The following is a 72,089-nucleotide window of genomic DNA, read 5'->3' as shown; positions in this document are numbered from 1 at the left end:
ATTTGAAATGTTTTCGAAAAGCTTTGTTTTACTGACCCACTCAATTTTGTTTTGCGCCCCTCCAGGTTCTAGTTAGCGATGTTGGTGGTCCATGAGGATTTCCACGGCGTACTGACAGACTACATAAATGTAGGACTCACCTGCGGGTGTTGTAATTTTAGTTATAGTCCTACTTGACTACACCTAGTACTTATGCTCTGAATATGTGTGTTTCACACTTAAACTCACTCTAGCATGTTAGTTGGTTGTTATTGCTAGTAGTTGGTTTTATTTCCTTCGTATTTCTCTTATCTATTGCTTCCGCGTCGCACTTTTGGTTACGTCACGCCCACGTGACGGCCATCACACTTTGATTCTAGAATCGGGGTGTGTCATCAAATCCAACGGTCCAAATTAATTAACTAAATTAAAATTTATTAAACATTTTAAAAAATACATAAAAATTTTATTTTATTTTTCTATAAATACCTAACCCTCATCTTCCACCTTACACCACATTTCAATATTTTCTACACTTTCTACACTTTCTACATTAAAAAAATGACTTCGTGGAAGCTCATTGAAGATTTTACATTGTGTGAATGTTGGGTTCATACTACTCATGACCCGATTACGGGTAATGAGATAGATAAGCGAGAAATGTAGAGTAAAATTACGAAAGCGTTTTGCGATTTACATGGAAAAGATGCCAGAAGTAGTTAAAGTCTTCAAGGTCTTTGGAAAAAGGTTATATCTCATGCTTCCAGTAATCTACATAGTGGGATAAGTTTAGCAGATCAGGTGACAATATTTTTATTTATTTATATGTATTCCACCCGCATTAATATTTTAATTTATTTATTTGTGTTACACCCACATTTTATAAGACTATCTTATCCCACATTTATAGACACTATAAGCACAAGCATTCTACAATGCAAAGAACCACAACAAATCATTCAACAAATGGGAAAGTTGGGAAATTGTCAAAGATTGCCACAGATACAAAATTGTAGCAATCGGTCCGGAAGTTATCATGCACGGCATGGGTCTACATAGTTCATCAGAAGCAGACACGGCCGAATAAGAAGGCGACACATTTGAAGTCACGGAAGGGAAAGCTAAAGAAGTGTCGGAGACCCAACTGACTCGTCAGTCCCTCAGGCCTCAAGGTAAAAAGGTATCAAAGAAAAAATGTAGTTCTTCCAAAAATGACTACACTAAATATATGGAGGAACTTGTTTGCCAAGGTGAACTGAACATGGCGTGGGAAGCGGCTAGAGATGAGGAAAAAGCTGCTGCTATGGCAGCAATATTAGCAGCTACAGAGAGACGTGATGTGGTGGCTGAGAGACAAAGAGAAATAGTTAATCGAGAGAACGAGATGATTAGAGATGCACTTAATCGAGAAAATGAGATGCTTAGAGAAGAAATGATGGCTCAAGCAGATCGTGACACTATGAACAAGCCTCTCGTAAGACCGTCTCCGAATTCAAAATATTTTTAGACATCGGAAAAAAGAAACATCGTGCGAATGAGGCGTGTAAGAGATGCGGAAACAAGTTGATGGGGTTATAGCTACATAAATCCTAGCAACGAAGATCCTAACACCACATATCCTAGCTCCAGAGACTTTGTATAATTTCGTATTTATTTGTAGTACTTTATTTAATTTCTTATGTAATTTTTATGTAATTTCGTCTTTATTTTTAGTACTTTATGCAATTTCTTGTTTATTTTTATTTATAGATGTAATTTCTTATTTATTATTAGTACTTTGTGTAATTTCTTATTTATTATTAGTACTTTATGTAATTTATTATTTATTTTTAGAACTTTATGCAATTTCAATTTTATTTTTTTGTACTTTATTTAAACACATCAAATAAGATTACATAAACTCACCAAATAAACTTAAAAAAAAAAACACCAAATAAAATTTCATAACCTCACCATATAAACTTAAAAAAAAACACACTAAATAAGATTACATAAACTCACCAAATAAACTTAAAAATAAAAAACACCAATAAATTTACATAACCTCACCAAATAAACTTTAAAAAAAAAAACATTAAATAAAAGGCTTATTATATTAACACCCCACAAATTGTTGAATAAACCCCATATACTTACTACACCCCACATTTGCTTTTTCACTTAAAAATTATCTTAATACACCTCACATACTTTGCCATAATACCCCACACCCCACATTCTCAATATACACCTTATATTTTTTACATACACCCCACATTTTCTATACACCCCACATTTCTCAATATACACCTTATATTCCTCCACAACAACACATCCGCAACTGCAAGATTAATGTGATTAATTACTAATCTATGATCTTTCATGTTCGATTCATCGCCATATGACTAAGGGTAATTAGCAGATCACCAATTAGGGCTTTTTATACATACCTTCTGAGTTAATTAAACTTAATTATTTGTATGAGTGCTATTAATTTATGATGCATGTTCATCTTCACCAACTTCAATATGATCGTGATTTATGTGAGGGGTTCTAAGCTTGGTGGCCAAGTAAGCTTGTATAAAAATGGCCAACTTTATTGTCACCAGCCCTTTTGCATAGTCCTACATATTGTTGCATGTTATTGTCCAATCTGTGGCCTCAAGGAAGCACAGCCAAGCCACAAACTACTGATCGACCTGAATAGACTGATTTGGCAAGTCCTAAGCACGAGGCAACCACCGAGTGAATCCCGTCTCAACCAATCAGAACCAGTAAAAACAAAGGAAAGAACTACAGAGCTTTTAGAGTCCAATTTTATGAATGGCTTTTAGCTCAAAACATTTTTTTATAGTTGAGAAGAACGCTAAAAATGATTTGGGGTGTATTTAGAATTTTTTTTTAACCCTAATAAGGTCAAAATTGTCATTGCATAATGGAATAAATAAGTCATTTAATATTAAATTTTAATGTGGGGTGCATTCAACATTTTGTGGGGTGCTAATAAAAACTTTAAAAAAATACACTTTATTCTTCAACCACAAGCTCATTTTTATTATCTTCACCTTCTTGTAATCCCCACTGGTGCTTAATTAAGTCATTCTGGCGGGTTACGTGCCAGTATGGCTCTTGCACTGAAGTGTACCGTTGAACAATCAATTCATTATAACGTCCATCCCATTTCAACAGCTCGTGTTGCACAGGATCATCGGTCTGGTCATGAGCATAGTAGATACGTGTTCTTGAGTTGTTCATCAGATCCAACTCGTATTCATCGACGGCATCATAATAATACTCATCTTCCACAATCATGTTGTGGAGAATAATACACGTCATCATGATGGATCGAAGAGCCTCAACATCTTCTAGCAGCAGACTTGACAATCACCCAATGAGCTTGCAGGATACTAAAACAACGCTTCACATCCTTCTTACACCCCTCTTGACATTTTACGAAGTGTTTTTCTTTTTCACTCTGTGGATGTGGCACTGTTTTGACAAATGTTGACCACCTTGGGTAAATGCAGTCTGCAAGGTAGTATGGTCTGTCGTATTTATGGTCATTAACCCAATATGTGCATCTCGGCGATTTTCCTTGCAGCAGTTCGTCGAACACTGGAGATTGTGCAAGGACATTTAGGTCATTCTGAGCTTTTAGAACACCAAAAAAAGCATGCCAAATCCATGTACCAAATGAAGCCACTGCTTCCAAAATGATACTTTTGGCTACTTTTATGTCGCCATAAGCTCATTGCCACGCATTTGGACAGTTTTTTCAAGTCCAGTGCATGCAGTCGATGCTTCCAATCATGCCAGGGAAGCCTTGCATCTCACACTTCCTCAGAAGCCTTCGCATGTCCCTTGGCGTGGGTGTCCGGAGGTACTTATTGGTGCAGAGGGCTTCAATTGCAGAGCAAAACCGCATCAAGGACTCTAGAATAGTTGTTTTTCCCATCCTCGCGATCTCATCCACTTGATCTGCAAATGCTCCATATGCAAGCATTCGCAAGGTAACCGTAAATTTTTGCTCAGGAAGAAGACCTAGAACATGAAAGGCATCATGTTTTTGCATAAAGTATGAATCATGGTTGCAAATAACACTCATGATTTTGTCGAACAAACTTCGTTGCATTCTAAAACGACATCTAAAAACATGATTAGGGAATACGCTGTTGGGAATAAAATAATCTTCTAAGAGATCTTTGCCTCACCTTTCCCTTTTTCTATCGAAGTTTGCTGCACGTTTGGGTTTGGCTATCTGACCCACAACTTCCATGACACAACGGGAATGTGAGGCCATTTGCTTTCTATGGTCATCATCCTCATCCACCACCATTAAAGCCTCATCTCCACCTCCACCTTCCTCGAGATTGACCAATTCTTCTTGTTGTGCCAACAATCTTTTCTGTTGCTCCTCAAATTGTTTATACACTCTCCTTGAAGAAGACAATGTAAAAAGAACTCAAGATTTGAAAACGATGAAGGATTCTGAGCTAAAAAGAAAGATTGAGTTTGGTGTGATGATGGATGTAGAAATGTAGGGTTTATATGGACAAAAAAAGAAAGGATGAGGTTCTGGACAATGTCACGTGGGACTACGTGATTGGTTGAAAATCTTATCGGAAATCTATCCACAAAATAGTACATTCGGATAATGACACGTGGCGTGATAAGATTGGTTGAAAATCTTATTGTAATCTTGGCTAAATTATTGTAAATATATAGTGACACGTGGCATGTCGGGATTGGTTGAAAATCTTAGCGGAAATCTGTTCACAAAATAGTACGTTCGGATAATGACACGCGGCGTGACGAGATTGATTAAAAATCTTATCTGAAATTAAAACTAATTTATTTATTTATTCTTGTATAAAAAAATTTAAAAAATTTAAAATGGGCTGGGTGCTAGCATATTTTGTAGGGGTGGAGATCGTTTATACCAGCGCATTTTCAGACTTTGTGCCAGTGCAATTTTTTAGGGGTGGAGATGCATTTGGCCTATTACTATTCATTGGGGTCTATCACTATTCACTGAGTGGATAAATGCGTTGGGTGCTGGCGTATTTTTTTAGGGGTGGAACTACTCTAACAACTCGTTCCAGATTTATCGAAACGGAATGGTATTTTCGTAATTTCACTTTGGTTGGGTTTCATTTGTTTAAAATATTGCTTTTGGTGTTAAATGGTGTGCCCAAGGGACCCACCCCTGATTTTGGTCCCCCGGTTCTCCCTCCATTTTTTCTAATTTTGTAACTCTCTCTCTCTCTCTCTCTCTCTCTCTCTCAAACTCTCCCTCACTCCTGGCCCTTTTATTTCTCTCTAAAAAACCAACCTTCCTAGAGGGTTTTCACTCAAACAACAACCTAGACTACACCACAAGCTTCCCTCATTGTCCCCACGAGTTCTTGAACCAAGAAAATAAAAGAAAAACCATTCAAAAACTCACCCCTGAGCTGCATTGTTCAAGGAACTTCTTCGGCAATTTCTCACCAGTTCCGACGAAGGTAAGCCTCGAAATTGGTCCCTCTCATTGTAGATCATGTCTAGGTTCATGGTTAGTAAGTTTTTGGGTGGTTTTGGTGGTGTAGGAACTCGGAAAAGGTCAAGGAAAGTCAATGTGCAAATCTAGAAATTTCCAGGCTGTGGTTGTTTGGCCATCTTTCAAGAAATGTTCGAGCCAACTCCGGCCACTAATCAGTCCTCGCTTGGTATGAATCTCTTTTCCACATTCCTAACTATATTTTGGCTTTTGAATCACTCAATTTCGTTGAGTATTGATAAAGTTATAGACGTTTAAAGTTTACCTAGAAATTTCGACGAGTTAACAGTTTTCCCACGAACAGTCAAATTTCGAGGCATTTTCCGGCCAAACCACAGTGAGTTAGCCATCGTGCAAGGTACCAATCGCAGAAGATATGAGCATTTAAAGGTAGCCCAGAAACCAGCCAAAGTGTGGCCTAAAGGCAGCATAAGACCGACATAAAAACATCGCAGACCAACACTCTAAGGATCGTGAGTATAAGGTTGGTGACCTTGTTTTCCTAAAGTTGTCTACCTAGAAGGGTGAAGGATGATTTTGTGAAAACATGTTCATTTGAATAACATCTATAGCATGCAATTAACAATTAAAAGGCGGAATCATGCTTGCATGCATTCAAAAACAAAACATTACCCATGAAATTCAAAGCCTAGTAGATTGGTGAACCATTTAATCAACTCAAAACAAAGTGAGTTGAGATTTATACCTTTGTAGATTCCTCTTTGCATAAGCAAAGGCTAATCACCCAAAGAGAGGGCCTTCATTCCTTGCATCTTAAATCTATGGATTTGGATGGAAGAATAGGATTCTCCAAGTTCCCAAAATAGAGAACCTCTAAGTATCTTCACCAAGGTTAGATTGGAGAAGAAATGAGTGACCTTGGAGTAGTGGGATTGCTAGATGCACCCTCCAAGGGGCCGGCCTCTTTAGAGAGAAATGGAGAGACATGTTCTCTCCAATTTTCTCCAAAACAAAACCTTTAATGAATTTTGGCTATAAAGTCATATTTATACCTTTATTCATTTGAGTGGCAAACTTGTAAATAAGTCCAAGTTCACTACCCTTAACAATATGGCCGGCCTTAGGGTGTATTTGGGTTGTTTGGGCCTTTGTGAATATTTAGTCATTAAGTTGTCATACAACTTAAGTCAATGGGCTTGACGTTCGAAGCCCATTGGGCCTTAAGGTCCAAAACTATCCCGAGGTCTTTAACGAACTTATTCGTTTGATTAATTAACATATTAATTAATCCTTGCCATAAATAAATAATTAAACCATTTAATCATTCTTACTCATCTCCATTGTTTCTTCAATCTCCACCTTACACGGTGTACGATCCATTAGGTTCCTTTTAGCGAGGCAGTGGGCGATTAAAACTCTTTAAAATCGATTGTGAATTGAAACTTACTTTCAATTCTCCCTTTAGTGTTTATACACGTTTAGGGCTTCTACAAACCAAGAGTGACACCTAGCAGCATATCATGGTTACCCAAGCTAATCAGAAGAGGTGGAGAACCTATTCAGTTTAGGATTACAAATGCAATACGGTCTTTCTCTAATACAATACTCTTGACCACATTGTTTGGTTTGATAGTTTATTTATTCATGTCTACTATCCAATGTGATTCATGTGCTTATATGATTACCTTGAATGTGATTTGGAACGCATTCCTAAATCTCATTCATACTCTGGCCAGAGATTCTAAATCATATCATAGAGTATTCTCCCTTAAACAGTTTGAAGGTTAGAGATCCTTTGTTGCGCATTCACTTGCCTCCATGGCTAAGTAGCTTAACCCCAACGATGCCGTAGACACTCCAATGGAATGACGTTTAACATAATCAAAGATCAAGGACTTAACCACAAGACAACGACGATGCCTCAGGTCAAAGGACTACTTTGTATTATCCCAACCATGAGTTCTCATGTGACATGAATATGAGAACTCTTCGTTGATCGTGTTCATTGAACTCATTCTCTATTGAGCACCTACGTACTTGTCTTAATGTCACACACACCAATGACTCGAGACTAGTCACTCTCCCTGAGAGAAGATATAGCACGTACTGATCTTAACGGACTGTCAATGCCCAATTGGCAATCCTATGATCAGGAACATTTAGGATGTGTCTACGAAAGAATGGTCTCATGAATCTAACTTCTTTAGATCGCATTCTCCCAATCACATATTCCTTGGACTTTATCGTTTAAGCATATAACAGTTATATGAGACGGCTCAAACAATAATCTTTGCCCTTTATAGTTAAACTAGATTAGTTTAACATGCGAAATGTCCGTAAAGTATCATCATATGATTGGTTTTAGGGCACATTTCCAACAAAGGGTGTGGTTCGTTTTAGTAAGTGAGGAAAGTTCAGTCCTCGATATGTTGGCCTGACTAGATTATTGAGAGGATTGGTGCAATTGCTTATAGATTGGAGCTACCACCCGAGTTGGCACAAATTCACAACGTTTTTCATGTTTCCATGCTTCGGAAGTATGTTCTGGATCCCTCTCATGTTATTCAATTGGAACCACTCGAGGTGAATCAGGATGCGAGTATATTTCAAGGAGCCAGTGGCAATCATTGACCGGCAGGAGAAAACCTTGAGGAATAAAGTCATCCCGTTAGTAAAAGTGTTGGGGAGAAACCATGTCATCGAGGAAGCGACATGGGAAACAGAGGAAACTAATGAGTCAATTTCATATTATATATTTTACCCTATTCTTAGTATATTTTGGTTAATATTTTGGAAGAATTTAGATACTTGAATTGTATTTTCAATATAGGACTTTCAACTTTCTCTGGAGCAAAACAGGACCAAATGGACGAATTTTGGAGTAATTCCAGTTGAAGGACATTCGTGAGTCACTTAGCTTGATCGTATCAAAATTTGGGATTTTCCACCAAGCGGTTATTTTCTGGCGATAAAATAAAGGAGCGATGCGCGGTGCTGGAAAATGACGTTTCTAGGCTTAAATTGCATTTTTGGAGCCCAAGATGACCTCGGATGGTTTCGTGGCCTTCTGGAGAAATGTTCGGAACGTTTTGTCTTTAAAATAAGCTATCTTGGCCCGGATTTGGAGGAGATCTGAGGCTAAAACGTGGCTGGACAATTACTTGGCAGATTCTCCTAGTTTAATTAGGGTTTTATTTTCTAAGATTATTATGTTTCTTAGTTTCCTAATTGGAATAAGAGACCTATGTTTTAGGGTTTGTGGATGGCTTAGCAAATATATTGCTTTGCCATTCTTAGTTTTTTTTTTCTACGCTTTCTTTTATGCAACTTTGGAGACAGAGATAATTGCTAAGGTTCTTGGAGATTTTCTACTTTAAGGTGTTTTCAATCATTTTCTTAATAATATTTTCTATGATTTTAATTATGAATATGCGTAACTAATTCCTTTTGCTAGGACGAAGCCGTGAGCCTTAGCATGAATATGTGATTTTTATTTAATTGCTTATAATTGATTGTATGCATACTTTGAATTATTAATCATCAGGATTAAAACTATCTAATTGTCTTAATGCCTGATCACCATTAGGATCTTTGGAAAAGTAATTTGATGCAATTTTGGTCGGAAGGTTCCCTGAAATTGACGATGGCTTCTTGTGATTAATAATTGTAATTTCACTTAGGATGAACACCACGTCTTAAGGGTTGCATGGTTTTTCAAAGGATTTTCATAAAACATAATGAGTCTTTCATGTTCAGATTTGATCCGAACGTCCGGACGGGTTGCATGTTAGATATACGTTCTATGTTGGAGGTTCCAAGTAGAATATGAATTAGGAAAATCTAACCTTCAAATTGGCATGTGTAGATCATAAGTAATTGGTAAAAGTTCATAGAATTGCTAGGTGATGGTGGAACCCTAGTGCTTTCCTATTTGATTTCTCCAAAACTGGTTCCTTTTCTTTCATATTTAATATTGCAGATTAGTTTACTTTTATTAATTAAATTTGTATTTAATTTAAGCAGGTTATAAAATCAATCATCTCAATTTCTACCTTACAATAATTAATTGGAATTTGGTTTGTGTTCGAATTATTTAATAATCTCCGTGGAGAACGACCTTGGGAAATCCGTTTATACTACAATAACATTGTCATTCTTGCAAGTATTATAGGAGTTTTTAACCCGTTTACATGTGTAGTAAAATCCCTATCAGAAACCAGTACTCGTATCTTTTTAGTTGAGTTTGTAATTTCGGAGACGAAATTCTTATAAGGGGGGTAGATTGTAAAACCCCTCCCCAAAATTTTGTTGTAATTTTACATTTTCCCTAAAAGTTTATGTAATCTTGCAAATTGGCTCCCTATCCTAACCCAATTCGGACCCTCCATTTTAGATTCTCTTTCTCTATCCGTTTGCCACGTGGCACGACCCTATCCTAGGGAATGCATGTTGCAGAGTGGTGTCACCCTTTCGATAAGGAGATATCTGGCTGGCAAGAGGCATATATTGATGGCTTAGGGCTGAGAGATACTGATATTGATATGAAAGGTTTTATGGCATGCTAGGGTTTTCGGAAAACCTATTACATATTATGCTATTGATTTTGTCATAAAACTTTGGGGGTTAGTATGTTGAAAACAGTTTCAGTATTATATATATCAACTTGGTTTACTCATGTTTGTTTTGCACTACCTTAGGACTTAGAATCGAGGCGTATAATCCCGGCGTCAAGGCACCTTCGCATTAGCATCTTCAAGTCCTCTCAGTGTAGGACCCATCCTCTTATTCATTCAGTTGTATATTATTGCGTTTTAGTATTCTAGATTAGTGTATGCTCTGAACACGTTCCTAAATTGCATATTCATTATATTTAAATTTATAAGTCTTATTTATTTCTTGTTCTCATGCATTCTAATATGGCTTCGTCACCTTCGGGTGTGCCAGTACTTGTCTACCCTGATGTTCGAGGAATATTAGGATCGGGCATGTCATGTGGTGCTGCCTAATCAATCATCTCTTTCTCTCTCCTTATGTTATGTGATATATATATATATATATATATATTTTATCTTTTTCCCTGGAATAGATTTTGGCTATTGAATTTCAAATTCTTTCTTTCCTACAAATTCCACTAGTTGAAAAGAATCCCATCATCCTCTCTTCTCTTAATCTCATGTATTCTCTCAAATGCTATTATAATTTCCACCTCTTGTATGCCAAACGAAAGAATCGAGTTGTTCACTCGATCCGAGTATTGCGAGTGTACGCTTACAAGGATCATAGGTTGTTGTATCCTCGAGGGTAGGGCACCATAAGAGACATTGTCTTAGAAGGGTGAAATCTACTCTTAAGGACAGTGATTACACACCTCAATCTAAAATCTTATTCTAATTAAGGATCGAAGAAGAGCGTTACCAAAGATAAGTATTTTATCTTATTTTGTTTATCTTATGTAATTAATTGCGGAAATGAAAATTATCATATACTAATATTTATGTTATGTGATTTATTATAGGAGAAGTAGCACCCGGATCACCAATCTTTCCAACACTGTGCAATGTCTTGTATAACATAGGTGCAAAGGTCATTGTGAATCATTTGAAAGGAATTATGGATGCGATTATTTCTGATCAGCATGGAGCTTTTGTGTCTGGCAGCTTAATCTCGGATAATTCTTGTGGCATCTGAAGTGAGGCATTATCTTCACAACCTTAGACGTTGCAAGCGGGGTTTCTTAGCATTAAAACTCGATATGAGCAAGGCATATATTGAAGGATGATTTTGTGAAAACATGTTCATTTAAGCAACATCTAATTAACAATTAAAGGCGGAATCATGCTCGCATGCACTTAAAAACAAAACATTAACCATGAAATTCAAAGCCTAGTAGATTGGTGAACCAAGACTCAACTCAAATCAAAGTGAGTTGAGAAATATACCTTTGTAGATTCCTCTTTGCATAAGCAAAGGCTAATCACCCAAAGAGAGGGCCTTCATTCCTTGCATCTAAAATCTATGGATTTGGATGGATGAAAAGGTTTCTCCAAGTTCCCAAAATTGAGAACCTCTAAGTCTCCACACCAAGGAGAGATTGGAGAAGAAATGAGTGACCTTGGAGTAGTGGGATTGCTAGATGCACCCTCCAAGGGGGCCGGCCTCTTTAGAGAGAAAAGAGAGCATTGTGTTCTCTCCAATTTCCTAAAAGAAAACCCTAAATGAATTTTGGCTATAAAGTCATATTTATACCTTTATTCATTGGAGTGGCAAACTTGTAATTAAAGCAAGTTCACTACCCTCCTCTAAATGGCCGGCCATAGGGTTTTGTTTGGGCTTTTTGGGCCTTTGTGAATTAAGTTGTCATACAACTGAAGTCAATGGGCTTGACGTTCGAAGCCCATTGGGCCTTAAGGTCCAAAACTATCCCGAGGTCTTTAACGAACTTATTCGTTTAATTAATTAACATATTAATTAATCCTTGCCATAAATAATTAAACCATTTAATTATTCTTACTCATCTCCATTGTTTCTTCAATCTCCACCTTACACGATGTACGATCCATTAGGTTCCTTTTAGCGAGGCAGTGGGCGATTAAAACTCTTTAAAATCGATTGTGAATTGAAACTTACTTTCAATTCTCCCTTTAGTGTTTATACACGTTTAGGGCTTCCACAAACCAAGAGTGACACCTAGCAGCATATCATGGTTACCCAAGCTAATCAGAAGAGGTAGATAACCTATTCAGTTTAGGATTACAAATGCAATACGGTCTTTCTCTAATACAATACTCTTGACCACATTGTTTGGTTTGATAGTTTATTTATTCATGTCTACTATCCAATGTGATTCGTGTGCTTATATGATTACCTTGAATGTGATTTGGAACGACTTCCTAAATCTCATTCATACTCTGGCCAGAGGTTCTAAATCATATCATAGAGTATTCTCCCTTAAACAGTTTGAAGGTTAGAGATCCCTTGTTGCACATTCACTTGTCTCTATAGCTAAGTGGCTTAACCCCAACGATGCCGTGGACACCCGCGGATGGGGTGACTTTGACATAATCAAATATCAAGGACTTAACCACAAGACAAACGTGATGCCTCAGGTCAAAGGACTACTTTGCATTATCCCAACCATGAGTTCTCATGTGACATGAATATGAGAACTCTTTGTTGATCGTGTTCAGTGAACTCATTCTCTACTGAGCACCTACGTACTTGTCTTGATGTCACACACACCAATGACTCGAGACTAGTCACTCTCCTTGAGAGAAGACACAGTACGTACTGATCTTAACGGACTGTCAATGCCCAATTGGCAATCCTATGATCAGGAATGTTTAGGATGTGTCTACGAAAGAATGGTCTCATGAATCTAACTTCTTTAGATCGTATTCTCCCAATCACATATTCCTTGGACTTATCGTTTAAGCATATAACATTTATATGAGACGGCTCAAACAATAATATTTGCCCTTTATATTTAAACTAGATTAGTTTAACATGTGAAATGTCCGTAAAGTATCATCATATGATTGGCTTTAGGGAACATTTCCAACATATATGACCATGTGGAATGGGGTTTTTTTACGAAAAGTTATGCTAAAAATTGACTTTGATCCGCACTGGACTGAAATCATTATGAGTCGTTGTTAGTTCTATTCCGTACTCCTTGGTGAATGGCGCGATCACTGGGTATATCTCTCACACTCGTAGCCTGAGAAAAGGGGATCCCCTATCTCCCTATTTATTTCTCATGTGTGCCAAAGGCTTGACTAGTTTAATTCTTAGAACGAGGAGCTAACGAGGAGCTAGGGAGATTACTTGGTGTCTTTATTTAGTGTGAGGCCCCAAGCATTTCCCACTTATTGTTCGCTGATGACAGTTTCATGTTCTTCAGAGCCTCCTTTTAGGAACTTTGGCATTTAAAACAAATATAGATATGTGCGGTATCGTTTAGTCCCAATATTCGTCGTGATATACAAGAAAATCGTGCTGCCTTCTTTGGGGTTAGTCAGGTTATTGAAAGACTTTTGGTTACTTAGGGTTCCTCATGATTAGGGTTTCTCGGTATTATCTGGTTAATAGGGTTTGTGTCAACCTTACTAGCGTCTTACCTAGTTAATAGCCGTTTATTTTCTTCTTGCTCTTATCAACTTGTATAAGGGTCTCATCTTATTGTCGACTCCTTAATCCAATGAGCTTAGTTATGTTCCCTCTGTCGGTTGTTTAGGGTGATTTAAGGAGATTTGGGATAGGTAACTTGAGTGTAGTTTGCAACTCACTCAAAGTCCCCCTATATATTTGTAACTTATGTATGCTCTCATTATGATTTCCATAATACAAAATCAGAAACTTCAAAAGTCAACACAGGTTCATGTACAAGATTGCTATCTAGGTCCCCTATTGTTCTCGGACGAAATCATTTAGAGCAGTTCACTCATATTAAGGATCGTCTCTGGAATAAGCTAAAGGGTTGGAAAGACAAGCTCCCTTCTTAGTGCAACGGGTAAGGAAATTCTTATTAAAGTGGTTGGTTAGTCACTTCCCATTTATTCGATGAATTTCTTTCTTCTTCCAAAAACCTTATGTGAGGATTTGCAACGTATTTTGTGCCGATTTTGGTGGGGACAGTGAGGACACTAGATGGACTCATTGGCTCTCTTGGGAGAGTATGTGTCACCAGAAGGATAAAGGTGGTCTTGGGTTCCGCTCACTCTACGATTTTAATCTCGACCTCCTTGCCAAACTAGGATGGGGGTTGCATCAAAACCCAGAATTCTTAGCATCTAGATTACTGGAAGCTAAATATTTTCCTCATAATTCCTTTTGGCAAGCTACTTTGGGGCCTACACCAACAGCATGTCGGAGTGGTATCATGGAGGCTAGACCAATCTTGGAAAGAGGTTCTCGTTGGCTACGTTGAATTGTAATCTTGTCTTGGCCCAAAGATAATAGATCTAGCCCATGCACAAAGAAAGATTCATGCACATGCTAGAGAATTCTAGCAAAGTTCAAGTTAGAGGAAGAGTCTAGAAGAATGGTGAGAATTCCACCAACATACAAGATTAGTGTAAATAATTCTAGCATAGGAAGGTAGTGGAATTATCTAGATATATCTAGCATGATGTTTCCATGCTTCTTCAAGGTTCCATCCATGCCTATAAAAGGAGAAGGCATCCACACCAATTGAAACAACCAAGAGAGCAAATAGTGAGAAGTGAGAAGAAGCAACAAAGCTTCTAAGAGTGTTTGAGTGTTTCCTCTTGTACTAAGTTTGTGAGTGAATAAAAATCTTGTGTAAAACATTGAGTGTTCTTTCTTTCTCTTACCTATCAATTCTGCTGCGTTACATTCTTCTTTGTGAGATAAACATCTCTAAAGTAGTGAAGTCTTTTTAAGCCCCAACAAAGTGGTACCAGAGCTATGGCCAGCAATGCTATGGCAGCCTTCCAAGTTCCAGTGCTCGACAAAAATAACTTCGATAATTGGAGTATCAAAATGAAGGCCCTTTTGGGAGCACACGATGTATGGGAAGTCATGGAGAAAGGCTACACTGAGCCAGAAGATGAAGCTACTCTGTCCCAACCCCAGAATGAGAGTTTGAAAGATTCAAGAAAAAGAGACAAGAAGGCTCTTTACCTCATCTACCAAGCATTAGATGACAATGGCTTTGAGAAGGTTTCGAGTGCAACCTCTGCCAAGCAAGCATAAGAGAAGCTTCAAACCTCTTACAAAGGAGCCGAACAAGTGAAACAGGTTCGTCTTCAAGTATTAAGATGTGAGTTCGAATCTCTACATATGAAAGGATCTGAATCAATCTCTGATTATTTCTCAAGAGTCATAGCCATTTCCAATCAATTAAAAGGAAACGGAGAAAAGTTAGAAGATGTTAGAATTATGGAAAAATACTACGCTCGTTGGACCCCAAGTTCGAGCACATTGTTGTGACGATTGAAGAAACTAAAAACTTGGAAGAAATTAGTATAGAACAATTAATGGGTTCGCTACAAGCATATGAAGAGAAACATAAGAAGAGGCAAGGGAATGATGAGTAGCTCCTCAAGACACATGTCCAGCCAAAGAAGAAAGAAGAAAGCTTGGACAACAAGAGAAGCTAATACGAAAGAAGTCGCGGTCGAGGTCGCGGACGTGGACATGGACGTGGACGTGGTTGGAACTTCAACAATCATAACAATTACGAAAGAGGAGGAAGCTCAACAAATGGTCGTGGAAGAGAAGGCTCAAACTTGAGGTATGAAAAATCTCAAGTTCAATGCTACAATTGTCAAAAGTTTGAGCATTATGCTTGGGAATGTATAGCTCCTAGCAACAGGCTTGATGAGAAGGTCAATTATGTGAAAGAAGAGAAAGAAGATAATGGCGTTGTGCTCCTAGCATGCCAGAACAATGATGGAGACCAAGACTATACATGGTATCTTGACACCGGCGCCAGCAACCACATGTGCGGAAGAAGAAGCATGTTCGTAGAGCTCAATGAATCGGTGAGTGGCAACGTTTCTTTTGGAGACGAATCCAAAATACCCTTCAAAGGAAAAGGTAACATCCTAATTCCCCTGAAAAATGGCGGTCACCAATTAATTTCAAATGTCTACTACGTGCCCAATATGAAAAGGAACATTTTGAGCTTGGGTCAACTCTTAGAAAAAGGTTATGATATTCACATGAAAAATTATAGCCTTTTTCTTAGAGATGACAAAGGAAGATTAATTGCAAAGGTGAAAATGTCAAAGAATAGAATGTTTCCTATGAATATTCAAAATGATGTTGCAAAGTGCCTCAAAACATGTTACAAAGACACATCCTGGCTTTGGCATCTTAACTTTGGGGGACTAGAGTTATTATCCAAGAAGGAGATGGTGAGAGGCTTACCGTGCATCAGTCTCCCTGATCAAGTTTGTGAAGGATGTTTACTTGGGAAACAATTCAGGAAAAGCTTTCCAAAGGAGTCGACCACAAGAGCCCAGAAGCCACTCAAGCTCATTTATACTGATGTGTGCGGTCCAATAAAACCAAGCTCTTTGGGTAAAAATAATTATTTCCTTCTCTTCATTGATGATTTTTATCAAGAAAAACCTGGGTATATTTCTTGAAGCAGAAATCAGAGGTATTTGGAGCATTCAAGAAGTTCAAAGCTGCCATAGACAAAGAAAGTGGTTGCAAGATCAAAGCCATGAGATCTGATCGAGGATGAGAATTCACTTTAAAGGAATTTCAAGAATTCTGTGAAGCTAATGGAATTCGTCGACCTTTGACAGTTCCAAGATCCCCTCAACAAAATGGTGTGGCGGAAAGAAAAAATTGAACCATCCTCGACATGGCTCGAAGCATGCTCAAAAGTAAGAGATTGCTTAAGGAGCTGTGGGCAAAAACGGTAGCATGTGCTGTTTACCTATCAAATCGGTCACCAACAAGAAGTGTGTGGGGAAAGACTCCACAAGAAGCATGGAGTGGAAGAAAGCCAGGTATATCTCATCTAAGAGTTTTTGGAAGCATAGCCTATGTACATGTACCAAACGAGAGGAGGACGAAACTCGACAACAAAAGTGAGAAGTTCATCTTCATCGGTTATGACTCAAATTCAAAAGGCTATAAGCTGTATAATCCAAACAATGGGAAAACAGTGATTAGTCGAGACGTGACGTTCGATGAAGAAGAAGAATAGGATTTTGGCTCTCATGCAGGTGATCTTCACTTCTTTCCTCAGTTTGAAGAAAAGAATGAACAAGGGATGATGGAGCAAGCAAGAGAGGTTCAACAAGAATCCACTACTCCACCTGCTTCACCAACATCAATCAATCATGGCAATTCACCAGCATCAGCATCGTCAAGTGAGAACCTAAATGAAAGAGAAGTACCACGCACAAAAAGTCTACGAGATCTCTATGAGGTAACTGAAAGACTTGATAATCCTACACTTTTCTGTCTCTTTTCTGATTGTGAACCAGTTGACTTCCAAGAAGCAGTGCAAGATACTAAGTGGAGGAAAGCAATGGATGAAGAAATTGAAGCAATCCATAAGAACGATACATGGGAACTCGTTATTCTTCCGAAAGGACACAAAGCCATCAGAGTCAAGTGGGTGTATAAGACAAAGAAGAATGTCAATGGAGAGGTTGAAAGATACAAGGCGAGACTAATACGAAGGGCTATAGTCAAAGAGCTGGAATCGACTATGATGAGGTATTTGCACCTGTTGCTCGGTTGGAAACTATACAATTACTAATTTCTTTGGCAGCTCAAAACAAATGGAAGATTCAATAAATGGATGTGAAGTCCGCTTTCTTAAATGGAGTCCTTGAAGAAGAAATCTACATTCAGCAACCGTCAGGCTATGAAATCAAAGGGCATGAAGACAAAGTTCTGAAGTTGAAGAAAGCTCTTTATAGGTTAAAACAAGCGCACGAGCATGGAATAGTCGCATCAACAAGCACTTTCAAGAGAACAACTTCATCAAGTGCCCTCATGAACATGCTCTCTACGTCAAAGTCAAAGATGAAGATATTCTAATTGTGTGCTTATATGTGGATGATCTAATCTTCACCGGAAGTAATCCAAGCATGTATGAAGAGTTCAAGAGAGTGATGACCAAAGAATTCGAGATGATTGACATGGGGTTAATGGCATACTACCTAGGCATTGAAGTCAAGCAGAACAAAGAAGGCATTTTCATCTCCCAAGAAAGCTACACAAAAGAGATACTGAAAAAGTTCAAAATGGAAGACTGCAAGCCCATAACCATACCAGTGGAGTGTGGAGTTAAACTAACCAAGCATGATGAAGGAGAAAGTGTAGATCCAACATTTTTCAAGAGTTTAGTTGGAATCTTGCGGTACTTGACATGCACAAGACCAGACATTCTCTATGCCATCGGATTAGTCAGTCGTTACATGAAGAATCCCACAACTACACACTTGAAGATCGCCAAAAGAATTCTTCCATAGCTTAAAGGTACTGTTAACTTTGGGTTGTTCTATTCAAGTTCTAGTAACTACAAACTTGTTGGATATAACGATAGTGATTGGGCAGGAAATTCCGACGATAGAAAAAGCACTACTGGATTTGTGTTCTTCATGGGAGACATTGCATTCACATGGATGTCGAAGAAGCAACCGATTGTCACCCTCTCTACCTGCGAAGCCAAATACGTAGCTGCTACCTCATGTGTCTGTCATGCAATCTGGCTAAGAAACTTGCTAAAAGAATTAAGCATGCCATAAGAAGAGCCAACAGAGATCTATGTCGACAACAAGTCTGTAATAGCTCTAGCAAAGAATCCAGTATTCCATGAAAGGAGCAAACACATAGATACCTGCTATCATTACATAAGGGAGTGTATTGCAAGAAAGGATGTGCAAGTGGAATACATGAAGTCACAAGAACAAGTCGCCGACATATTCACCAAACCACTCAGGCAAGAAGACTTTGTCAAATTGAGGAACACAATCGGCGTCACAAGACAAGATTAAGGGGGGATGTTGAATTGTAATCTTGTCTTGGCCCAAAGATAATGGATCTAGCCCATGCACAAAGAAAGATTCATGCACATGCTAGAGAATTCTAGCAAAGTTCAAGTTGGAGGAAGAGTCTAGAAGAATGCTGAGAATTCCACCAACATACAAGATTAGTGTAGATAATTCTAGCATAGGAAGGTAGTGGAATTATCTAGATATATCTAGCATGATGTTTCCATGCTTCTCCAAGGTACCATCCAGGCCTATAAAAGGAAAAGGTATCCACACCATTTGAAACAACCAAGAGAGCAAGTAGTGAGAAGTGAGAAGAAGCAACAAAGCTTCTAAGAGTGTTTGAGTGTTTCCTCTTATACTAAGTTTGTGAGTGAATAAAAATTATGTAATACATTGAGTGTTCTTTCTTTCTCTTGCCTATCAATTCCGCTGCGTTACATTCTTCTTTGTGAGATAAACATCTCCAAAGTTATGAAGTCTTTTTAAGCCCCAACATGCTAGTGGGGAATGGTAACTCAATTCGTATTTGGCAAGATAGATGACTTGACCGCCCACACCTTTTTCGCCCCCTCACACCCCCTCCTGCTAACTGTGGGGTGGAGTATGTCTCAGATTTAATCAGTTCTGAATCGACTTCCTGGCTACCTCATTTGGTTAACGAGTTGTTTACATCTTGTGATGCTACGCAAATTCTCTCAATCTCGCTGAGTGGCAGACTCCCCTCGGATGAACTGATGTGGCATTATGATGCTAACGGTTTATTTTTCAATGAAAAGTGCATATAAAGACGCATATTCTATGAGTAATCAAGCTTTTTCTTCACATTCGAGCACTGTGGGGGTCTCGATGTGGAGAGCTATATGGCAAGCTAAAATCCCCGGAAAGGCAAAAGTGTGTGTTTGGAGGGCCTGTCTCAACTCCCTTCCTACGCTTGCTAATGTGGAGAAAAAAAATGAGTGGTGGTGGACAATAATTGTGTGTTTTGTAGTTCCTTTCCGGAGCCAGCATTACATGTTTTTTCTAATTGTCCATTTGCTCAAGCAGTCATTTTCTCCTGCCATTTGAAATTGGGTTCAAGTTGTGTGTGATTGGGTTGTAATTTGTGAGTGTCAAAGAACATGTGCTCATTGTTTCTTGACATACAGGTAACTTGGTCAATCCGAGTTAATAGTTGAGAAAATTATGGAGCCTTATTTGGTTAGGTTTAGGAGTCCTTATTTAGTGCAATTAATCATGAAAACCGTAATTAGTTGACAAATAATTCGTTACCATCTAGGACTCTAATGAAATCCTAATTGATTTGGAATATCCCTTTAATCAGTTAATAGGCCGGATTAAAGGGATGGGCGTACATATATATATTAGGAGGTCGTTGCACTCACAGTATTATCTTATTCAACTGCAAAACCCTATTTCTATGCACAAGGACTCTCGGCTGCTAGAGTGTAGAAGTTCCTCCTTGAAACCCTAGCAGTCATGGCTTCTTCTTCCTCCGCTTTGGAAGATAAGTTTATTTCCCTTTAATTGTTTGATTGGTTTATTGTAGTTATATTTGTTATATATGTGATCCTAGTAACTTGTTGATTTTCAGATTACATCTTACATGTGGTATCAGAGCAACTCAACTTGTCTAGGATTCAAAAGTTCCACAATCATATGGTTGGTTTTGAATATATTGAAATTACTTCTGCATATACTGTACTTTGTTCCTTGTCTACAGATACAAATCTGTTAGGGAATTTGCAAAGCTTGGGGTTCGGATTATAGGTAATTTGTTTGAACTTTGAACAAATTTTGACAAACTGAAGGCATAATTAGTTTATGTTTTAGTTAAATGTCTTTTACTTATCGATCCTGAGGCTTCCGCTTATTTTTAGAGTATTTTTATAATTACTTTTCTGACTTCATGACTCTCATGTAATTATCAAAATGGTTTTGTTTTGCTTTCATGGGAAGATGTGAAGATGAGTTTTCTTAGCCATGTCGTGATATTAAGAAGCAAATCTGATTGCTTTGTTTATAGCTATACTTATTTGATGAAAGCTATATATATAAAATTTTGCATTGAATTTTGATCTTCGCCTGGTTAATTTGATAATTTCTTCTTAATTTATTTTGACCTTAATTAATATGTGTGTATATTATCAATTTCTGGAGTTTGGAGGCTTGTCACAATTTGCATCTAAATAGTTTGATTTAATTATTTTAATATGATTAATATCAAGATTGACTTGGATGGCATTGTTGTAGCTGCTGGGCAGTGTTTAGGGTTCCTTGTTTTGGAATCCTATTTACAATAATAATTACTATGGCTTCTCATGGTGTTTCAAATTTTTATCTCACACACCGGTCACCGGCAAGCCGTTCTTTAGTGACTACTCACGCTGTCAATGGTCAAGTTTAAAATTTTGGTCATTTTCGGAGTCTTTCGGCAAGAATCACTTGCCATTAGGAAACATGGGTATGATTTAATTGAATTATGCTTTTGAATAAATTACATGATATCGATTATTTTCAAACTCTATATATAAATACTTCTACGAATTAATATGGAATTTTGTTATGAGTTTGTGAGGTTTGTCTTCTTGTTTTCCCTCTTTTTTGTGTATACATGGATCCTCTCAAATTTTCTTATTGTTATAAAATAATCCTATCGTTATGTGTTTCTAGGATTTTCATGCTTCCGCTCACTCTTTTTCTATTATTTTTCATGAATCTATTACCCTTGTATTAAAGAAAAGAATTGTAGTGGTAGTCTTGAGATTTTCTACCTACAGTAACTTATATTTTAACTACATCAGCTTATTGATTGCATGATTAAATATTGTAGTTCGGTCCATAATTTTCGGAATAATGAATTAAAAGGACTAGTGTGGCTTTTGCATTGAAATTTGATATGGTTACCAAATTTGGATATTTTGCTGATGTAGACTTTAAGAAAAGTTGTCTGTATGACTAAATCCTTTTCTTTTATGGTGAAAATGGATGCCTTGTTTGTCGTAATCACCAAAAGAATGAATTTTTGTTACCTATTTGCATTTTGTGTAGCAAATATATAGTGAATGGTCATTCTTTAGCCAAATTCTCATCAATGCATATGTATCTCATTTTATTGTGATCTGATTAGAAGATTTTGTAAATTTCATTCACCGCTCCAGAGCAATAATTTGATAAATTTTCCTATTTCCAATTTTGATGAAATTATGTCATGTTATGTTATATAATGAACTCTATGCATGCAAAAAATTTCATGTCTTTTGGACCAGAAATGGATTTATGGTAAATTTTTAAGTGTGATACCATGTTGCTGGAATTCTGCATACTTCTGCAGAATAGTGTCTTTGTAATATTATTTTGATATATTTATGTGATTGATAAATTCATGAAATTTTAGTATGATATACATTGAGATATTTATTTCAAATTGGAAATTTTGACGAGCATTGGTTTGCAAATGAATTATTGGTGTTTTTTTTTTAATGTTGGGACTGTCCTGCAGAATTTACGCAACTTCTGCAGCACATTCCATTTCCATTTTATTTTTAGCCCAATTATCAGATTTCAAAAATTATGGAACTTTTGGTGACAATAAATGTATATGTCTACTTCATTTCTGGAAATTCTCAGGCATATTGGAGACAAATTGAAGTTTTGGTGAATTATTTAGTCCCCGGTATGTACTGCAGAATTTTGTCGTTTCTGCAGCACATCCCATTTCTAATTTTCTTTTAGTACACTTGTAATGTCTCAAAAATTATGAAATTTTGGGAATTAACAGCTTTGTATGTTTACTTTATGTCTGAAAACTTTGCATGCATATCAGATGAACAATGAATATTTGGTGATTTTGTAATCTCAGGTTTGTACTGAACCTTTTTCTGTAGTTTCTGCAGCACCTCCATTTTTGAATTCATTTTTTGGCTCGCTTATAAAATTTTAAAAATCATCAAATTTTGCGAAATAGTAGCCATCTATGTGTAGTTCATACTTGAAAATGTTCATGACAACCTAACAAGAATTGAGTTTTCAGTGAATTTACAAATAATTTAGTACTGCTGAATTTTGGGACTTCAAATAACTGGTTGTGTTATGGGATATTGTTTCACTCATTTGTGCACATCTATTGGTACCAATTTTTAGACAAGTTTATTGTTCCAATATGTCCTTATTTTATGCAAATTCTCAATACTAATGACTTTTATTAGGCAACACTGATTAAGATTTGATTTAAAGATGTATTGGTTTATTTTTCTCAAACCAATGTTCTATTTGGTCATCAATTTTGGATTATGATGATCATTGCCTTTTGGGACAAAAATTGGAAAGTCGCATCAGTTTACTAATTGATCATTTTGGTCCTTATCGAATAACTGAATAACAATGTTTCCTCTTTCGAGAACTCTATTGTTCAATGTCAACAACAACATACTTTTGTGTCTGATTGAATCTTTTGAGAATCATTGAATATCCAACAAAATGGTTATTTAATATTGTTCTAAAGGATTATTTTGAAAAATCACTCACCAATTATAAATTAGTATTGTTTGTACCATACTTGACCAATCCCAAAACTACTGAGCACCGGTTAACGTTATACCATCAAGGACCCAGAAGAGTTTCCCTCCAACCAGGAGGCCAAACACAGCGCGACACGTGTCGACATCAGAAGTCAATCATAGCGTGACACGTGTCGACATCAGAAGCCAATCACAACACGACACGTGTCAATGTCAGAATGAAACTAGAAACTCTCTTCCATAAATAGAGATCATTCCCTCACAATATTTACTAATGTCATTTGTACTAAATCATTCACTAGTACTCACAAAAGAAGAGCTTGAACCTATGTACTTGTGTAAACCCTTCACAATTAATGAGAACTCATCTACTCCGTAGACGTAGCCAATCTGGGTGAACCACGTACATCTTGTGTTTGCTTCCCTGTCTCTATCCATTTACATACTTATCCACACTAGTGACCGGAGCAATCTAGCGAAGGTCACAAACTTAACACTTTCTGTTGTAACAAAGTCCTTATTGATTTTGTGCATCAACATTTGACGCCGTTTGTGGGAAACGACACTTATTCCCACTCTCTTCAGCATTGTTAAGTTGGTTTCCACCATTCGTACGCTCTCTTTTGACCAAGCATCCCTCTCCAACATGGGGAGCGAAGGAAGCCACAGCATGCAGAATGACACCCTTCTTGCACTTGGTGCGAGGCAACGAAAGAATGAAGGAAAGAGGGTTGATCTTCAAGCTAAAGTCGATGAGCTAGAAACTCAGAACAACAAGATAGCAATGAAGAATGAGGTCCTCCAAGAGCAGTATAAGAAGCTCTTTGAGACACTCCACGAAACTAGGCGTACTCAAACACGCGAGCTCATTACCCCTGTGAACATCAACCATCATCTGGGTGCCCCCTAACACGGAGGGTCACCTTCCTTCGACATCGGTATCCCTGATAAGGAGAAAGCTAATCATCAAAACATTGATCAACATGAGACTTCTCTCAACCCAGCTGCTTCGACCCGAAGTAGAAGAAATGGAGGAAGACACCTCCTTACAGAATGAGTGGAAGGATTGAAAGCCATCTTTTACGACTGTCAAGATTTCCTAAAGCAATGTCGAGACAATCCCATCCATGTAAGCTCGAAGATCAATGACCCAAGGGTCTTTGAAAGACTAGATCCCCTCCCATGTCCCAGGCCGGCTACTAATTTGGGGAAAGGGCAACAAGTCCTAGAGAAACACGAAGGTATAGGGGACTCAGAGATGTTCCGACAGACATACCTTGGAAGTCAGTATGGCGAGTCCAGGGAAAAGCCATATGCTCTTGATTAAACCCTCCTACTTCTAAGAAGAGATGGAGATTTACGAAAGAAAGCTCCAGTGGTACATGACTCCACTCAAAACCCTCTTGTCCTACAAATCCTTAAGGAAGTAAACAAGTTGAAGGCTGAACGACAAGCTGAGATACCTGATTGGAACCAACCTAGGCCTGGCCCTCTTACAAGGAGGATCCTCGATACCCCCTTTCATGCAAAGATAAAGCAGAAGCTTGGCTTGCAACTCTATACTGGAAAGGAGGATCCGATTGAACGCCTTAACTTCTTTGAGTCCACCATGGCATACCAGATGCACACTGACGAAGAGCAATGTCTTCTCTTCCCCTCCACCCTCTCTAGTGGAGCTCTAAACTGGTATTGCCGTCTTCCACTTGAGATGGTAGACTCATTTGAGGAATTGAGGAAACTGTTTGTTTCTCAACACATTTTCCAGACCGATCGCTTACACTCTGCAGATGACTTATACACTATTCGCCAGAAGCCAGACGAGTCATTACGTATGTATGCTGGCCGCTTCAGCCATAAGTATTCCTGTTGTGCTGAGGCAGACGACAAGACTGCCCTCAAAACCTTCATGGCAGGCCTTCGTGATTGTTTCTTCAAGTACATGATCAATGCCAACACTTGGAAGACTTACTCACAGGCTTACAACCATGCCTCCGCTGAGGCAAGGACATATCAAAAGAAACCCCCCCACAACCACCCCTTATCAGCAAGTAGGGAGTGGAAGCCAGATCCAACCAAATGAGAAGACCTCGACCTTCCAAACGGCAGCGGTGCCTCCCCCTGCCTTACTTAATACTTTGCCAAGTCAACAGACATATCAATCTCAGGGCAAAAGGAAAGATTTTCATCCTCACCAGTCTCATTTTAGTAAAATGAGTAAGAGACACTACCGCGATAACCAAGGGTATCGCCACGATAATGCCCGTCCCCAGGCAGTCAATGCAGTGGGCCAAGCACATGTCAAGACAGGCCCTACCCCGAGGTATGAGACATACACGCCTTTGAATGCCACATGCGTGACCATTTACCCCAGCATAGCACACCTGATACTGAAGCCAATGCCGAGGCAGTCGGGTTATAAGCCCACGAAGAACACAGGCGCGTTTTGCTGCTACCACAAACATAACGGCCATGACGGCGAGAAGTGTATCACCCTTCGTGATCATATTGAAGCTTTGGCGCGTGAAGGAAAAATTGATCAATTCCTCCTTCACCCTTCAAGGGATAACCGTAACCAACGCCAAATGAATGTGATATATTCCATAAGCGGCGGCACACCCATATCTGAATCTTCCAACAGAACCATGAAAAACAACGAACGAGTTTTAAGGCCTGGTCACCAAGTGTTTCACGTGGAAGACATCAGGGGAGGTAAGTGTCAAAAGCCTAACTGGGATCCAATATGTTTCTACCCTGAGGAAGAAAGAGGTATCATCTACCCTCACAATGACCCACTGATCGTGGAAGCTCACATAGCCAACTTTGAAGTACGACGAATCCTGGTAGACACGGGGGCTTCGGTTAATATCATGTTTGCTGAAGCTTTTAGGGCACTTAATGTAGCTGAACACTTGCTCAATCACTCGATTTCCCCTCTGATAAGCTTTTCCGGTGATATCGTGCAACCTTTGGAAGCATACACTTACCTTTCACCATTGGTACATGCCCTTACACAGCTACCATTACCACTAACTTCCTGGTGGTTAATTACCCAACGACATACAATGTCATCTTTGGACGCATAAGCATTAATGATCTCAAGGCCATGGTATCCACACATATGTTGTTGATGAAATTTCTAACCCTCTATGGTAATGGTTACATCAAAGGAGATCAACTTAGTGCACGATCATGTTACAACACTTCGGTCAAGCAACAACACCTGTCTGTGCCTAAGGAAACCCTTTCTATACATGACCAAGTCATAAAGACCAACCTAGATGAAGCCAACTTGGATTTTCACGGTGGCAACAGTCAACCCGACGATCCTCAAGATGACTCTTTCACCCAGCAAGCACACCCGCTGAAGAGTTTGAGAAGATCTTTATCTCAAAAGATTATCCAGATAGCATGGTGAAGATTGGCACCACCTTGTCACCACTTATTCGGTTGGCATTGATCTCCTTTTTGCAAGAGAACACTGAAGTCTTCGCCTGGTCATACGAGGACATGCCAGGCATCTCTCCCAATATCATCTGTCATCGCTTAAGTATTAACCCCAAGACCAAGCCAGTGAGACAGAAGCGAAAATCCTATGACGTTAAACGGTACGAGGCAATAAAGACAGAAGTTGAAAAACTCAAAGGCATAAGCTTCGTCCGTGAAGTTAATTATCCAACGTGGGTAGCAAATGTTGTCCTTGTTAAGAAGAATCTGACCAAGGAAAGTCTTTTGCTCCAAAAAGTCTTGTGGAGAATGTGTGTCGATTACACCGACCTAAACAAAGGATGCCCGAAGGATAGCTTTCCTCTTCCTCTCATAGACAGACTTATAGACTCTACAGCAGGGTGTGAACTCCTGAGCTTCATGGATGTTTACTCAAGATACAACCAAATCCTCATGAACCCTACGGACCAAGAACACACATCCTTCACCACTGACAGGGGACTATATTGCTATAAAGTCATGCCCTTTGGCCTAAAAAATGTAGGAGCGACTTATCAGAGACTGGTCAATTCAATGTTCGCCGAACAGATTGAGAGGAGCATGGAAGTTTACGTTGATGATATGCTAGTCAAAAGCAAACATGCTGACCAACACATCACCAGCCTATCTGAAACTTTCACCATTCTGAAGAGGTATCGAATGAGGTTGAACCCCAACAAATGTGCCTTCGGCGTAGGCTCTGGCAAATTCTTAGGCTTCATGATAAGCCAACGAGGCATTGAGGCTAATCCCGAGAAAATCAAAGCAATCTTCGACATGAAGGAACCGGTAACTTCAAAAGACATCCAGAACCTTACTGGCAAGGTGGCAGCCTTAACTAGGTTCATCTCTAAGGCCACAGACAGATGTGCTCCTTTTTTCAAAGCACTTAAGGGAAGTAAGAAGTACATTACATGGACTGATAAATGTGCTGAGGCATTCAAGAACCTCAAAGACTACATGAGTAAAGCCCCTTCGCTCTCCAAACCTGAGGTTGGTGACACTCTCATTATCTATCTGTCAGTATCGGCTTCAGCAGTAAGTTTCGTTCTCATTCGAAAGGATGGTAATGTCGAACGGCTTGTCTACTGCGCTAGCAAGGCCTTACAAGATGCGGAGACACGATACTCCAACATTGAGAAATTGGCTCTAGCAAATGGTCATGTCTACTCGAAAACTTCGCCCTTACTTCTAAGCACACTCTATCATCGTGCTTACCAATCATCCTCTTCGACAGATACTCCAAAGTCCTAACACTTCCGGGCGAATGATCGAATGGGCGATAGAATTGGGTGAGTTTAACATCTCCTACCAACCAAAGCCAGCTGAGAAGGGCCAAGCAATGGCAGACTTCATCGCCGACTTCACATATCTTGTTAACATTGTTTCTACGCTTAAAGAAGTGGTTTTATTACCCTCAGAAGCTTAGAAAATATAACCAATAGCCCCAGCATGGAGTCTATATGTTGGCTCGTCCAACCAACAGGGTTGTGGAATAGGATTAGTCCTTACGACCCCTGACAAAGTGGCGATAGAGTATGCTATTCGTTTCAAATTCAAGGCGTCGAACAATGAGGCCGAATATGAAGCCTTCCTAGCAGGCTTACATTTGGCAAAACACCTTGGGGTTAAACGAATTTATATCTTCAGTGACTCTCAATTGGTGGTTAACCAGGTCACAAACAACTTTAACGCTAAGGATAGCTCTATGGCAGCATATCTGGCACAAACACAATTGTTGCTCAAGCACTTCCACTACCAGATCACCCAAATTCCTCGAGCGGCAAACAGTCATGCAGATGCTTTGGCTCACCTCACCTTAACGGTAAAGACAAGATTGAGAGAAAAATTCAGGTCGAATTATTGGCAGCACCAAGCACCATGGCTGCGGAAGTGTCCAACTTACAACAAGGAGATAGTTGGATTACCCTGATTTATAGATTCCTTGCTCATGGCACCCTTCCAAATGACAAAGTCTAAGCTAAGCAGATTCGATACAAGGCTACCCGTTACTTGATCATTAATGACCAACTCTACAAGCAGGGTTTTAACCTACCATACCTAAGATGCCTTACGCCTGCAGAGGCGGAAACTATCCTTCGGGAAATACATGAAGGAGTCTGCAAAGATCATGCTGGATCTCGATCATTAGCACACAAGGCTTTTCACCAAGGATATTACTAGCCAACACTCCACCAAGATGCCATCAGAATATCCCGCTAATGTGATAAGTGTCAAAGCTACGCAACTATTCCTCACTCCCCTCCCGAGCCGCTCATTCCTATGATCAGGCCTTGGCCCTTCGTCCAATGGGGACTTGATTTGATCGACCCAATGCCTACAAGGAAGGGCAAGGTTTGCTATGCAATCGTTGCAATTGACTACTTCACAAAGTAGGCCGAAGTAGAACTCTAGGCAACCATTACTAAGGTAAAAATAGAAGACTTCATATGGAAGAACATCCTTTGCAAATTCGACATTCCTAATACGATAGTCACTGACAACGGGTGACAGTTCGACAACAATAAGTTCAGGATGTTCTACTCTAAGTTCCACATCAACTTATGTTTTGCCTCCCCAGCTCATCCCCAGTCTAATGGACAAGTTGAAGCCATCAATAAAATAATCAAGAAAACTTTGAAAACCAGCTTGGACAAGGCTAAAGGTTGTTGCCCAGAATTTGTACCCCAAGTTTTTGGTCATACCGCACTTCGTATCGGACATCAATAGGAGAAACCCCATTCTCACTTGCCTTTGGTACAAAGGCAGTTGTCCCAGTTGAGCTTGAGCAACCAACGTTCCGAGTCCAGAACTACGTGCAAAGCGAAAATGACAAACAACTTACCTTCAACTTAGATCTAATCAAGGAACACAGAAACCAGGTTCACTTAAGGAATGTCGCCTACAAGCAGTGCATCTCCAACTACTATGACTCAAGGGTCAAACCTCGTTCTTTCAAAGTGGAGGACTGGGTATTGAATAAAAGATTACTCTGCGACAGAGTCCCGAGTGAAGGAACACTTAGTCCAAATTGGGATGGACCGTTGGCATCAGTCGCCCTGGCTCCTACAAGCTTATAAGGTCCGATGGCAAGACCCTTGGCCATCTATGGAACGCTGATCACTTAAAGTACTATTACAAGTAAACTCACAATGTACAAGTGTTAAGCTTTAGCCTTTCAGCATCCTATGTAACGAAGACTATTTGGCATGAATTCAATAAAGAGATGATTTAGACAACTCGATCATAATCCTCTTACATTCCTAGCAATGAAACACTCGGGTTCAAAGCTTCAACATGAATGCTTCCAACATGAAACAAACTCTAAATATATGTCAATAAGACTATACAAATAAATGAACAGCTACACAGTATATTCGTTCAATCATACATTCCAACACATTTATACATAAGCCAACTGTGCTTTGAAAGGGTTCAACATATTTTGTGTCATTCGACACTTGCTACAATGTACCTAGACACCTTGCCCTTATTCTCACCAACCAGGTGATGAAATATGAAGAAGGAACTCATCTTCATGCCACCAACCAGGTGATGAAATGTACAACCCGTACTCTCCTTCATGCCATCAACCAAGTGATGAAATGTATAACCCATACTCTAATATCATTTGGCAACTTGCCACTCATGCCACCAACCAGGTGAAGAAGGAACTTATCTTCATGCCACCAACCAGGTGATGAAATGTACAACCCGTACTCTTCTTCATGCCACCAACCAAGTGATGAAATGTACAACTCGTACTCTAATATCATTTGGTAACTTGCCATTCATCCCACCAAGCAGGTGATGAAATGTACAACCCGTACTCTAATATCATTTGGCAACTTGCCACTCAAGCCACCAACCAGGTGAAGAAGGAACTCATCTTCATGCCACCAACCAGGTGATGAAATGTACAACCCGTACTCTCCTTCATGCCACCAACCAGGTGATGAAATGTACAACCCATACTCTAATATCATTTGGCAACTTGGCATTCATACCACTAACTAGGTGATGAAATGTACAACCCGTACTCTAATATCATTTGGCAACTTGCCACTCATGCCACCAACCAGGTGAAGAAGGGACTCATCTTCATGCCACCAACCAGGTGATGAAATGTACAACTTGTACTCTCCTTCATGCCACCAACCAAGTGATGAAATGTACAACCCATACTCTAATATCATTTGGCAACTTGCCATTTATGCCACCAACCAGGGGAAGGAACTCACCTTCGTACCACCAACCAAGTGATGAAAGCAACTCACCATTTATTCCACCTACCAGAAGACGAGTGGTACAACTTGTACATGTGAACTTCTAGCATTCACAAATAATCAAAAACCCTCAAGCTTGACAACTAAACTAGGGGAGCACTTATGCCCAACAAGAGTTATAGTCACCAACAAAAGTTTCATCAATGGAAGACAACTACAAATTCTCGAAAGCTTCACATTATTTTGATCAAGATAGTGTGAAGCAAAATCAATTCATGGTATCCAACAAAAGCTTCAACTCCAAAGCTTCACCTACAAAGCTTCAACTCCAAAGCTTCACCTACAAAGCTTCAACTCCAAAGCTTCACCAAGAAAAGCTTCATCAATGGAGGACAACTACAAATTCTCAAAAGCTTCACACTATCTTGATCAAGATAGTGTGAAGCAAAATCAATTCATGGTACTCAACAAAAGCTTCAACTCCGAAGCTTCACCTACAAAGCTTCAACTTCAAAGTTTCACCTACAAAAGCTTCAACACAAAAACTTCACCCACAAAAGCTTCACCTACAAAAGCTTGACCCACAAAAGCTTGACTTACAAAAGCTTGACCCACAAAAGCTTGACCCACAAAAGCTTCACCCACAAAAGTTTCACCCACAAAAGCTTCAACACAAAAGCTTCACCTACAAAAGCTTCACACTATCTTGATCAAGATAATGTGAAGCAAAATCGCAAAATCAATTCATGGTGCCCAACAAAGCTTCACCTACAAAACTTTAAAATATATATATATATATTTATTTATTTTTTTGGAAATTCGAAAATTCAAAAATTCGAAAATTCAAAAATTTAAAAAAAAATCGAAAAAAAAAATTTCGAAAAAAAAATAAAATTGCCTAGGCCTCATCTTCTTTGGGCCTAACAACTTTCATAACAAATATATATGAAGAAGGAGTTTTGGGCTACCACTTAGAAAGGAAATGCCTCATTCGTCAACTCCCTCGATCGGAGACTTGGGAGACTCCTACCATATGTTACTGCACCTTGATACTCGGAAGTCTCACGACCACTCAGTGACTTGGATTTTTCAAGTCTCCAAACGAGAAGTTTTCCTCACTCGGGAAATTAAGGGAGCATTATCTCAACCAACATGCTTCACTCACAAAGCTTCAATATACAAGCTTCAGCAAAAGGAAAAATTCAAAGAACTTAGTGAAGAAGGCCTTGGTGTATTTAACACAATACGTTGAAATGAAGCAAAACTTGTTTATTGATATCTCCGATAAGTTACAAATATGAACATATACATGAATCAAAATAAACAAACAAGAGGAAGCCTTCACAAAGGTTACTTAGGAGAAGTCTCAACAGTCGGCAGAGCCCTAGAAAGAGGAGGCACCAGAGGGTGATTATTTGGAGCCTCAGTACTAGGCAAAACCCTAGAAGGAGGATGTACCGAAGGTTGATCATTTAGAGCTTCATTACGCGGTACAACCCCAGAAGACGAAGGCAATAAATGCCTTTGGAACAAACCCACAAACCTCTGACGATCAAGTAAAATCTGACCATCAGATTCCTGTAGCTGGTTGAGCTTCCTCTTCATATTTGTAGCATAGTCATGTGCGAGCCTGTGCAACTGTTTATTCTCATGCTTGAGCCATCTGATCTCCTGTTTGAGACTTATCATTTCAGCCGCCAATGATTCAACTTGGCGGGTTCGAGCAAATATGCGTTGGGCCATATTAGACACAAAACCTGCACACTGAACACTGAGAGCCAGAGAATCCTTAACAGCCAACTCATCAGACCGTTTGGAAAGTAGTCTGTTATATTTCGAATTGAGAAGGTTCCTGGCCACCACCGCAGCGGTCATATCATTCTTCATCACAAAGTCCCTAATGGTAAGAGGACCAGTAGGGGATAAGAATAATGGGCGCCATATGTTGTCTTGAGAAGGCATGGCTGCCTCTTCACCAAAGTTCAAGTCAAAACAACGGTCGGATAGGCCAGACATTTTCAGAAATGATGAAGGAGAATTGAGGTGCAATAAATCTCTGAAGTAAGGGGAAAATTCCTACAAGCAATAACTCTCTGAATGCACTCCTTGCACACAATTGGTGCCCTTATAAAAGAAAGGGCAACATGGCCGTTGGTTCAAAAATCGAAGAGGCACCACTCTCCGGATTTCGAAGAGGCACCACTTTCCATGCTCAACATCAGCTCCTCGGGTACCACATATAACTTTGCCAAAGATCTCTGACAAAGTTTAGACACATAAATTTTGAAGGTCCAGCTACCCTATTATTACCCATAAAGGTAAAGGAACATCACCACTGCTTGATAACTAGAAAGTCCCAATGTGTGTCAACTTCCGTGCTCCGTGGCAAGGCAGACTGGCAAAAATGCCCAACCTTTACTCACATTCAAGAAAACACTCCCAACAAGATTGCTTGCTCAAAAATCGAAGAGGAACCACTTTCCAAATCTCGAGAGTCAGACTCTCAACAGGATTACTTTCCCAAAAATTGAAGAGACACTGCTTTCCAAATCTTAAGAGTCAGACTCCCAACAAGATTGCTTTCTCAAAAATCGAAGAGGCACCGTCCTCTGAATCTCAAGAGCCAGATCCCCGACATGATTGCTTGTTCAAAAACCGAAGAGGCACCACTCTCCGAACTTCGAGAGCCAGATTTCCTTGGATAAAGCTTGTCTGCAATCTTCATACGCAACATCAGCTTTCCAAATACCACAGATCATTTTTTCAAAGTGCTCTGACAAAGTTAAAACATGTGAAGCTTGCAGCTCCTACTACATTGCTATGACCAAGAAAGGTAAAGGAAGAGCATTATTACTTGCTCAAAAATCGAAGAGGCACCGCCCTCCGAATCTCGAGAGCCAAACTCCTAACAAGATTACTTTCTCAAAAATCGAAGAGGCACCGCTCTCCAAATCTCAAGAACCAGACTCCCAACATGATTGTTTTCTCAAAAATCGAAGAGGCACCGTTCTCCGAATCTCGAGAGCCAGATCCCCGACAGGATTGCTTGTTTGAAAACCGAAGAGGCATCGCTCTCCGAACTTCGAGAGCCAAATTTCCTTGGATAAAGCTTGTCTGCAATCTTCACACGCAACATCAGCTTTCCAGATACCACATACCACTTTTTCAAAGTGCTCTGACAAAGTTAAAACACGTGAAGCTTACAGCTCCCACTACATTGCTACGACCAAGAAGGGTAAAGGAATAACATTACTACTTGTTGTTAGGGAGACTCCTATATATGTCGACCTCTATCCTCCACAGACAAGCAAACCTGCATAAATGCTTAACCCTTCCTCATATCTGAGAGGGCACTCCTAACGAAGCTTCTCGAAATACTCAGCTTTCTTCCCCCATCCCCCAATAATACCTATACAAGCCAGCCACACCAGAGCAAAAGTATCTCATATCATCAGGGTCAAAAGCAAGAGTATCTCATATCATGTTTTTTCCCTTTCTTTTCCTTTGCCCTTGTTCTTACCTGCAAGACAAGGAGAAGAAGAGCAATCAGTCAGCACTTGGAATCAAGCTTCTAGTTAGGAACTGACTGCCTGGAACACCTTGCCTGATTACCTACCTGGCATTGCTCTCGAGTACTCATCTTCAACATCTTATGCTTCCAGAAAAGATACCACATCTACCTGAGGAATAGATAGGGGAAGTGAGAAGGATACAAGGAAGCATGTGGAGACAAGTGCAACAGAACACGTGCCGATTCATCTATTACTTCGTCAACAGCAAAAGTATCATATATCATCAAGGTCGAAAGCACTCTTGATTTGATATACTTATTTTGACCCTCAAATTCTTGAGTCGGCCTTATACTTTGGAGGAAACCAGAAAACCCTCCAGCCCAGTTCAAGAATAAGCCTATGGAAAGTTACTTCTTCAAAAGTAAAAGTATCTCATATCATTTTTTCTCCATTTGCTTCTCCTTATCCTTGTTGCTGTTTACGACACAAGAAGAATGAGAACAATCAACCGGAAGCCGAAGTCGAACCTCCAATCCAGGTTGCTTGCTTGGAAGTCTGATTGCTTACCTTGTCTGTTACCTATTTTGGCAAATCTCCTAGCTCGGCGACTTAGGGGACTCCTACTATAGGGTTTTGTATCGCACTTGACCAAGCCCGAAACTACAAGTAAGATTCAAGTGAAATTGATACATTACCTTGTGCATCTTCATCGGTTAAAGATACCACCCCTGGATGGAGGAAAAGTACTTCCAGAGAAGATGCCATATCTATGTATGAGACAGATAAGGCAAGTGAAAATGATACCACACTTCGGTACTTAGAAATTTCGTGATTACTTAATGGCTTGGATCTTGCAAGTCCCTAACCAAGGAGCTTCCCTCACTCAGGAACTTAGGGGAGCACTGTTTGTACCATACTTGACCAATCCCGAAACTACTGAGCACCGGTCAACGTTATACCATCAAGGACCCAGAAGAGTTTCCCTTCAACCAGGAGGCCAATCACAGCCCGACACGTGTCGACATCAGAATCCAATCATAGTGCGACACGTGTCGACATCAGAAGCCAATGACAACACGACACGTGTCAATGTCAGAATGAAACTAGAAACTCTCTTCTATAAATAGAGATCATTCTCTCACAATATTTCCTAATGTCATTTGTACTAAATCATTCATTAGTACTCACAAAAGGAGAGCTTGAACCTATGTACTTGTGTAAACCCTTCACAATTAATGAGAACTCATCTACTCCATGGACGTAGCCAATCTGGGTGAACCACGTACATCTTGTGTTTGCTTCCCTGTCTCTATCCATTTACATACTTATCCACACTAGTGATCGGAGCAATCTAGCGAAGGTCACAAACTTAACACTTTTTGTTGTACCAAAGTCCTCACTTATTTTGTGCATCAACAAGTATTATAGCAAATTATAAAGTACTTCTAACATATTTTCATCCAGCCAAAGTTGTTGAAGCTATATGTATTTTGTGTATTTTATGTTTTGGCTAGCCATGCATGTATTTTCTTTGCATGATTAGTTTCTGCCCAAAGGTGTAACAATCATGCAATTTGCGTTTGGTTTGATCCTCCACAACTCGACTATTTCCATGATGAATCTTGCAGAATCAAGAATGAGTAGGTAAATTTGCCAATCTTTTGCCTTAATTTTCTCTGAGTTCTAAATTGGATTAAAATTATTTTTGAAAATTTATGTTGTTGAGTTATTTAAGTGTTTGTTTTAATCAACTTTGTTTTAGAATTAAAACATAAATTTTGATTTTGGATCCTCTTATTAGGTGTCATTTTAATTTATGACCGAATCCTTAACACATATGTGAGTCTTCTCTCATACACTAAAATAAAATAAAATTTGTAGTCATTGCTAAGTTTATGTTTATGGAACTTTTTTTTTTAATTCTAACCTACTTAAAAAAAATTATGTATTTGATCTTTATTGATTCAAATAGCCTATATTTTGTTATATGAAAACCACTTTCTCTAGTGTTTAAACTTGCAATTTTGAGTGTTTGCCCAAGTGGGAGAAATAATGTATTAAGGGCTTCACACTCATCAATTTTGCATGCTTTTAATGGTCATGGTTTTGGTAGATAAAATGTACATTATCATACTTGTTTATATTTTATTTGTTATATATGCAACTAATCTTGCAGGAAACTCAAGAAGGGTTAATGAGTATATTCTGCTCAAAAGTGTTTTGCTTATTAATTCATGTTTGTTGGTCAAGAAATTGGACTTGTGATTTATATGTTATTGATGGATAATTAATCTACTCAAAAGTGTTTTCTTATTTAGTCCAACTATAAATCAGTGAACGGTTAAACATAGAATTGACAAGATTGTATATACTTCATCTGCTCAAAAGTGTTGAAACTATATACGTTTGCCCTTGTATTTTATGTTTTAGATGTGAAAACCTAATATAATCAGATTTTTTCCAAAGATGATTATGGAATTATATGTTTTTGTTGCAATCAAAAAACGTTTTGTTAAAGTTTTCTGTTTCTGTCAAATTTTAGATGAATAAAACTGACCATATGATTTTGTATATCTTTTTAGCCACTCACTTCCTCGCAATATCTAACATAGAGATATAGTCAGAAAAATTAGTAGTTGATGTTGAATTTTCCATACTTTTAAATCCTTGATTAATGTTTGATCAATGTGAGCTTTTAAGAGATGTGTGCGTTTATGAGATTTTTTACTCTTTTAATCGGTGGGAGTTTAAGATTGCGTTTGTATATTATTGATTGAAGTGTTAGTGGAAAAATGGTTTAATAGTAAAATTTTATTCATAAATCTTGATAAGAGAGTAATTTTGTAACAGTATATTGTATTTGCATCTTCTCTTATTTTTATGTTTTAATTGACAGAAAATATGAGCCATGCTTGCATAAGGCTCAGTTCAGGAGTTGATCTTTTGCTTATCAACCTGAATTTAACGAATGATGTCAAGCAACATTGTGCCCGTAATTTGATATTCGTGGTAATAGAGTAAACATGTAGAAGCAATTACATGTTATTTTCTATAATCCAATATTTAAACTACTAGTGACAAGTTGTTAAAGGTATAGTTGCAGATTTTGTGGGACTCAGTGATCACCTACCACTTAGCCAAATAAGGATCATGTTCTTGGACACTCAACTGGGAGAATGTAAGTTGTGAGTGTCAAAGAACATGTGCTCACTGTTTCTTGACATACAGGTAACTTGGTCAATCCGAGTTAATAGTTGAGAAAATTATGGAGCCTTATTTCGTTAGGTTTAGGAGTCCTTATTTAGTGCAATTAATCATGAAAACCTTAATTAGTTGAGAAAGAATTCGTTACCATCTATAACTCTAATGAAATCCTAATTGATTTGGAATATCCCTTTAATCAGTTAATAGGCCGGATTAAAGGGATGAGCGTATATATATATATTAGGAGGTCCCTGCACTCACATTATTATTTTATTCTAGTGCAAAACCCTATTTCTGTGCACAAGGACTCTCGGCTACTAAAGTGTAGAAGTTCCTCCTTGAAACCCTAGCAGTTATGGTTTTTTCTTCCTCCACTTTGGAAGATAAGTTTATTTCCCTTTAATTGTTTGATTGGTTTATTGTGGTTATATTTGTTATATATGTGATCCTAGTAACTTGTTGATTTTCAGATTACATCTTACATGGGTTGCTATGTGTCTTGCCTCACTCCCTGCAGATCAGTTGAATCTTTTCCTAATGCTTATTCATTCTATATGGCTGGCCATAAATTATCTTTTAAGGACGGTAAGCTTGATAGTCCAACTTTGGTGAGTCGTCTGACCAAGTTGCACCTAGAAAACTTCCTGAAGGCCATGCTTGCATCACAATCCCGTCCCACCCAAGCATTGACTTCCTGGAGACCCCCACTAGCAGGTTGGATAAAGATCAATGTAGATGGGTCATTTGGTGCTGTTACTAATATGGGAGGTGTTGGTGTGGTATTTTGCAACGAAGTTCGTAGCTATACTGGAGGTTTCGTTCGCCAAATATCGTATGCATCTAATACCACGATAGTAGAATTACTTGCTATTCGAGATGGTATCTGCTGGGCTATGCAACGAAATGTGTCGAGGATTGCTTTGGAAAGCAATTCTTAGCAGATTGTTCAGGCCATTGGCAGCCTTAAGATGGGGTCTTCTCACATGGATTTGATAGCGGAAGATATCAGAGTTAGTTTGTGGGGATTTGGAGCTTCTTAGATTTGTCACATTCGCCGATCCACCAATGTAGCAGCACATCGCGTGGTCAAGTAGGCTTCTTATTCAAATTCTTTTTTTTTTTTGGTATGAGGAACCTCCAGACTTGATTCTGGATACTCTTGCCAAAATTGTATGAGTTTATTATAAATTGGAATAAAACCTAACACACCCCGACCCGGAATGTTCACTAGGACCCCGAATCGGGGCGTGCCGGCCGACACCTGGAAGGTGACGAAGCCATAAAGTGTGATAATGTATAAAATGTGAATAAATTAAAACCTAAGAGTGCCTAAGTACACAAGTGTGCGGTGAGCGGATCTGGACCCATTTCACGCATGATACAAAGCATAGGTATGGTACAGTAAGGTGAGATAATTATTATACCATAAAAAAAAGACATATGTGCTGAAAAGTGCCACGAATCCTCGTCGATACGAAACTCTGCTGCTAGAACCTGAACGGGTATAAAAATAGAAAATGTGAGTGAGTGAAACAAAACTTTTCAAACCAATTCTAACTACCAAAAGTAGTAGCCCCTCGCCGTAATACCTGTATAATTTCCTAGAAATTAACAGGCATGACTATAAATCAAAACTGTAACCAAAATAATAGTCTTACAGTTGTGCCACGTCAAATATCTCAACAAGAATAAGTAACCCAGGTGAAATAAACCAATATGAAATGGCATGTTAGCCGAATCCACCTATCATGTACAGTTGAATCCATATCTCATCACATATGCTAGTTTATAACATATCTCATCATATATGTTAATATCTCATAACATATCTCATCATATATGCTAGCTCATAACATATCTCATCATATATGCTAGCTCATAACATATCTCATCATATAAATGTAGCATCTCATAACATATCTCATCATATATGCTAGCTCATAACATATCTTATCATATATGCTAGCATCTCATAACATATCTCATCATATATGCTAGCATCTCAAAAGTTGGAGTCACTTCCAGTGACCTGTTCAACTTATCCATAGCTCAATAAGTATACCTGCACGCGAGTCGGAACCACCTAAAGTGGTCTGTAAGACAGGAATGGGTGTAAATAAATACACTCAAGTGCTACGATCACGTGCAGCCTGTGCAAATAATTGCGGGTCACCTACGAGTCGGAACCACCTATAGTGGTCTGTACGACAGGACTGTGCACCTACCTTAGATCCAAGGTGAGCGTAAGGTACGGGAGGTGAAGTGTGTTGGAAATGTGCCCTAAAGCCAATCATGTGATGATACTTTACGGACATTTCACATGTTAAACTAATCTAGTTTTACATATAAAGGGCATAAATTATTGTTTGAGCCGTCTCATATAAATGTTATATGCTTAAACGATAAAGTCCAAGGAATATGTGATTGGGAGAATGTAATCTAATGAAGTTAGATTCATGAGACCATTCTTTCGTAGACACATCCTAAATGTTCCTGATCATAGGATTGCCAATTGGACGTTGACAGTCCGTTAAGATCAGTACGTACTATGTCTTCTCTCAGGGAGAGTGATTAGTCTCGAGTCATTGGTGTGTGTGACATCAAGACAAGTACGTAGGTGCTCAATAGAGAATGAGTTCACTGAACGTGATCAACGAAGAGTTCTTATATTCCATGTCACATGAGAACTCATGGTTGGGATAATGCAAAGTAGTCCTTTGACCTAAGGCATCACAGTTGTCTTGTGGTTAAGTCCTTGATCTTTGATTATGTCAAAGTCACCCCCTCGGGGTGTCCACGGCATCGTTGGGGTTAAGCCACTTAGCTATGGAGACAAGTGAATGCGCAACAAGGGATCTCTAACCTTCAAACAGTTGAGGGAGAATACTCTATGATATGATTTGAAATCTCTGGCCAGAGTATGAATGAGATTAGGGAATGCGTTCCAAATCACATTCAAGGAAATCATATAAGCACACGAATCACATTGGATAGTAGACATGAATAAATAAACTATCATACCAAACAATGTGGACAAGAGTATTAGATTAGAGAAGGACCGTATTGCATTTGTAATCCCAAACTGAATAGGTTCTCTATCCTCTTCTGATTAGCTTGGGCAACCATGATATGCTGCTAGGTGTCACTCATGGTTTGTGGAAGCCCTAAACGTGTGTAATCACTAAAGGGAGAATTGAAAATAGTTTCAATTCACAATCGATGTAAAATGGTTTTAATCGCCCACTACCTCGCTAAAAGGAACCTAATGGATCGCACACCATAAAAGGTGGAGATTGAAGATTAAACGGAAATGAGTAAGAATGATTAAATGGTTTAATCATTTATTTATGGCAAGGATTAATTAATATGTTAATTAATCAAACGAATAAGTTCGTTAAAGACTTCGGGATAGTTTTGGACCTTAAGGCCCAATGGGCTTCGAACGTCAAGCCCACTAACTTAAGTTGTATGACAATTTAATGAATGAAGATTCATTAAAGCCCAAAAGCCCAAAATCCCCTAAATGGCAAGCCATAGTGTGATGAATTAGGGTTTTGGTTATTTAGGTCACTTAAAGAAGTGACTATATAAATGACTTTATAGCCAAATATTCATTAAGTGATTAAGGGTTTATTTTGGGGGAAAATTGGTGAGAATTGTCTCTCCATTTTCTCTCTAAAGAGGCCAACACCTTGGAGGGTACATCTAGCAATCCTACTACTCCAAGGTCACTCATTTCTTCTACAATCAAACCTTGGTGAAGAGACTTAGAGGTTCCCTATTTTGGGAACTTGGAGAAACCTATTTTTCCATCCAAATCCATGGATCTAAGAAGCAAGGAATGAAGGCCCTATCTCTTTGGGTGATTAGCCTTTGCTTATGCAAAGAGGAATCTACAAAGGTAATAATTTCAACTCACTTTGTTTTGAGTTGATTATTGGTTCACCAATCTACTAGGCTTTGAATTTCATGGTAATGTTTTGTTTTTGAGTGCATGCAAGCATGATTCCGCCTTTAATTGTTAATTGCATGCTATATGATGTTGCTCAAATGAACATGTTTTTCAAAATAAATCCTTCAAAGTGAAGGATTGTGCCCTGGCCACGGGCGGAAGCACTAACACCGGGGTGCAGGTTTATAAGCTCTCAATGCATCTCAACATAACATGTACGATTCATGGGCAACCCGTACGACTGTGTTGGGGTTGCTTAAGACATAATATAGACCTAGTTTGGGAGTGAGGTGCTTAAAAAAAAAGCACCTATGAAAAAAAGCTGTTAGGGTTTTAGGTGTTTGGTAAACTGAAAAAAAAGGCTTATTTTGGAAGATGCTGTGAGAATAAGCTGAAATCAAAGGAAAAAGCTGAAGCTGCTATTTGCAGCTTTGGAAAACTGGCTTTTTTTTAAAGCACACGGGGCTACAATGCTCCTTTAATGAAAAGACCCATTATCAGACTGCTTTTTTTTTTCCAAAAGCACTTTTACAAAAAAGTTTACCAAACGCTCTGCTGATTTATTTCACAGCCGCTTATTCTCACAGCACAGCCGCTTATTCCCACAACAGCTTTTTTTCAAAGCACAGCAATACCAAACCAGCCCATAGTCATGTCATAACCCCATCATGTCAACTAATACCATAAACTCACTTGAACTTACCTGGGTGTCCTGAGTTCACCTTCGCACTTCCAAGCATTTACAATGATTATGTGCAGGTAACATACATATGAATATGCCATGATGCAATCAAAATTCAACCATAGCATAGTATTCCCAAATATATATATATAATATGGCATAAAATGCATAATCTGTAACGCCCTACTCCCGAACTACTTATTTTTTAAAATAATTATCGATGATAAGCCCAACTAGATACTAGTTTAATTAACTATCATTACTTACGTTTCATTACTTCAAATTCCTGATTCTTCCCATATTGATTTATGACCAATATTTAACCACCAAAACATAAGGTTAAATCTTATATTTTCCATCAATGTCCCTCACATTATTCAATTCCCTAAACAAGGCTATTGTCTCAATTATTTAGTCTCATTTATTGTATGGCTGCATCTAACGTCTCGTTAGACTACCTACGTACCTTAAACAGGGATCAAGCCAATCGTAGTTCACAGTAATTATTTGTAGGTAACATGCATAATTCAATTTAGAAGCATTTGTAGAACTATCAATTATATACATATAACAAAAAGAAAAAGACTCACTCACCTAGAGTCCACGTTATGATTCTCTAGCACGCACATCAAGGTGTCCCGAACGATTAGCATCTGTGACCAATTATAGAATCACATCTCAGAACTCTTATCAATAGAATACGTAATTCACATAAAGCACATTCTCAAGGACATTCTAAAATAGTTTGAGACTCATTGACCACAAATCAACTGTCGATCTTTGATTGACGGTAGGGTCTACAACCCTATATAACTCGATCAGGAAGATCTTCATATCAGATTTCTAATCCGTAACCTCCAAAGATTCACATTATGCTTCTAGAATAACATCCTAAAATTTCATTACGATCCAACGGTCGGATCTTGGCCAATTGTCCAAAACCAAGTGGCAGTTAACATTTATTTTACGAACTTACAAATCCAATTTGGGAAGATCCGTACTTTAGATTCCCGATCCGTAATTTCCTATGATCCTTAAATATTACTTATTATAATATATCCAAGTTTGGTGACGATCCAACGGTCGGATCGTCGATTCATATTTTGGCCTAACCAAGTATCGTAACAAAATTTGATTCAACTATCAACCTATGACATTCAGTTATCAAAACTGAATTCAGGGCTTTTAATTTAGCTTAAAAGTAGGATCGACAATCTACTGGCCACGTGACGCCGCACGTGCTGCTGCAGGTGGCGGTCGGCCGCCCCGACTCGCCGGAAAATCCAACTATTTCCAAAAATTACCAAAATTTATAAGAATAAAGATCTCAATGAGTAGAGTAACTTTCATACCTCTGACCAAGGCCAATTTGGCCGGTAAGAGCTTCAATTTTACATAAATCTGTCGGAAACCCTAAAGATGGGTGTTCTTGAATTGTCACCTCCGGTGCTTCGCTGCCCCTTCCATTGGTTGGGCTTTGTTCCAGACCTCAAGGGGAGTTTAGTGGTGGTGGTAATTGTAGGAAAACGTTTCAAATATGAGTGATTCGAACACAAAACCGCCGCACCCCACCGTGCGGGTTCACCCATTTTCAAGGCCAAAACCCTTGATTTTAAGGTGTAATAGGAAGAGGGAAGGTCATGGGGAGGTTTCCAATTGGTTGCTTGAATAAATTTACCAGGAAAAGCCGTCGGAGGGATGAATTTGGGTCGCCGGAGTCCCGGGCTGTCACAAAACCACTATCATTTCTCTTTAAAAAATAAATATAAAAAATAAAAATAAAAACTAGCTGCCACTTAGTGCTATGATTTAGTGATATTCCGCTCCACTTGTAATTGAAAGGTCTTAGGTTCGATTCTCGCTAAAGACAAATTTGAATCACATTATTGCTAACTCATTGTGAGGCTAAGCCCCCTCCTTTAGTGTAGATAATATCGCTCTCCCCAAAAGCGAATTTAAATCACATTATTACTAGTTAGTTTCTCGTTCTACCCAAATAAAGAAATTTAACTACAATGGGTTGCTTAGTCTCTCTTCCGGGTATAATTATTGTTCTACTAATAATATTTAATTAACTTTACTTTTCGTAGTCGCATAAATGATGTCAATTGTTGATTTATACAAGGGGAGACATAACTATTTTATGGGTGTGTTAACTAAAAAAAATCCTAAAATCAAAGGACATTTTTTTTGCTACATATAGATTGTATGCAAAAATTTAAGTTTAATTTTTTTATTCGTATATTTTAAAATTTGCTTGGTATGAACTCAATAAACTTCACAATTGCAAACTACAAAAAAATTATAATAAATCATCTAGTTTCACATATATTTAGATGCAAACATAAGGAGAAGATAGAAAACTTAATATATGAACTATCTTAACTACAACCACGCAACTAGCAAAACAAAATAATGAAAGTAGAAGTAAAGTCAATCTTAAAAAATTGATTGAAAATAACATAAAGCCCACTGAATAAAAAAATAATTATTCTTACACTTTTTTTTGTCTATTGTATAAGGCCATACACCTAAAATACATACATATTGCTACAAATTCTCCTTGAGCTACAGCCCATCGTAGCTCCTTCAGAGGATGAATATTTTTTTATTAATAAAAAGGGGGAAGGGGAGGCTCCATCTCAAGTTTATGGAGTACCACGAACGTGTTTGAGAACTCACAAATAGAATTTTGACCCCTTTTTAAAATTTTTACAAGGGTTTATATCACAAATGGTCTTTCAAATTGACCCCATCAATCATGATGGTCCCTGAAATTGAAAATCGATCAATGTAGTCCCTGAATTTTAACCCTGTGAATCAATGTAGTCCTTCTGTTAGTGTTCCGTCCAAATTAACTTTAAAAAGGGTTAAACAACAATTTTTTCATGGTAAAATGACCAAAATAAACCTGTTACTTATAATTTTACTTACTACCTCTCTTTTCCTTTCTCCATCTTCACTTTTCTCTCCATTTTTTCATGGATTTGGTGCTAAAACTAAAATAAAAACAAAAAAAAATGGGAAATTTCAATTTCTTTTTTAATATCAAGTAAAATGATCAAAGGTGGACTTTGGCAGTAGCAAAAGCTAACCCAATTTCTTTGAAAAAAAAAGGAATGGAGCTAACCCACTTAGAATGATCAAAGGTGGACTTTGGCAGCAAAAGCTAACCCAATTTCTTTGAAAAAAAAAGGAATGGAGCTAACCCAGTTAGAATTCTTTTTACTTGATATTAAAAAAATTGAAATTTCCCACTTTTTTTTGTTTTTATTTTAGTTTTAGCACCAAATCCATGAAAAAATGGAGAGAAAAGTGAAGATGGAGAAAGGAAAAGAGAGATAGTAAGTAAAATTATAAGTAACATGGTTATTTTGATCATTTTACTATGAAAAATTGATAGTTTAATCCTTTTTAAAGTTAATTTGGACGGAATACTAACAGAAGAACGACATTGATTCGCGGGGTTAAAATTCAGGGACTACATTGATCGATTTTCAATTTTAAGGACCATCATGATTGATGGGTCAGTTTCAAGGACCATTTGTAATATAAACCTTTTTTACAAATAAGTAACCGACCAAAAGATATTGCCCAACATAGTCCCAAGTTCAGCGTAGAGGAGCATATTATGCTTCAATTTTTTTATATTTTGTGGACCCTACGATTTAGATTGGAAGAATGATGACGAAGGATCGAAAGGAGCCCACATTTTGGGTTGTTGTGTTTGTGTCTACATGGTACAACTTGTTTTCATTTAATATCCAATTAATTAGAATTATATCATCAAGTACATGTGGGAGCATTTTTACTTACCACCATAATTATTGTATATGTTTATCATACGCTTACTCATTTGTTATTTGTTATTTCATTTAATTTCAGTTAATTTTTATATTAAATGTTATTTTTTCAATTTTAAAAAACACTAACCAAAATTAAATGAAATGACACATGATAGATGATTAAGTGTATAGTGAGCATGCACCAAAGTTTGGGATGACAAGAAAAATGGCTCGGATAACGGGGAAGTGCCACTCGTCAGCCGCATCTTGCACCAAGTGTCTCTGACCACACCTCAACTCTTCACCAATAATTACAGCACAAATTAAATTATCAAACTAAATGGAGATTAGAGAGGAGAGAACACAATTAATTTAAAAGTCAACTCTTGCAGCCCCTGACAAAACCGTTTTCAAATTAACACTTCATTGGGTGCAAAAGGACCAGATTACCCTTCAAGTTCTAACATATTCCAAGCCTCAAATGAATAAGGGAAATTTTATTTGAATTCATCTGACGTTTGTCTATACATAACTTATGCTCTTCACCCATATTTTTTTTAATTAAAGAATCAACATCTGTTTAAACCCAAAATTATTACCTAAACTACCCTTTCAAACCCAATTCAAAATGTAAAGTTATCTTTACACTCATTTCCTTTATAAAATAATATCTCTAATTGATTATTTTTTTCTTCAAAAAGGCGTCCTTTGCCCCTGTATAATTGCACATGACTAGCATTTCCATGGTTTTTTTTTTCTTTTACCAAACCCATCCATAGACTTGGGATCCAAGAGATCATTCCATAGATTTGAATTTGCCAGAGAATGCAATGCAACCTCCAGTTCAGTCTATCACTTTGCCAAAAAAACATTTGACCTTGATGCTTTGGATTTGGATGGAGATATGACACCCGCTTGCGAGTGATCAAGGTTTATGAGGTTGGGCAATCGTTATTTGCACCAAGAATCAAATTATATGTCTTTGCACTACTAATCAAAAGTCCTTGCAATGGTGTTTTGGGGGCAGACAGACGGTAGATAAAAAAAATACAATATAATATAATAAGTATGAAATTTAATCTAAAGAAGAAGCAAACAAACAAAATATCCATAAATCGAGTCATGCCTTAGGTGGGCGATTCAAAACTTCAAAATCACTATCCATCAATAAAAAAAGCTTGTTTTTCTCTATCAGAACTATTAGGGTTTTAGTCGGAATTGACGTATGATAAACAAAGGATGATGCTAGGGTTTAATTATAGTGTATGGGTTTATTGAGAAATTTGAGTTTTATTATTAATTTCATTTTGTACTTAATAGTAATTATGCAATAGGGTAAAATAGATAATTAACATTTAAAATTTAAGTTGGGTGTAGAAAGATGTTACATGAGTTTAAATAAAATTTCACAATGAATAAATATGGCTCTAACATATTCAAAGCTTTTTGAATTGACCAAAATGACCTGCAGGAATGCAAGAGAAATCATCTTCGATAAGAGTAGTTGAAACTTGAAAAGACCATCTAAATGCATGAAACAAGCGAGTGATTTTTGCACTTCACTTTTTTGTTTTTCGACACTAATTTCATTTTTATGTATTCAATTGAATAAATGAAAAGACAAAATAAGGGTGCAGAACGAGAAAACAAGAGTGAAAATCATTGCCCAAACAACCGAATAAGATAACAAGAGTAAGATAATCGTTTTCCACAATTTGAGCAGTTAGGTTAGTTCAATGGTATTTTCCGAAATTCGAGACGAAATATTGGGCATTTATGTCATTTCATCTTTACCACAAGCTGCCTCGTCTCAGATTAAAAACCTTCACACCAGCTGCTTCCATTTGAAAAATGAGAGACAAACTCAGTTCCCCTGAATCTTCATCTTATAGAATGATGAGAATTCAGCATCTCAGATTTGTATGTGTGGCCTTCATGATCATGCTTTTGATCAGTCAGATATCGAGTTATCGTCGCATCGATAGAATGAAATTTGAAGGAGCCAAGCAAACTGAAAAAACTGGATTCTACTCCAGAAATTCATGGCATGTCTCCAGAGAAGCTCCAGAGGAGGGATCTCGTGTGACCGACCGAGTTACCGGCGTTTCCCTACGAGAAGTTCCACAGGGACCAAACCCACTTCACAACTGATCAGCCTTCTTGCAACTATATTTGTGTATTCTCAGTCATACAGTATTATTTTTGCAGTTTCGGTGTAAGTCATTTCTTTTTTTTTTTCTAGTGAAAAATGTTAAGAGTGAATGTAGTTTATGAAGAAAGTGTGGCTGTAAACAGTTTTGGATTCAAATGATTAAAGCTATTAGCATGCACATAAAATCTGCACTTGATTTCTGGAGATTTTGCACTTGTTCTCGGGAGTAAAATTATTATTTTCTTTAGCACATGAAAAATATTATTCTAAATGAACAAAACAATATTAAAAATATATAGCAAGTGGTCGATTGCTCTGGCCCCAAGTGGCGCATAGGATCTTTATTTTCCAATCCACTACAGCTCGGATTCAAAAGCTTCCCTGAATTTAGTATAGTTCATATTAGTAATATCACTTGTAACAAAAAGAAAAAGTTAGTTAAGAATTAGTTTATATGGTCTTTCTTTTCCAATCCACTACGGCTCTTGTTTCTTGGTCTTTCTTTTCAAATCCATTACGGCTCTTGTTTCAAATTCTTCCCTCATTTTATTGTAGCTCATATTAGTAATATGGCTTGTAATTTAAAAAAAAAATATTAGTAATAAGTTGATATGGTCCTTCTTTTCCAATCCACTATGACTCACATTCAAACATTTCCCTCATTTTAATGTAGCTCATATTAGTAATATCGCTTATAATAAAAAAAATTAAATTAATAATTAATGGATAAGGTCTTTATTTTCCAATCCACTACAGCTCGGACTCAAACTCTTCCTCATTTTAGTGTAGCTCAGATCAATAATATCGCTTGTAAAACAATATTTTAAATTAGGAATCAATGGATAGGGACTTTCTTTTCCAAACCACCACAGCTCGGATTCAAACCCTTTCTTCATTTTTGTGTTTTTCAGATCAATAATAGCGCTTGTAATAAAAAAAATAATAAATTAGGAATCAGTGGATATGGTCTTTCTTTCCCAATCAATACAGATTCAAACTCTTCCCTCATTTAAGTGTAGCTCATATTAGTAATATTACTCGTAATAAAAAAAATTAATTAGGAATCAGTGATTGGATCTTTCTTTTCTAATTCATTACGACTCTGATTCAAACTCTTCCCTCATTTTAGTGTAGCTCAGATCAGTGATATCAATTGTAATAAAAAAAATTAAAATTAGAAATCAATGGATATGATCTTCTTTTTTGTTTTTTGTTTTTCTTTTTCCAATCCATTACTGCTCGGATTCAAACTCTTCCCTCATTTTAATTTAGCTCATATTAGTAATATTGCTTGTAATAAAACAATTAAAAATTAGGAATCATTGGATAGGGTCTTTATTTTCCAAACCACTATGGCTCGAATTCACACCCTTCCCTCATTTTAGTGTAGCTCAGATTAGTAATATCACTTGTAACAAAAGGAGTTTAAAATTAAAAAATAATGAATGGGCCTTTCTTTTCCAATCCACTACAGCTCGGATTCAAACTCTTCCCTCAATTTAGTGTAGCTCATATTAGTAATATCGCTTGTAATAAAAAAAAATTAAAAATTAGGAATCATTGAATAAGTTCTTTCTTTTCCAATCTACAATGGTTCAGATTTAAACCCTTCTCTCATTTTAGTGTAGCTCAGATCATTAATATCACTTGGAAAAAAAAATTAAATTTAAGAATCAGCGGATTGGGTCTTTCTCAGATTCAAATTCTTCCCTCATTTTAGTGTAGCTCAGATTAGTCATATGACTTGTAATAAAAAAAAGGCCTAATTAGATAAATGGTCATCGTGGTCATAAGGTATTCAGATGATAGCCCTTGTGGTAAAAAAATTTGGATTTAAACCCCTGTGGTCACAGTCTATTAGGATTTAAACCCCTGTGGTCTAAGCCTGTTAGGATTTATGCCCTTTTGTCATTCCTCCATTAGGTTTAGGTTGGCAAAATCGGATAAATGGTCCCCATGATCATAAGGTATTAGGAAAATAGTCCCTGTGGTAAAAAAAAAATCGGATTTAAACCCCTGTGGTCTAAGTTTGTTAGGATTTATGCCTGAAACTAAAGGTTTTGTCATTTCTCCGCTAAGCTTACAAGTGGAGCAGAGTTTCTCTAAGGAGACGTGACAGTACGAGGTGGAACTAATAAATCACATAATTCAATAAAATTCAAGATCTAATAAATCAAATAATTCAAAATGCCTTTATAAAATTAACGAGTTTTTGACTTTCGAATATCCAACCGATTAATTAATTCTTTATAACATATTCTATTTTTCTTTGACAAATAAGACAGTGATCGTTGGTGTTTTCCCAGAATTTTACGTAAACCTCTTTGAGATAAATAGTTTTTTTGTGTAATTGTAAATGTGAAGTAAGTCTTTGTATCCTATTGGTGAAACTAACTATTTGAAATTCAACAGATCCTCTGTTTTTGTCTTTTTCTTCTTGTGAAATAACTGAGATGAATGAATTTTTTTACCATAAACTGAAATCTTCTCTCCCCCCCCACCCCTTCTTTTTATTGTAAGATATTTTTTATTGATAGATACTCAGAGAAACTCTGCTCCACCTGTAAGCTTAACGAATGAATGACAAAACCTTTAATTTCATGCATAAATCCTAATAGACTTAGACCACATGGGTTTAAATCCGAATTTTTTCTACCACGAGGGCTATCTTTCGAATTTCTTATGACCACGGGGACCATTTATCCAATTTGGCCAACCTAAACCTAATGGAGGAATGACAGAAGGGCATAAATCCTAACAGACTTAGACCACAAGGGTTTAAATCCTAACAGACTGTGACCACAGGGGTTGAAATCCGAATTTTTTTACCACAGGGGCTATCATCCGAATACTTTATGACCACGGGAACCATTTATCTGATTAGGCCTAAAAAAAAATTCTAAAACTGGGAATCAGTGGATAGGGTCTTCCTTTTCCAATCCACTACTGCTCGGATTCAAACCCTTCCCTCATTTTAGTGTAGCTTAGATTAGTAATATCACTTGTAATAATAAAAAATAAAAATAAAAAAGCTTAAAATTAGGAATCAAAGAGTTGTAAGAAAAAAGGTGAGAACCAACAAACCAAGTTCAAGGTTTTGTTTTATTTTTTTTTCAATGTACAAGACTTGTCAAGACATGACTAGGTAACTTTTTTTTCAAAGTACAAGACTTGTCAAGACATGACTAGGTAACTGGAGTTGCGTCGCCAACAAGAAGTTGTTAACATAAGAAGTGAACATGCAAACACGTAATTGATTTTTGGCTTGAATTTGGTGGAACACAATTTGGATTCTTATGGAATATAAAATTATCTGAAATGCATAATATTAATAATTTAGTTGCATATTATTATGCGTTTTTAGTTTTTTTCTGTAACGAAGTCAAACAATGCATTTGGAAGGACCCTATAAGTCATTCAGAAACCAGATAGAAGGTTAATGTTGCAAGCAACAAGCGCTATGGAAGTTTGACTGATAAATCATTCAAGATACAAGAAAAATACGTACATTCCTACAGTACAATGCACAATTTTCGCTTGTAATCTCGAAGAATTGGACGGATTAGATTAAAGTAATCCCGTACGAGGATTTTGAAGAAGACGGAGTGAGTACCTGGTTGAAAGAACAAAGCTGGAGAAACCAGCTTGCATACTTAGTGCTTAAATTAAACAGATTGAGCAAGAATGCATGCTCAAAACCCTGCAGGGACACATATGAATATTATGAGATATACCTCTTTTCGTATACTCTTCGGTTTTGATGAATAAGGGTAACACACCTCACAGGATCCTCTCTACATAATCTCATTGCCAACTGGATGAACTGAAAAATGAACAGAAATTGTTTTCCGAGTGATTTGCTCGAATTTCGACTTCCATATCTGCAGTTTGGTAAAATTTCCGAATGTTAGAGATGTGTTGGTTGAGTGAAACAGAGACAAACCTAGAATTACGATCCCAAAATGTCTCTCGAACCTTAAATTAGCCGGGGATCATAATTATATATATAAAAACGACGCTGAAAGAACAAAAAGAGCTAAGAATGTAGCCAAAACATTGGGAAGAACGGTATTTTTCATCATGTAAGATTAGATAAAAACACACTGGTAATAAGCGAGTTCATGCCACAGTGGATGGGGAAATTGGATTCAAGTATACTTACTTTTTTGTATTCTGAGCTTCCCATGAATATCTCAAAAGCGTCAACTACAAGTTATACAGTGAATGAAAGTTATCAAAGTGAGGGTAGCATGTATCTGAATCTAAATAAGGCAACGAGCGCTCACAGGACCGAAATCTGATCACTACTCCATGTGTATACTCCTTGCTGCTGAGATTAAGATTCAGACCTGCCAACGAAATAGTAACAAGTTACCATAGGGATACTTCGTAACAAAAATACGAATTTTCCCACTATTTCACCAGAATAAATGTTATATAAACACAACCAAAACAACCTAGAAACAAGAGTTGACAAAATCGAGATGCCTTGTTTTAGGGTTCAAGTGAATTATTTTCCACTAAGAGTGAAAAGTATAAAGAGATGGCTTTTAGCTCAAGCAAACCTCGAGTAGATTGGACAATCAAGGATGGAAATCCCACAATTAGTTCTTCCAAAGAAACCAATGCCTCTTCCACATGTCCAGATGCACTATCAACAAACGATAGCAGAAGCACAAATTCCACACCGAAGTTGAATTCCTGCTTGCAAGAGTAGTTAGCATAGCATTCCCTTTCGAGATTTCTTTTACACCCAAAACCGACAAACATAAATTATATGGATATATTAAGATGTGGAATGAGAATTCAAAAGTTTGATCCCAACCAATTTAGTTAAAAGGGATAGTAAAATTTAATTGAAAGTAAGCAAGTCCTGTGTAATCGCAAGCATTTACACTCTTTTCTGCACGTGCATTATGTAGTCCCCAATCCCAATAGGATTGTATCGCATAAATAAAACAAAAACCAGTAAGGATGTCGTTTCAAACCTCTCCTTTGCGGAATATTGGAACAATATCATCTTCTACTTCAGATTCGTAGTGGACATTAAGCAATTCCTGTGTATGTACCATAAATTCCAGTCCAATAAGTTGAAAAAAATGTTAAATGCAAAATTAACAGAAATCGAAGCCTAAAGAACAGAGTGTCGGTGTTTACATGTCAGGGCATACATGGCAGTAAGGGAATACATGCTCCTTCAGAACTCGCATGTAGAAAGGGTTCTCATAAAACTTGCTAATGTCTTCATTTCTCTGGAAGCGCATGTAGACAGCGTGGGTATACTTGTCAGGGTTTTGATCAGAGACACGTCCTAAATGAGCGATTGAGAACATATAAGCCCTTGTAATAGTGCAAATCGGACAAAGAAAAGCCACCAAAATCAACCAAGTATTTTGAGTAAAACTCACCTAGTGATATGGCGAGAATGCCTCGCATTTGATACTGGGTTGTATAGAGATAATCCAGCATATCCTTCTCTTCTTCATCAGATAAATCCTGCTTCGCTTTGAGAAGGCTTACGTGTTCCACGATTTTCCTGTGGAAAGTACAAGATCATTACCTTTGCATGTAAAAACAGGTGAATGCATTGGCTGACCACATTAAGTGACAATTGATAATGTCTAGTAACACCACATGACCACATATGTTCTGACCACATTATGCGACAGTTGACGTGTCCGATAACAACCAGACATAAAAACTTTCATAAAACAAGTGAATCCACCTTCTACGTGACATGATTGTATGATGTGATACAAATGCAATTCAAAACATAGAACTGTGAGAGATGGGCTCTCTACGCCAATGAAGCTCCTTCGAAATTCAACCCCACCAAGCCAATCTCAATTTTACATGAAAAAATAAAAGTTCAGAACACGAATAGGATTATAATGACAACAATTGGAAGAGTTATGAACCTTTTCTTCTGCACATTGAGGCTCGAGCTCTGCTCCTCCGTAGCCGAAACCAACACTCCCCCATTCTTTTTCTTCCCCAGCCATGTTCTCACAACTCCGTACGACCGGAAAACTGACCATAGATAATTAAAATTGCACCAAAAAATCCCAAGAAAAAAAACACTGAAGAACAAAGAACAAAAAACCGAGTCGAAACTAAGAAATTCGTATTACCGTTAAAAGGGGCAGGGCGGGGAATGAGAAGGCACCGGCGACGGGGGTTTGTGAGGCGAATGGGAGAGAGTACGGAGCACTGAGATTGAATGAGCATCGTGGCGTTGCGTGATCCTGAGATTGAATGCACTGAGATAGTTTTATTTATATCAAATTAGGGGGACGATCTCTTCCGGTATAAAATGGGTGGACAGGGAAAAAACGAACTTTTAAATTTGTGGGTTTAAAATTGGCGCTTAGTTATTGAAGTTACCTAATTGCCCTTTCGGGAACTATTATTATTTAGTACAGGGTGCATTTTTAACAAGACGATAATGTGTATTCCAAACTATTCTAACTTTCGAGATGGGGAATCCCAACTAGTTGTGCAATGAAGAAGTGACCACACTACACTCACTACTAACTGACTTAATCAATATCTACAACATTCAGTGTTTTAAAAAACTCGTTTTGGGGCGCGCCTAGATTGCCTTAGAGGCGGGGCGGCAACATTTTCGCCTTTGTTTTTTGGGAGTTGGCAAAATACTTACCTAGGCTTTATGGGGTGCGCGAGGCGGGGCGACAACATTTTCGCCTCTATTTTTTGGGAGTCCGCAAAATACTTGCCTATGCTTCGTGGGGTGCGCTTGAGGCGCATCTTCTTTTTTAAGTTGTAGAAATTTGGAATTCTCTTGAGTTGTAGAGTTTGCCCAGTGAAGAAAATGAAGATAGCTAGGGTTTTATTTTCCCACCATCTTCCTTTATGTTTACTTTTAGTTATGCGTTTTTACAAAGTATTAAATATATATATATATATATATGTGTGTGTGTGTGTGTGTGTGTGTGTATTAAAAATTTAGGTTTCTTAAGGCTTCATCTCATACCTCAAGACTTTCGCCTAGACGGGACTATCCATGAAACATCCCATCCATGCCTTCATGCCTTTGCCCTTTAAAACATTGACAGCATCTTATGCAAAATAAATACGTTGATTGAAGACTTTGAGGTGTCTTGTGCCTCTTTAACTTCCATTTCTGAGGGGTGCTTGGCAAACAAGTCCCAGAAAACCTCATTTACAGTCAAATGCGGCGTTTTGATTCTCGAAGTGTTTTTCACTAGCATTAATAGTTGTCACTTGGCTAATCTGATTAATACATCTGTTTTAATACACTCCTTGGACCATACAAGCCCTCAGAGATCTTTCACATAAACTTCATGATTGTAAATGCAATCACATATTCGAAGGCCCTACCCAAAAGGTTTTGCCTCGAGAGTATAACCACGCAACTTGCCAAAGAGGACGGCTTGATCTAGTTCTTTAGGTTTTGGAAAAGCTCCGGCAGATGGGCGTTTGTAAGCTTGGTCCTCTTTGTGATCTCGTGCTTCTTCTTCTTGGGTTTGGATTTGCTAGGAATGCCTTGACTCTGTGCCAAGGCCCTTCTTTTTGCAGTATCGGTGGCCGGCTTCATCCCATTCTTCTGGAGCTCTTTCTCAATGTCAATCATATCACGCGGCAACTCAATCCCCCTAAAGAGCACCTTAAGGTCATCGTCAACCTTGGAGGCAGGCAACCTGGGGTCGTTTGGATATGCTATGTCCTCTTGTGAATCAAAGTTTGAAAGCAGCCAGATATCACCCGAAGCTTTCAAAGCCTAGAAAATAATTTCTCTTTCTAAGATTCCACAGTAAGAGTAGCAATCCAGAGACTACAAATTACATCGCAGCATATAACAGCAGACAAGCCTCAACCAAAAACTGAAAGTTTGGATGAAAAAACAAGATGCATAGCCATTTTCCTTCATAAAATCAAAAGGAAGAAATCTATTACGACATCTTTAAGACCAAAGATGTAGAAGTCTCTTTTGGGGTCACCATACTAACCTAAAGGCATTAAGAACAGTTCCTAACAGGTGCCGCCATAATGGCCTCGGTAAAAGCAATAGGGCTAAAGAGAAATGAAAACTTCAATTCTCTGTAGTTCATCAAATTCACTAAATATGCAAAAGTTATAAAGAACCACGGGCATTCCATCTGTGTACTTTACTAGGTATAACATCAAAACACTGTGGGACCTCTCTCTCGCACACAAAGACAGTCGCATTATTTTTTGGGTAGGGGGAGGAATCTCTAAGATATCTAAAAGGTAAATACAGTATTGTATGATGTCATCTGCTATACCATGATTCATCAAATAAGTCGAAAATGTACAAATAATATATACCTGTAAATCGTCCATCACATTTGGGTAAGCATCCTTGAGATCAATGACCGGTATACCCTCTGAAAATTTCCGTACTAGGGACAGAAGCTGTTTTTTGTCCATGATACGATGTTTGGACTACAGATAAAAAAATACAAGTGAAGACGTCATCCTTCATGGAGGTTAAACAAGAAGGCCATTTATAAATAATTCAAATGATATATAAAATCATAAGCATCCTGGTCTACTCGGGCATATAGTTAGATAAAATTCACAGTTACCTTATAAGAGAAGCTCTTCCCATCATAAGAAACTTTTAGGTTATTCCTCAGACTGTCAAAGACAGCTTTGTTAGCATTCACATCTACATAACATTCTTGATTAATTTGCTCTGGTGTATACGAAAGCCTTGTCTGCAAAAATATGTAAAACAGATATTCAAAGTCATCAGATGAGTCCAAGCTGGCATCTCTCTTATCAAAAAGCAGGAAAGAGAAAACAACAAAAAAGAGCTGGGAAAGGGAGGGAGAGTAAAAGGTGTTTCCAGGAAAGCACCAAATTGCTCCAACAAAATTATAGATTAATGCCAATGTTAGCACCTAGTGAATTTCTAATAGCCACAACTGAACCCGTGGCAAAGCTAATATTTTTAAGCACAAAAACTCTTCCATCTAAACTGATACTCCCCATCTTAACCTCGCAAATATTCTGTTATAGGCATCAAGAAGATCAGAAATAAGCAGTCGCTTCAGCACAGCCCTCTTGTATATATTATATGCAAATGCTGATTTATTTCTGAAGTCTGTTATTTGTTTATGTTTTAGTAGAAACAAATTTTAATGCAGAAAACAATAAAATTACACATGCAATGGACAAGATGGCCATAACAGGAATGCAAAAGCATAAGAAAAAGCATGGAAGCAAGTGTTCTCAAACACTAAGACATAAACCACATAACACAACACGACACCTAGTATATAGCAAGATCAACCCCTGAATACTAGAATAAGATCAAGCCCTGAATTCTCTAGTGAGGCCCATAATGATGACCAAGATAAAAAAAAAATTCCAATAAAATCTGTGTCCCACCACCTGCAACATCTTCGAAAATCATAGCCAAACATCCCAAATAACTAGCCAATAGTATGCGCCCCCATAAAACTTTGGTTTTCCTCCCCCACCCTGGTAATTAAATTTCTCAGATAAAACGGAGAAAACATACTCCAAACTCCCTGAACAAGCACCACCAAAGACTCAAAAAACCACAGGACAACATATAAAAACATGATCTCCAGATCCCCGTCACTCTAGCATAGGATGCACCACAGAGGATAAAGGCATGAGTTGGCTCTCCTCCTTGGAATCATGTTGGGAGTATTGACCTTTTTATGAGCCACTAACCAAGTAGCAAACTTCACTTTGGGAGGAATTCATCTTTCGTGACCAAAACTATATATATAAGTACAACTCACATATGTTCATCAACCACAGGCAGATGTAGAAAATAGCGTAAGCCAATTTCTATACCCTTGCTGCTCACGCTAGGTGCTCTAGATACTGATCAATCATCAGCTTTACATAAATTTTTCTAGCTATGTGAATCTCCAAAAAACACTACAAACATAACCAATTTTGGCATGCGGTCCACTATTTTACAATTATTTTTTTTATCGTTTTGTTAAGCAAAAAGATTTTTTTTTGGGGGGGGGGGGGAGTGGAAACAACCCACTACTGTCTCACCAGATGGGACTTACGGTAGGACACAGAAGTCACCACCATCCAAATCCGCAGGCACACCAATAAGTTACATGCCAAGAATATCTGCACTAACCTCTACCAATTATCTTGAAATGACGCTGATAAACAAATTGTAATGGTTCACAAAAAGCCTGCTCATTACAATACTGTACGGAACAACAGGAAACTCAAAACATGGGGTTCAGATGAGCTTGTAGCTCAACCATGGACACCTCAATTTCTTTTCGTGAATCGTGATTCAAAGTACACACACCACACGGTTATGATTTATTATGATTCATTAGTAGAGTTGTAAATGAAACAATATAATAGTCATTTACATCAAGTAAATAAAGGGAGAAAATGTGGGTTTAGTTCGAACCTCCCGCAACAGGTCTATAACACGCTTGATCTGAGCTCCAACAGGGGCTTTCCGTATGCTATTAATATGTTGAAGTCTCTCCGTATCATTTGAAAATTTGACAGCTGGTGCAGGAGCCTTAGTGACCGCAGGCGCAGGTCTTGGTGTTGCTGTGGCCCTATCAGATGCAATGCCAATAAGAAGTGACTGTGCGCTCTCTTGCTGCTTCTTGAACCTATTTAAACTCTCTTTCAACGCCATCTGCAATTCACAAAGTTTACTTAGAACTCATCACATCTGTTAAAAAAGTATAGAAAGATGTAATAAGTATACAATGCAAAATCAAGCTTATACACGAATATCAAAATTGAAACTAAAACAAGCTATTGCAAGCGGTGGAGTACACTGGGTAGGGCCTTCGCCTTCCTCATAAACCCACTGCATCCTGGGTTCAAACCCTCCCCCACTCCGTAGTTTAAATGAATTTAATGTAAATTATCAGATCGATTGTAAAAAAAAATCCACAATCTTTCAATCTCCAAGAGTACACACGCAATCTCAAATTACTTCATTTCAATTGATTTTTATTATCAAGCTCCAGTTTTTTGATTAAAAAACGAACATGGCATATTTCTAACACCAATCAGAAATTGAAAAAAAATTCACAGGTCACGGATGAACATAATGGAATCGATAAAATCATAAACCCCCATCTCCAATCCCTCTCCGTCCAAAGTGGTTCACTTTGGTGACACCAATTCATCAGAGTAAGAAGTAAGAAAGAAGGTAATTTCAAGTAAAAACCCACAAAAATCCAAATTTTTTCCTTTTTTAATTTATAATTTACTCTTTCAACTTCTGGGCGCTTGCGATGTTTGCCTAATTCCCATCACAGAAATCAAACTGAGCGGCCTAAACATGGTGTGTAAATAGATGAAACGATTCATGAATTCAACAGAAAAGGAACCCTAAAACAGGTAATCGAATACGCATTCGGGTAGAAATTTGAATTTTAGATGGATAAAATTCGAAATTAAGCACTAGTTTCTACATACCCGAAAGCTAGAGAGGGAGAACGAGTAGCGAAAGAACAAAAGCTTACCGAAGACAGCTCGAGATGACTCGGATGAAGGGCTGCTACCGTAGGAGATATGGGAGAACAAATGGGGGGATCGGGTGCTAATCAAACATTTTAATTTGGATAAATTATATTTTACCCCTTCTTCGGGTATGGGGGCAAGTGTAACCTCATACCACAATTAAAAGATTTATTAAATTTGTCCTTTGACCTATTTTTTAATTAAAATTTAACGGCAGGTGATCGATCGAGTTTACAACATATCTTAAAATAGTAAATACGGTAATAAATCATACAAAGAAAAATGCAAAAATGCAAATGGATAACAAGGTATTGTTAGCGAGAAAATAATTATTTCTACAGCTTTGGGTTCAATCCACCAATTTTCGGAAGAGGATTTCTCTGGATCTAACATCACATGGTATTTGTGTTTAAATTTAAATTAAAGAGTCAAATGATTTTTATCTTTACGATATACGATGGATGATTAAAGTACATAAATTCCTAATATTCTTATTATTTTGGATTCGAATGAGAGCCAGATTCCCAATTTTCTTCTTACAATTTAGTCTAGTTACGCTATCGTTTGTAAGGGAAAAAAACAAAAAGAGGGAGAGATTGAGAATCGAGGAACACGTGTGCCGCAACATTTGACTCCGGTCCAATCCAATCCACAATGTTCACTAACATACGTTTAGCCGTTTGCTAATTCTCAATACACTTTCACTTCCTTTTTACTTCACAAGACCTGGAGATACCAAACACCCTCGATAACACCCAAACTTTGATCGCCGAACAACGCTCAGATTCCCGCGTCTCGTCTCCGGAGACTTCGTATTCCCGCCAAAATGGTGGCCAAGAGCTCGCCGGACTGGCTCCCGCCCGGCTGGTCCGTCCAATCCAGAGACCAAAAGAGAGGTCGCAAAATTGAGGTAATACTTTCGCCAATTTCGTTCTTCTGCCTTCCTAGGGTTTGACTTGAAACCAGACAATCTTGGTTTTCAATTGGTCCCGTTAGCTTGTGGCTGAGCTTCCATGGTTGAAAGCTTGTAGCTTTGATTGTGTTAATTTGGCCCGTGTTTCTCTCTTTAGCTTCATACAAGTTTTGTATGATAACTGCATGTCACATTTTCATGGCCTTGATGATTTCGATGATATGCGAGTGCGCCTTTTTGCGAAAAAGTGTGCTTGGTTGATGAAAAGGAATTGCATGTTGGGCGTTGCGTGATTCCGGTTGTTTTTAGCTAATAAGTTTTGCATTTTTAGGAAATTCTGAAGGTTTCTGTTCTGGGATTAGTAGATTGACTTAAATTACATGCTGTACGGTCTCATGCCGTGATTGTTTGTTCGCTGCACGGAAACAGTCTAGTTTATAAAGGAAGATTTTGTCGTGCTCGGGGTTTGGGGAGTGTGCGTTGTCTTTCTCTTGCGTAGATTCCAAAAGAAGTGCATCAGGAGTTATTGATTGATCTTGCTGCCCAAAAATGACTGTTTATTAGGTATAGATGCAAACGTCAGTGTCATGGCTCATTAAACTCTCTTTGGGGTTTTTTGTGTCATTTCTGGTGTTGATGACGGACATATTGCTTGAGCTGGCAGTTGCAAAATGACTGTTGTGAGTGAAGTATTGGAATCTGAAACGAAAATGGATATCTTATCGTTATGTCAGAGGAATAATGTTTAACTTCTTCCTATTCTGTTCCAATCTTGATGACCTAATTGAGCAATAGTTAGAAAAGATATTAACTAATATGGAAACTTTACAATCAAAAGATCATGTGATTGTGTTATCGCTAAGTTCATATCACGTTGGTGTCTGCAGTTTTATATCCATTTGGAAACTGGGAAAAAGTTCTTCTCTAAGGATGATGCTGTGCGCTATATCAAAATGGAAAACACACGCGGTAAAAAGCCTCAGCCAACTTCTGTGCAGATCTCAAACCACTCAGAAGAAGTTCCTTCTCAAGTAAGTCTTTTTCCTTTTTTAGGCTTTTCTCTAAACCATTTGCTAGGTTCATCTATTTGATTGGGCTTGTTTATTATCAAAAGCTTGAAGTGGACCCAACCGAATATCCTGAATGGTTGCCTAACGGTTGGAAAGTGGAGCTGAGGATACGACAGAGTGGTGTGCAAGTTGGAAGAGAATACAAGGTAACGTTTATGTGCATTTTTTGTGTGCATTGCCGTTATTGTCTAGTGAATTTATACTTAATACCTTTTTAGCCTTTTATTATAAGGCCATTACTAGTGGCTTGGCAATTAATTTTACCAAGGAACTCCTGGTTTGTTATTAATCATGATTTAGCTAGTATTCCAAAACACATGGTCAGCCTGGCACATGTATATTTGACATGTTTGTGAGATATGTCAGGGCTCAGTATTTACGTTTGTATCAATGACTTGATAGCATTTCACATTGAATACTTTTTCTAGCATATCAGATTTTGCCATCCAAAATTTGCCCCAAGAGTATGTCAAATTAGTTGTGCACATAATAGTGCTACAGTTATTTTAGCAAATATTTTAGTAGCATTCCATTGCATATTAGATGTCAAACTTTCAAAAAGAAAAGGTTGAAGCAAGTAATAATTTATTCCTTTGAATGCTATAGGTTAGAAATAAGTATTAGGATAATGGTTTTGGTCCGTTTGAAGGATGCTAGGTGTTAAATTACATTGTATTCGTGTAAATGTTATTAGTGCACTTATTCATATTAATGCTAGGTGTTAAACTATATTCTATGAAGGATGCTAGGCATTAAATTCTTTGGTGCCACTATTATCTTTGGCGCTAATACGTCATTAAGTCGTTAGCAAAGATTCCTGTATGGTAGAATCCTAGAAATTGTTTACCCTTTATTCATGTCTTGCAGACTTGTTCCAACCATAAACTGTAATATCTTTTCTAAATCCATTCACAATGAGATTGTATGTTGTTGTATTCTGTGGTCTAAGTACCTGTCTTACGTACAACTTAAAGAGCGGGTTGATGTGGTTTTACAAAAATAGTCTTGTAACTTTCCTGTTAAAGTTGATAGTAAACTATGAAGAAACATTGACTTGAGCAATTTTCCTAATTGCAGTGTTACATTGATCCCTCCAGAGAATGTACATTCTATTCCAAGCCAGAGGTATTTCGGTATCTCAAAACTGTAAAACGGAAGAGCTCGAAGTCAGGAAATCTCAAATCTACAAGCAGCAAGAGATGCATAACCGAAGGGAAGGCTGTCACTACCTTGCAGCTGACAAAAAATGTTTGTTTCCTTGGATATTCTCTTGCTGTAATTTCTTTTTCATACTTATTTGGATGGGACAAAAATTCTAAAAGAACGACCCAAAAAGAAGCTCCATGGTTTATGAATTGAATTCCTCAGTCCAAAAGAAATCAAAATCTAGCTACAATCAGTTTTCTTTAGAAGCTGTGTTCTTAACTTCATAGAAAAGCCTAAAGTAGAGAACACTTAGCATTTTACGTGATGTAATATTTTAAGGAAGTTTACCATTTGAGTCCTGATTAAACTATCTGCCTCCTTGGTAAATTTTTCCTACAATCACATTCCATCCCGTAAATGGCCAAAAACATCAACCTGATGACTACTAGAATTTTCCTATCTTTTTACTTTTTCATATGGTTGAGTTCCCCTTGGTCATTTATCTGGGTCGTTTAGTATATAAAAATCAAAGCATGGAAAATGGCATAAGATATCTGAGCTAAGTCATTATCTGCTTTCTACCTTAATCATTGGAATCAAATGGATTAGGGAAATAGGTTCCTGCTGAAATACTTGTATACGGGTTGTTGGATAAATATAATTTTGTGGTATTTTAGGATCACTTTTCCCGCTACTGTTTTTTGATATAACTTCTCCTACTACTGTTGAATGATGATGTTTTGGGTATACATGAAAGGTAGAACAGTGAACTACTTCACTAAACATTACCACTATTAGAGTTTAGTCCAGCCTGCCAGACATCCATTGTAGTTTGATTGTGAAAAAGAGAAGTTCTAAACTTTATATTATGTTTCGTCTAAAAAAATAAAAATAAAAGAAAAGTAATAAACTGTTTCTGCGAAAATCATCCTAAGCCTGAGGTGCCCTGATATTGACGGCACCTCATTTCCATATCGAAGTATGAAGATGGTAGTGTTAGGGGACTACTCATTGCAGGTTTCTATTGCATGACATACTGAAGCTACCGAACGAATGATTGCATTCCGTTTACGAAATTCATGTTATTACATTTGTTTAATCCAATGATTGTTGATGTATAATTTAGGTTTATGTTGAGAAGCATCATGTGGAGGATTTACCACCGGGATGGATAAAGGAGATCAAAGTTACAAAGTATGCAAATCGATTTAGAAAAGACCCGGTATAAAATCAGTTACCCTGATACTTATTCCAGCTGATGTTGGTTCTGTTCATCACCCCATCTCTCTATCTCTTCATGCATAGTACACATGCTCATGTGCTTTCCATGCTTAGTCTTACTCTATTAATAATCCAACTAGTTGCAGTTTGTTTCTATGAGTTCTTGACTATATATTATATGCTGATTTTTAGTGGTCCATTCCTTTGGACAGTATTACACAGATCCAGACTCTGGATACGTGTTCCGCTCCAAAAAGGATGTTATTTGCTATCTAGAAACTGGAGAGATCAGTAAACATGCATTTAAACCCAGGAATATGTGCGGGAATGTTCTAAAGTTAGCTAATGATGCAGTAAGTGCTATATCCATGCTGTTTTTTTTTTTTTTGTTCCCCCATCACCAATGTTCTCTGTTACTGCAATGTTGTTGTTCACTAGTGCAACACCAACATTATTTATTTGTATAAACAGTTTTAATGTTTAATGGAATCAGTTTGGAGTTTACACTGTAAAAAATCAGAATGCTTATTGTTGTATTCTTCGGAAACTTTAGTGCTAAAACATTATAACCCATGGTTACATGAAAATTTATTGATCATGTCAGATATGGTGTGATGCATGACTAACATGTGCAGAAACAAAATAAAGTTCAAGTGATATTCATTTATACTACTTTGAAAGACAGAATCTTTTTAATTTAGATCACTTATAACACTTCGAAAGTGTGTTCCAAGTAAAAACAGGGAGGACTAGGTGGAATTTGGGCTCTGATATTTTTTGTACAACATGATTAAGCTTAATCCAAAACAATACGTCTCTCAGTCCCCGATTCAAATACAACTCTTGCATTTATGTAGCAGTGAAAGCTTTCTCGTGCTGTGGGGTTTTGATTTTCTACTTTGTTAATGCTATTTAAAGCATCTGGTTTTCATAATTGTTTTGGAGCATTGTTACTGCTTTGGCTAAGATTTTTTGATGTTGTAGTAGGCCAATTTCATGCGTATTAACTTCTTATCCATTTTAGCAAAGATGGAATTTACCATATTAAAACATAAAGTTGCTGTTTTCACACTCATCTCTTCTACTGTTCTGTTTACCTGTCTCTGAAAGGAATAGAAGGTATTCAGTAAATTCTCTTTAATGAATAAATCATAAAAGTATGAAACCAAGGAACTCCAAGTCAAAACTGATGTTTCTCTATAACTATGACCCTATGAATGTGGTAGGCTTGTTAGCAACAATTTTATCTCTTTTATCAGTTATCTGTTATTTCTGTGCACGAGGGACATTATATTTACTAATATGCTTTTCCTTTTTTTTTTTCTCTCTCTCTCTTACTGTAGCCATCATCTGCAACCAAAAGGCGAAAACTTGAGCATCCCGTCACGAGGAGACAGGTATCACAGCCAAAAATTGAACTCCCTGACAGACGTGCAGGAAATATGTTATTTGTTGAAGTTGAAGGTTCTGTGATAGACCCAGGAAAAATGAGTTCTGCTGGAGATGAGCCTGGTTTGACTCCTGCTATTAGCCTGAAGGAGAACAATTCACTTGAGCCTGTGATGGAAAAAAGCAATGTGAGGAGAGCCCTAGCACACTCGAGCAAATCAAAAAACAAGGAAATTCATAATTTGTCTCGTCGGTCCTCAAAACGACTTGCTGGGATCAGTTTAGAACTACCAGAAGCTGGAAGCTCCATGTTGTTAGACAAAAGGGTACCCTATGAAAGTGGAGTGGCCTTTAGTTCGACAACTGAGATTGTCCAAGAGAAGCATTTAACTGGGAACATGCTTGAAAAATGTGCCGAAACTAAAGAAGATAGTTCTCTAAACACTGTGGAAAAAAGCAAAGGCAGGAGAGCCCTAGTAGACTCGAGCAAATCAACAAACAAGGAAAAGCTCAAATTTTCTCGTCGGTTCTCTAAACGACTTGCTGGGAGCAGGTTGGAACTACCAGAATCTGAAAGCTCCAAGTTGCAAGACAAGATGGTACCCTCTGTAAGTGCAGTTGCCTTTGCTTCGATAGCTGAGGTTGTCCAAGAGAAGCGTTTAGTTGATGACATAGTTGAAAATTGTGCCAAAAATAAGGAAGATGGTTCTCCAAGCAGACCGTCACAGGCAAAGGCTGAACTTTCTGACATACATGGAGGAGGAAAAACCGATGTTAGAAGAGCCCCTGTAGGCTCGAGCAAATCCAAAAACAAGGAAAAGTTTAATTTGTGTCGCCGGTTTTCAAAACGACTTGCTGGGAGCAGGTTGGAACTACCAGAAACTGAAAGCTCTGAGTTGCCAGACAAGATGGTATCCTCCGTAAGTGGAGTTGCTTTTGCTTCGACAGCTGATGTTGTTAAAGAGAAGCAATTAACTAATAACATGCTTGAAAAATGTGCTAAGACCGAGGAAGATGGTTCTCCAAGCAGGTCATCACAGCCAAAAGCTGAACTGTCTGAGAGACATGAAGGAGAAAGGTCATTGCTTGAAGTTGGAGGTCCTTTGTTAGACCCAGGAAAAATGATGTGTGCTGGAAATGAGCCCCTTTTTACTCATGCTGCTTACACCCTGAATGAGAATAATTCACTTAAGACTGTTTTCAAAAAAAGCAACGTCAGAAGATCCCCAACAGGCTCGAGCAAATCAAAAAACAAGGAAAAGCTTAATTTGTGTCGTCGATCCTCAAAACGACTTGCTGGGCTTGAACCAGAGGGGGTTGCTAATTTGGTTTCTACTGAACGAGCTGTTCAAGCTGCAACTGGGAAGCCTAGTAAAAGTGATTCTGGTCAAGATGTAGGTTTGGCTTCAGATCTTGTAAATAGAGCATCTCAGCAGCTTGGGGCTCCATCAGAAACAAAGGTAACGCATCATACTTTAACCGATTTAAAATCTGCATCACCTGAGGAACCATTGGACAAGGGAGATATGCAACTTGATGACCAAGTGGTTCCTAAGGAGCAACAACAAGAGCTGGAATCTGGGAAAAGGGATGCTGAGAAGCCAGAACCAGAGCTCAGCATTCTGTTTGGTTCAGACCCCTGCCTAGAATTCGCATTCAAAACACTTACAGGGGAATTGCCAATATTTGATAATGTGGATAACAGGCCTATTCTGAGACCTGCAGCTGATGTGATGAAAAAAGAAAATTCATTTGACGGTGGAATGGAAAAGAACTGTAGTAGAAAACGGAGGGCTAACAAATCCAAGGACAGTAAAGAACTTAAGTTGCCCCGTTGGTCATCAAATCAGTATGCTGGGGTTGAACCTGAGCTGCTGGTCGGTACCATGTCCAAGGAACGAGCTATTAGAATTGCAACAGAAAATTCATGTAAAAGTATAGCCATCCCAGCTGTGGATTTGGCAGATGAAGCATCTCAGCTGCTTGAGATTACACCAGAAGCAAAGCTTGCAATTCGTCCTTGTACTGCTATAAACAATTCAATGCAAGAGGAGCTGTCAAACAAGAGCGTGAAGGCTCTTGAAGAGCCTGCTGTTCCTCAGGAGAAACCCCAAAAGTTTGAAACCGAGAAAGCACATGTTGAGCATCCAGAGCCACAGTTCTCTTTCCCTTTCACAGATTCATGGTCCGACCCATGCCTAGATTTCGCATTCAAGACTCTTACAGGTGCAATTCCATTAGAGGATGATTATTATCATGGTTACTTCCAAGAAAAACTTGACACCTCTCACAACCATAGAGATAGTTTGGCACTACCAGATTTTGGCACACCTAGCTTGTTTCAAAGTGATATTTTACCTCAGTTCGATCCACCAGAACAATCTGTTTCTGGCCAACAGTTTCCCATGAATTCTGCATTCCTGCCTTCTGGAAATGTGAGCATGCCGAATTGCAGTGGAATTGGTTCAGGCCAACAGTTATCTAGGAATCCTTCATCCCTCCCTGCAGGAAACGTGAGCATGTCAAATTGCAGCGGGGTTTGCTCAGGCCAACAGTTACCTATGAATCCTTCATCCCTCCCTGCAAGAAATGTGAGCGCGTCAAATTGCAGCGGGGTTTGTTCGGGCCAACAGTTGTCCATGAATTCTTCATTCCTGCCTGCAGGAAGCGTTAGCATGTCAAATTGCAACGGGGTTTGTTCAGGCCAGCAGTTATCCATAAATTCTTCATGCCTGCCTGCCGGAAATGTGAGCTTGTCGAATTGCAGCTTGGTTGATTCGCAGTGGCCTTGCGTAGGAGGCAGTAATGATTACCATGGAAATGTAAAGTCCTAGAGCGAAGGTAGCTCCTGTCTGCAAGTACACAGGTTTCTGTAAGTGGTACATTTTGAAACCTTGTAACTGTATGTCTCTTGTGATGTCGCAATGTAACCTATGAAACAATTCATGATAAAATTTCACATTATTTAATAGAATGGTAATACAAATAATCTAATAAAAGACAACCCCTTAATTGAAAATAGAAGAAATAAAAATCCAACTCAATAAACATCGCCTCTAAGAACATTTTTTGTTAACAGAGCACTATAGGATGTCTATTCACAAAACTATTCGTTGATTAAAAAAAATTAAAAAATTCGTTGAATTAAAAAGAAGAGGTAAGATAGAAGACAACTTGCAACAGTCCCATAATCGATAAATAATTATAATAAATGTTTGAACTAATAAAAAGCTAATAAAAACATTTAATAATTAATTAAAAATTATTTGAAGTTGCTGTCAAATTTGACAGCAACTCCTATGCTGCAATTTCATATCATGCTACATATATAGGAACTAGCATTTCGGTTGGAAAACAATAGTGCTGTCATTTTTTTTTTTTGCTGTTATTGATGATGTTAACTTTTTGACATCTCCTTTAGAGATGGTCTTATATTGTTTTTCTTTTAGAATCAATACTAGACAAAGGGAAACCAAATAAAGGATTTGATAAACGCTCTTGATCACTGAAGTTGTATGTCTGGAAGGAATTTTAGGCACCCACTAGTTATTAGTACCCACGCGTTGCTGCAGTTTTTAAAGCAGAATGAAATGCTATATTAAAGACTTGAAAAATGGATTTGCAAAGCAGTAACAACACTAATAACAAAGAAATTGGAAAAGCTTGAATTGTGAGAAGATAGGTATGAACATGAAAGTTTTTTATTGGACCACAGCAGTTACAACTGTTTTTGGATTAGGATGATCATATTTATAGACAAAACATTAGCAGATACTTTCGTATGGAGATACAAAAAATATTAGAGCTATATATTCTACTTTAACAGCCCTATGTGCTCTAAAAACTAAACCAGCTTATGTACACAAAAAATTAACAAATGCTAGTATATGGAGGTGCAAAAAATATTGTCTAATTTTGAGCAGAAAGTGGTATTTACACACTACCAAAGATCTTAGACAATGTTTAATATAGAGTAACAAAAGATGCAAAATATTCTGTAGCATAGCAGGAAAGGTCTTGTTCCAGCAGCATTATCAAGGTTGACATTGAGAAACCAAGCTACATAGAGAAAAACAATGGAAGGTATTTAGACAGTGATTAAGTTCACATTTGAGCAGTTTTGAAGCAAAAAATTTAGCAAAATGAAACCATACTTGCCGAATTCCCAAGCCCGGATAAAGGAGGAGGGGGAGGGCGTCAGGTAGTCGACAGCCGGCACTCCATGATCACGTCGAATCTTTATGAAAATGAATCCAGAACAAAATCGCGCTAAAGCTAGGGCGTCACCCGTAAGTGGCGCGCTGTGTGGCCCGAGCACAGTGATAAGTGAGCAAGGGTCGCTGTATCTCCATCGGCACCCGGATGCAGTGTTAAATGAGCAAGGGGGCCGTAGAAACTTCTTTTCGAACGACTCCACTCAAAGTTGTTTGGGAGCATATGCTCCTATCAACTTTACACGGGACACACAAAAGAAGTACTTTGATCCTATTAGACGGGGGAGGGTGAAGAAGCTAGGACAGAAGGGTAGAGTTTAAGAGAGCAAAATGCGTTTAGGAACGTGGAATATAGGAACCTTAACGGGAAAATCTATGGAAGTAGTGGAAGTTATGGTGAGGAGAAGGATAAATATTATGTGCCTACAAGAAACTAAGTGGGTTGGTAGTAAGGCAAAGGATCTAGAAAACTCAGGGTTTAAACTTTGGTATTCGGGCACAAATAGAACGAGAAACGGTGTTGGCATCATCGTGGACAAGACCTTGACACAAGATGTTGTAGATGTCAAGAGGGTAGGAGATAGAATCATGGCAATCAAGATTGTAATAGGACAAGAACTTATCAATGTGATTAGTGCGTACGCACCTCAAGTAGGGTTGGATACGAGTTCGAAGGAGAAATTTTGGGAAGACCTTGGAGACTTGGTGCAAGGAATTGCTCAGACGGAGAAGTTATTTATAGGAGGAGATTTAAATGGACACGTGGGCAGGGAGACAGGCAACTATGGAGGTTTTCATGGTGGCCATGGTTTTGGGGAGAGAAACGAGGATGGGGAAGCTATCTTGGATTTTGCAATGGCATATGATCTCTTCTTAGCCAACACCTTCTTTAAGAAGAGAGAAGAACATGTGATCACCTACAAGAGTGGGTCGTCAAAAACACAAATAGATTTTCTTCTAATGAGGAAAGGGGATCGTATAACTTGTAAGGATTGCAAAGTTATACCAGGAGAGAGCGTGGCTAATCAACATCGCTTGTTGGTGATGGATGTACATATCAAAAGAGTGAGACAAAAGAACAAGACTTGGAAGTGCCCAAGGACTAGATGGTGGAATCTAAAAGAAGAAAAACAAGCCATTTTCAAAGAGAAGGTAATCACCCAATGTGTGTGGGATAGAGAGGGGGAAGCTAGCCAAATGTGGGATTCCATGGCTAGTTGTATCCGAAAAGTAGCAAAAGAGGTATTAGGAGAGTCCAAGGGCTTTGCCCCACACCAAAAGGAATCTTGGTGGTGGAATGAGGAGGTACAAACAAAGGTGAAGGCTAAGAAGGAATGTTGTAAAGCCTTATACAAGGAGAGGACCGATGAAAATGGTGAAAGGTATAGAAAAGCGAAGCAAGAGGCGAAGAAAGCTATCAGAGAAGCTAAGTTAGCGGCTTACGACGATATGTATAAACGACTAGATACCAAAGAAGGAGAGTTGGATATCTATAAACTAGCTAGAGCAAGGGAAAAGAAGACAAGGGACCTAAACCAAGTGAGGTGCATCAAGGATGAGGATGGAAAGGTTCTTGCTACAGAGAACGCGGTTAAAGACAGATGGAGAGGTTATTTTCATAATCTTTTCAATGAAGGACATGAAAGGAGTGCTTCTTTAGGGGAGTTGAGTAACTCAGAAGAGTGTAGAAACTACTCTTTTTATCGTCGAATCCGGAAGGAAGAAGTGGTTGTAGCTTTGAAGAAGATGAAGCATAGAAAAGCAATAGGCCCAGACGATATACCAATCGAAGTGTGGAAAGTTTTGGGAGAGACAGGTATAACATGGCTCACTGACCTTTTCAATAGGATTTTGAAAACGAAGAAGATGCCAAATGAGTGGCGAACGAGCACTTTGGTGCCTATCTACAAGAATAAGGGCGACGTACAAAATTGCATGAACTATAGGGGTATTAAGTTAATGAGTCATACAATGAAGCTCTGGGAGAGAGACATTGAGCATAGATTGAGGCAAGAGACACGGGTTTCGGACAACCAATTCGGGTTCATGCCAGGGCGCTCAACCATGGAGGCAATCTATCTCTTACGAAGATTGATGGAAAGATATAGAGATGGGAAAAAGGATTTACACATGGTCTTTATAGATTTGGAAAAAGCGTATGATAGGG

The 72,089-nt window shown here is 38.1% G+C and overlaps 3 protein-coding genes across 6 annotated transcripts; 1 reads left to right on the top strand and 2 right to left on the bottom strand.

Annotated features, from left to right (window-relative positions):
* Nucleotides 1-51,892: 51,892 nt before the first annotated feature.
* LOC126626692 (uncharacterized) lies at nt 51,893-54,733 on the bottom strand. Of its 3 annotated transcripts, none has more exons than XR_007624767.1 (10): nt 54,593-54,733; nt 54,380-54,491; nt 53,870-53,997; nt 53,633-53,772; nt 53,450-53,518; nt 53,027-53,162; nt 52,748-52,810; nt 52,624-52,667; nt 52,196-52,342; nt 51,893-52,092 (listed from the first exon to the last, which is right to left on the bottom strand). XR_007624767.1 is itself a non-coding variant. In XM_050296076.1 (10 exons), exons 1-9 carry the CDS (start codon nt 54,687-54,689, stop codon nt 52,256-52,258), a joined length of 876 nt encoding a protein of 291 aa, XP_050152033.1. In that variant the 5' UTR covers nt 54,690-54,733; the 3' UTR covers nt 51,893-52,161; nt 52,241-52,255. The 3 variants fall into 3 exon arrangements, 2 of the variants coding, with proteins under 2 accessions (XP_050152033.1, XP_050152032.1); XM_050296076.1 differs by having other exon boundaries at nt 51,893-52,161; nt 52,241-52,342; XM_050296075.1 differs by having other exon boundaries at nt 51,893-52,342.
* A 929-nt stretch (nt 54,734-55,662) lies between these two features.
* On the bottom strand, nt 55,663-60,138 carry LOC126626693 (transcription initiation factor IIE subunit beta-like). 2 transcript variants are annotated; one of them, XM_050296078.1, is made up of 5 exons: nt 59,972-60,138; nt 58,891-59,130; nt 57,053-57,184; nt 56,793-56,909; nt 55,663-56,223 (listed from the first exon to the last, which is right to left on the bottom strand). In XM_050296078.1, the coding sequence occupies exons 2-5, from the start codon at nt 59,128-59,130 to the stop codon at nt 55,882-55,884; spliced, it is 831 nt and encodes a 276-aa protein (XP_050152035.1). In that variant the 5' UTR covers nt 59,972-60,138; the 3' UTR covers nt 55,663-55,881. The 2 variants fall into 2 exon arrangements, with proteins under 2 accessions (XP_050152035.1, XP_050152036.1); XM_050296079.1 differs by having other exon boundaries at nt 59,925-60,072.
* Nucleotides 60,139-60,633: 495 nt separating this feature from the next.
* LOC126625993 (uncharacterized) lies at nt 60,634-68,682 on the top strand. The gene is made up of 7 exons (XM_050295137.1): nt 60,634-60,879; nt 61,770-61,913; nt 61,997-62,098; nt 63,030-63,200; nt 64,225-64,320; nt 64,532-64,672; nt 65,663-68,682. The coding sequence occupies exons 1-7, from the start codon at nt 60,796-60,798 to the stop codon at nt 68,540-68,542; spliced, it is 3,618 nt and encodes a 1,205-aa protein (XP_050151094.1). The 5' UTR covers nt 60,634-60,795; the 3' UTR covers nt 68,543-68,682.
* The last annotated feature ends 3,407 nt before the right edge of the window (nt 68,683-72,089 follow it).

Source organism: Malus sylvestris, chromosome 6 (assembly GCF_916048215.2).
Source record: "Malus sylvestris chromosome 6, drMalSylv7.2, whole genome shotgun sequence".
In the NCBI taxonomy this organism is placed as follows: domain Eukaryota; kingdom Viridiplantae; phylum Streptophyta; class Magnoliopsida; order Rosales; family Rosaceae; genus Malus; species Malus sylvestris.
Note: the sequence above shows the minus strand (reverse complement) of the source record. Positions and strands in the feature narration are given on the sequence as shown.

Bases quoted from the DNA above. Each gene is read 5' to 3' on its own strand.
- LOC126625993 (XM_050295137.1), top strand. From the start codon at position 60,796: ATGGTGGCCAAGAGCTCGCCGGACTGGCTCCCGCCCGGCTGGTCCGTC. The intron at 60,880-61,769 runs GTAATACTTTCG...TGGTGTCTGCAG, and splicing joins AGAGAGGTCGCAAAATTGAG to TTTTATATCCATTTGGAAAC. The intron at 64,321-64,531 runs GTATAAAATCAG...TCCTTTGGACAG, and splicing joins ATCGATTTAGAAAAGACCCG to TATTACACAGATCCAGACTC.
- LOC126626692 (XM_050296075.1), bottom strand. From the start codon at position 54,689: ATGCTCATTCAATCTCAGTGCTCCGTACTCTCTCCCATTCGCCTCACA. The intron at 54,492-54,592 runs GTAATACGAATT...ATCTATGGTCAG, and splicing joins CCGCCCTGCCCCTTTTAACG to TTTTCCGGTCGTACGGAGTT. The intron at 53,773-53,869 runs GTGAGTTTTACT...TCGCTCATTTAG, and splicing joins CATTCTCGCCATATCACTAG to GACGTGTCTCTGATCAAAAC.
- LOC126626693 (XM_050296078.1), bottom strand. From the start codon at position 59,130: ATGGCGTTGAAAGAGAGTTTAAATAGGTTCAAGAAGCAGCAAGAGAGC. The intron at 57,185-58,890 runs GTTCGAACTAAA...ATATTTTTGCAG, and splicing joins TTATAGACCTGTTGCGGGAG to ACAAGGCTTTCGTATACACC. The intron at 56,910-57,052 runs GTAACTGTGAAT...TTTTATCTGTAG, and splicing joins GGAAGAGCTTCTCTTATAAG to TCCAAACATCGTATCATGGA.